Genomic DNA, 71,701 nt, shown 5'->3' with positions numbered 1-71,701 from the left:
TTGTTGTCAGCCAAAAGGAACGTTAGGGGTTTGTGATCTGTCTCCAGCTCAAATTTCCTGCCAAACAGGTATTGGTGCATTTTTTTTACTGCATATACACATGCTAGCGCTTCCTTTTCTACCATCCCGTAGCCCCTTTCTGCCTGGGACAGACTTCTGGAGGCATAAGCTACCGGCTGTAACTGACCATTGGCATTCACATGTTGCAACACACACCCGACCCCATAGGACGACGCATCGCACGTTAAAACAAGTTTCTTTCACGGGTCATATAATGTTAACAGTTTGTTGGAGCATAACAAATTGCGTGCTCGATCAAAAGCCCTTTCCTGGCTGTCCCCCCAGACCCATCGCGACCTTTGCGTAGGAGCACATGTAGTTGCTCAATTTGGGAAGAAAGTTACCAAAATAGTTCAGGAGCCCCAGGAATGAACGCAGCTCCGTCGTGTTACGGAGTCTGGGTGCTCTCTGGATCGCTTCCGTTTTGGACGCAGTAGGTCTGATCCCATCTGCTGCTACCCTCCTCCCCAGAAATTCTACCTCTGTAGCTAAGAATACACACTTCGTCTTTTTCAGTCGCAGCCCTACCCGGTCCAGTCTGCGTAGCACCTCCTCCAGGTTGTGGAGGTGTTCTTCAGTATTGCGACCCGTGATGAGGATGTCGTCTTGAAAAACCACCGTCCTTGGAATCGACGTGAGGAGGTTTTCCATATTTCACTGAAAGATCGCAGCGGCCGAACGAATCCTGAAAGGACATCTGTTACACTCAAACAACCCCTTGTGTGTCATGATGGTGGTCAGCTTCTTCGATTCACTCGCCAGCTCCTGGGTCTTGTAAGCTGAGGTCAGGTCCAATTTTGTAAAAGGTTTGCCACCCGATAGCGTCGCAAAGAGGTCCTCCGCTCTCGATAGCGGGTACTGGTCTTGGTGTGACACCCGATTGATGGTGGCCTTGTAATCGTCACACATCCTGACTGACCCATCCGCCTTGAGCACCAGCACGATCGGGCTTGCCCAGTCACTGAATTCGACTGGCGAGATGATGCCTGCCCTCAGCAGGCGGTCTAATTCGCATTCTATCTTTTCGTGCATCACGTACGGCACTGCTCTGGCCTTGTGGTGTACTGGCCTGGCGTCCGGGTTTATGTGAATCACTACCTTGGTCCCCATGAAAGTGCCGATGCCGGGTTGAAATAATGAGTCAAATTTGTCCAGGACCTGTGAGCATGATACTCGCTCCACAGAAGAAATTGCATTGACATCGCCCCATTTCCAGTTCATGACAGCAAGCCAACTCCTCCCCAGTAGTACGGGACCATCCCCCGGGACAATCCAGGGTGGCAACCTGTTCTCCGAATCTTTGTGGGTCACGACTACCGTGGCGCTGCCTAGCACCGGAATGATCTCCTTTGTAAATGCCCGTAGCTGTGTGTCAATCGGCGGTAATTTTGGTCTCCTGGCCTTGGACACCCACAATCTTTCAAACTGTTTGATACTCATCAGGGACTGGCTGGCTCCCATGTCCAGCTCCATCAATACTGGGATGCCATTGAGGAGCACTTTCGTCATTATCGGTGGCGTCCTGGTATATGAACTGTATATGTGCTCCACATGAACTCGCTGAACTTCAGCTTCCATCGATTTCCCCCAGTATTCATTTGGCCTCGTAGGGCTTACATCGGGCCCGTCCTCCTCGTACATCAACCTGACTGCAGGTTTCCTGCACATACGCGCCAAGTGACCGCTGACGTTGCAGTTTCTGCAGGTATATTGCTGATACCTGCAAGCTCTGGCTGGGTGTTTGCCTCCACACCTCCAGCATGAGCTGGAGGCCCCTTTGTTGGAAAGAAAAGGTCCATTACCAGTCGATCGTCTCTGACTGTCTCTAACTGTCCTTCAGTGCACCATTAACAGGTAGAAATCCACACGAGACCCATACTGGAGAAAAGGTCACTCTGTGACCAGTAACCTTTATTACCAAGACCTCAAGTGATGAAGGTGGGTGGAGCTTCCCCTTTTATACCTGAAAATCCAGGTTAGGAGTGTCTCCCACAAGTTCACCCCCTAGTGGTCAGTGTTCTCAAGGTGTACAACTTAGGTCAGCTTATACATGGGTTACAATGACAGTTAAATACATGACACTCTTCCTCCTCCCTGAACACATAAATCGAGGCCGACACTCTCAGTGCAGTACTGAGGGAGCACCGCACTGTCGGAGGGGCAGTGCTGAGGGAGTGCTGCATTGTTCGAGGGGCAGTACTGCACTGCCGTGGGGGCAGTACTGAGGGGGTGCTGCACTGTCGAAGGGGCAGTGCTGAGGGAGCACCGTACTGTCGGAGGGGCAGTATTGAAAGAGTGCCGCATTGTTGGAGGGGGCAGTACTGCACTGCCGGGGGTGCAGTCATGAGGGAGCACCATACTGTTGGAGGGGCATTACTGAGGGAGTGCTGCACTGTCGGATGGGCAGTACTGAGGGAGCGCCGCACTGCCGGAGGGGCAGTACTGAGGGAGCGCTGCACTGCCGGAGGGGCAGTACTGAGGGAGCACTGCACTGTCAGAAGGGCAGTACTGAGGGAGCGTCGCACTGTCGGAGGGGCAGCTGAGAGAGCGCCGCACTGTCGGAGGGGCCGTCTTTCGGATGAGATGTTAGAGTAAGGTTCGCTCACTCAGACTTATCCCCGGTGTCCTGGGGCAAATATTTATCCCTCATTCAACAGAACCAAAAAATAACAGATGATCTGATCTTTATCACATTGCTGTTTGTGGGAGCTTGCTGTACGCAAATTGGCTGCTGCGTTTCCCACATTACAACAGTGACTGCACTCCAAAAGTACTTCATTGGCTGTAAAGCACTTTGGGAAGTCCGGTGATCGTGAAGGGTGCTATATAAATGCAAGTCTTTCTTTCTATCCCTCACGAGGGGAAGGGAGTGAGTCAGTCTCGAATTCTGATCACCAACCAGTAGTGTAATGTATGCCCCTGTGAGTATGCTGACAGGTTTGTAGAGCTGTTGAGTTGGGAGTGGCTTAGCCAGTCACATGATGTTCACAAGACTCAATAGAACCCCGGCCAGTTGGGTTCGGGGGATCCACGATGAGGTATGCAGTAGTGAGCCTAGTGGATGAACTGGTAATGTGTAGTGTGATTGTTAAACCTATTGTTAATAAACTAAATAGTTTTCAATAGCAATGTGTTGCTGTGCATTCTTAAGCAAAGAACCCATGAAGCAAATACATTACCAGTGGCCCCCCCTCAGCTCAGAGGTGCACGTATGGACATGTTTGTTGAGGGGAGGATGGGGCTCGGGTCTCAAACAGCCACGTGACAGTGACTAAGGTTGATGATGGATGTCGCTTGTGACAGTTACCAAGGGATAGTGAAAAGCCCAGCGCAATGCGGTGTCTTTCAGTGCAGTGGCTATAAATATTTTAAATTGGTGCCAATAGGTTGGGAAGTGGTTGCCAACTCTCCAGGAATTGCCCTGGAGTCTCCAGGAATTGGTCATTAATCCCCAGGACATTGCTCCAAGCTAGCTGGGAGGAAAAGCCAAGGGGCGTTGAACAAAATTATTTTTTTTCTTTTCTTCGACACTTTCATGCATCAGTTATAACTAAATTAGAGATGTGGGGGGGGGAAGGTTGTTTCACGCTCAGTCACGACTAACCCAATCTGGTCATTGTGGCCCAGCGAGCACAGGCGACTGTCAGCACCAGGGAAACGCAGGAATCCCGGGATAGGGGGCGGGTTCTGCCCAATTCAACGGCAGGACCTCAGTAGAATTTTTGTACATGGTTTACCGCAGAGAAAGTCTGTTGTACAATATGACTGATGGGGAACGGAGGGAGGGAGACTGGGAGGGAGAGGGGGAGGGGGAGGGGGAGGGGGAGAGAGAGAGGGAGAGAGAGAGAGGAAGAGAGAGAGAGAGAGGAAGAGAGAGAGAGAGAGAGAGAGGGAGAGAGAGAGAAGAAGAGAGAGAGAAGGGGAGAGAGAGAAAGAGAGAGAGAGAGAGAAAGAGACGGAGAGGGGCGGAAGGTGGGGGAGAGAGAGAGAGAGAGAGAGGGAGAAAAAAGAGAGAGAGAGAGAAGGGGAGAGAGAGAAAGAGAGAGAGAGAAAGAGACGGAGAGGGGCGGAAGGTGGGGGAGAGAGAGAGAGAGAGAGAGAGAGAGAGGGAGAAAGGGAGCGAGAGAGGGGGAGAGAGAGAGAGGGATGAGGGAGGGAGAGAGCGGGGGAGAGAGAGAGAGGGATGAGGGAGGGAGAGAGAGGGGGAGAGATCATGGGAGGGGGTTTGGAGATCGGGTGATGGAGGTAGCATGCGGGAGGCGATCGATCGCAGCAGGTTAGTGGGAGATGTCGATGGGAAGCTCTCCAGCTCCTCCGGTGTTGGAAAAGTCCCTGGTTGGTATTTTCGGCACCTTCCGCCACCCTTTAGCTGTCGGCGTTCCCGAGCCCCGGGAAACCTGACCTGCAGCCGGTAAATCTCGGCGGCTGCTAAAACCATGAGGCTCGTGGCCTCATTAACATATTCTAAAGATCGCCCCACCTCTCCCGGGCGGGTTATTCGCCTGACGCCCGGACCCGCCCCGGTTACACCGGAGGTTGGCACGGAGAGTGGGTTGGTTTCGGGTTTCCCGTTCCTTACCAGTGTCCCGGGGGGGGGGGGGGGCAAATTTCCCCCCCCCCCCTAATGGTCTGTTCCCTTTCCAATTGGCCGTGGGAAGGCAGGAGTGATGGGAGGCTGGACCAATGGCGGGAGTGTGGAGGGGGCGTCGTTTTGCGGCGGGCGGTCATGTGATGAAACCTCCAGGAATAAACCTGGCCATAGTTGGCACCCTGCATGATGGGTGTCGCTCACGGATCAATATATTCACTTTCCTTCACAATTCAGCACGGGACAGCCCACCAGATTATTAGATGCAAAAATTCAATGGCCGCTGCAGTGTATTTGCTTCATAGGTTCTTGGCTTAAGAATTCACAGCTACACATTTGCTGTAAGGAACTAACTGGTTGATTAGTAAAGGTTTCACAATCAAACTGAACCCGACCAGTTCATCCACCAGGCTCACAACTGCACGCCTCATCGTGGAGAACATGAACCCAACTGGCTGGGGTTTTATTGAGTCTTGTGAACATGGCTAAGCCACTCCCAACTCAACAGCTCCACAAACCTGTGAGCATACTCACAGGGGCATACATTACACAAACAAAATAACACCTTGTATTTATATAGCGCCAAGGCACTTCAAAGGAGTGATCATCAAACAAATTCTGACATCGAGCCACATCAGGGGATATTCGGGCAGATGGCCAAACCTTGCCCAAAGAGGTAGGTTTTAAGGGGCGTCTTAAAAGGAGGTAGAGAGGTAGAGAGGTTTAGGGAGGGAGTTCCAGAGCTTGGGGCCCAGGCAGCTGAAGGCACGGCCACCAATGGTTGAGCGATTATAATCAGGGATGCTCAAGAAGACAGGATTAGAGGAGCTCAGATATCTTGGGGAATTGTGGGGCTGGGGGAAGGGGACAGAGATAGGGAGGGGCAAGGCCATGGAGGGATTTGAAAAACCAGGATGAGAATGTTAAAAGACCAGTACAGCAGTTTGACATCATGATAGAATGTCTAAAAATTACACCTCCTAACATCACAAAAAAACCTACAATATTTCACAGTATTTTTAAACATACAAACATAGAAAATAGGTGCAGGAGTAGGCCATTCGGCCCTTCGAGCCTGCACCACCATTCAATATGATCATGGCTGATCATGAAACTTCAGTACCCCATTCCTGCTTTCTCTCCATACCCCTTGATCCCTTTAGCCGTAAGGGCCACATCTAACTTCCTTTTGAATATATCCAACAAACTGGCCTCAACAACTTTCTGTGGTAGAGAATTCCACAGGTTCACAGTTCTCTGAGTGAAGGAGTTTCTCCTCATCTCAGTCCTAAATGGCTTACCCCTTATCCTTAGACTATGTCCCCTGGTTCTGGACATCCCCAACATCGGGAACATTCTTCCTGCATCTAACCTGTCCAATCCCGTCAGAATTTTATATGTTTCTATGAGATCCCCTCTCATTCTTCTAAATTCCAGTGACTATAAGCCCAGTCGATCCAGTCTTTCTTCATATGTCAGTCCTGCCACGCCGGGAATGAGTCTGGTGAACCTTCGCTGCACTCCCTCAATAGCAAGAATGTCCTTCCTCAGATTAGGAGACCAAAACTGAACACAATATTCAAGGTGTGGCCTCACCAAGGCCCTGTACAACTGCAGTAAGACCTCCCTACTCCTATACTCATTTTTAATTATACTAAAAGCTGTAACAGTATCTTGAACACAAATCTTCTCCGTTTAATCCACCCGCTAACCTCCTGTATCATCAATGCCCGTTAACCACAACACAATCAGAACAATAGTACACAAGAACTGAGGATGTAGCTTGAACTCATTTCCTTTGAATTGCAAACAGGGACAAAACACTTCAGAAAAGGTTGGCTTTTATAATTCAACAAAGCTGGAGGGTTTAAACCACAGAGAGAGGATTTACACCCCCTTGTGAGTCAACGGACGCAAATGTATCTCAGTCTCTTTCCTGCGATCAGCTTTAACTTTTTCTCACACTCAGATAGACAGAGGATATACATGCCATAGAGGGAGTGCAATGGAGCTTCACCAGACTGATTCCTGGGATGGGGGGGGATTGTCCAATGAGGAGAGATCGAGCAGACTGGACCTATGTTCTCTAGAGTTTAGAAGAATGAGAGGCGATCTCATTGAAACATACAAAATTCTTACAGGGCTTGACAGGGTAGATGTAGGGAGGATGTTTCCCCCTGGCTGTGGAGTCTAGAACCAGGGGTCACAGTCTCAGAATAAGGGGTCGGCCATTTAGGGCTGAGATGAGGAGAATTTTTTTCACTCAGGAGGGTCGTGAATCTTTGGAATTCTCTACCCCAGAGGGCTGTGGAGGCTGAATCGCTGAGTATATTCAAGGCTGAGATCGATAGATTTTTGGATAATAAGGGAATCAAGTGATAAGAGAAGGCTCAGAGGAGATCTGACAGAGGTGTTCAAAATCATGAAGGGTTCAGATCGAGTAAATAATGAGAAACTGTTCCCGATGACTGAAGGGTCGGTAACCAGAGGGCACAGATTTAAGGTGATTGGCAAAAGAACCAGAGTCGATATGAGAAAAAACTTTTTACATGAGTGGTGAGGATTTGGAACGCACTGCCTGATAGGGCGGTGGAGACAGATTCAATGGCAGCCTTCAAAAGGGAATTGGATAAATACTGGAAGGCGAAAAAAATTGCAGCGATATTGCGAGTGATTGGGACTAACTGGATGGCTCAGGAAGATCCAGTGCAGATTTGATGGGCCGAATGGCCTCCTTCCATGCTGTACTGTTCCATAATTCTAGAATTGAGATTCTCTGCAGTTTGTGGTTCCCCTATCAAAGAGTCAGAGTGGCCACCACAAAGAGTGGAGGTGGAGCGGGCGGTGGGGGGAAGGGGAGAGAGACAACGAGGGCCAGCTATTGAGTCACGAGTTGGGGGTTGAATCAGCCCTCCAGAAATGGAATTAGCGAGAGTTATATCAGCACCGTGGATGCTCACTCAAGTGCGGCAGCTGCCAGAGAGTTGCACTGCACATTTTGAGCATGCGAGTTTGGAAAGTTGGGGAATTTGAATTGCGGGGGGCGGGGGGGAGGAGTCAAACCACGAGACCCGAGAAGGGACGCCCCATAACACTAAACGATAGTCACCTCCACATGTGGCTTCTGAGGCGACATTGCAGTGATGTGGACCTCCTCTGTTATGACCAGAGAATGTCATGGTATTGTTCCAGATGTTTCTGTGGAGGGGAGAGCATCGCAACAACATAGGCAGTCCCTCGGAGTCGAGGAAGACTTGCTTCCACTCTAAAAGTGAGTTCTCAGGTGACTGAACAGTCCAATATGGGAATTACAGTCTCTGTCACAGGTGGGGCAGATAGTCATTGAGGGAAAGGGTGGGTGGGACAGGTTTGCCGCACGCTCTTTCCGCTGCCTGCGCTTGATTTCTGCATGCTCTCGGTAATGAGACTCGAGGTGCTCAGCGCCCTCCCAGATGCTCTTCCTCCACTTAGGGCGGTCTTTGGCCAGGGACTCCCAGGTGTCGGTGGGGATGTTGCATTTTTTCAATGAGGCTTTGAGGGTGTCCTTGAAACCTTACCTCTGCCCACCTTGGGACCCGCATGCCGTGAAGGAGTTCCGAGTAGAGCGCTTGCTTTGGGAGTCTTGTGTCAGGCATGTGAACAATGTGGCCCGCCCTGCAGAGCTGGTCGAGTGTGGTCAGTGCTTCGATGCTGGGGATGTTGGCCTGGTCGAGTCACCATCATCGTCATAGGCAGTCCCTCGGAATCAAAGAAGTTGCTTCCACTCTTAGAATGAGGCTTAGGTGGCTGAACAGTCCAATATGAGAGGCACAGTCCCTGCCACAGGTGGGACAGACAGTCGTTGAGGGTAAGGGAGGGTGGGACAGGTTTGCCACATGTTCCTTCCGCTGCCTGCGCTTGTTTTCTGAATGCACTCGATGATGAGACTCGAGGTGCTCAGCACCCTCTCAGATGGTCTTCCTCCACTTAGGGCGGTCTTTGGCCAGGGACTCCCAGGTGTCGTGAGGATGCCGCATTTTATCAGGGAGGCTTTGAGGGTGTCCTTGTAACGTTTCCTCTGCCCACCCTTGGCTCGTTTGTCGTGAAGGAGTTCTGAGTAGAGCGCTTGCTTTGGGAGTCTCGTGTCTGGCATCCGGACAATGTGGCCCGCCCAGCGGAGCTGATCAAGTGTGGTCAGTGCTTCAGTGCTGTAGTAATAACCGCCCACCTGTATGGCTCAGAGGCATGGACCATGTAAGTCGATACCTCAATTCGCTGGAGAAATACCATCAACGATGCCTCCGCAAGATCCTACAAATCCTCTGCGAGGACAGACGCACCAACATTAGCGTCCTCGACCAGGCCAACATCCTGGCCTGGTCTGTTCGAGGACGCTAATGTTGGTGCATCTGTCCTCCCAGGGGATTTGTAGGATCTTGTGGAGGCATTGAAGCACTGACTACACTTGATCAGCTTGTGGTCGAATACTGCAGCACTCAAAAAAGTGAGTCACATCGCACTGCAACCTTCGTTGGACGACTGAAGTACTTGCCTTCCTCAAATAACGAGTACTGACGAGCACGTACTCCACGGTGTGAAGCGCGTTCTGTTTCACTCAGTGCGCGTGTAATCTGCCTCCACTGTACACAGTTCCTGTGCTTCCTACCTGTAGTGTATTTGCTTCATGGGTTCTTTGCTTAAGAATTCACAGCTGCACATTTGCTGTAAAGAACGAGCTGGTTTATGAGCAAAGGTTTAACAATCTGAGGAACTTTACAGAGAGAAGTCACACCAGTGGTGGAACATGAGCTTTGCATTCATTTAATTTCACCTGATGCCTGATCTCATCATCTATAGGCATCCAGCCAGCTGCCCCTCACAGAGAGAAAGCGAATCAGCCAAGAGGCACCAGCTGCCCCCTTGTGACTCCTTTCAGAAGAGCACCAACAAAGACCTGGGTGAGTGTCGATTCAAGAAGTAAAGGAAAGACTTGCACCTATATCGCGACTTTCACGACGACCGGACACCCCAAAGCGCATTACAGCCAATGAAGTACTTTTGGAGTGCAGTCACAGTTGTAATGTGGGAAACACGGCAGCCAAGTTGCACACAGCAAGCTCCCACAAACAGCCATGTGATAATGGCCAGATAATCTGTTTTAATGATGTTAATTGAGGGATAAATATTGGCCCCAGGATACCGGGGAGAATTACCCTGCTCTTTTACATCCACCCGGGAGGGCAGACGGGGCCTTAGTTTAATGTCACATCCGCAAGACGGCACCTCCGACAGTGCGGCACTCCCTCAGCACTGCACTGGGAGTGTCAACCTAGATTTATGTGCTGAAGTCTCTGGAGTGGGACTTGAACAGACAACCTTCTGACTCAGAGGCGAGAGTGCTGCTCACTGAATCACAGCTGACACACAAGGAACTTAAACAAAAAACTCTCTAATAAAACACAACAGATGAAAAAACTGCTGCTAGACCAGCAGCTTGAAGAGCAATCAGTGGCGAGTTTGTACTTCCTCCGCAGGCAGCGTCCAATCCAATCATGAACCTCTCTCTGAGCCAACAGGTCTGGGGAGATTGAATCAAATTCCTGTCAGGTTGCCCAGCACTACTAGCTGTCACCACAGGGTGGCAGCATTACACAGCGGATGATCGGCCCCCGAGTCCCTGCTGCGATTTCTGGGTCCTCCCATTGACTGCTTCAACCAGCTCACACAGTGCTTGTTAAAGGGGCCTCTCCAGCTCAGGGATGGTGTGCGTGCTGCAGGAGGAGCAGGGAGGGCAATGGGCAAATGTTGCAGGGGGTGTGAGGGGGACAGGAGTGGTTGATATTTAATTAACATTTTGATGATTTAAAAAAAAATCTAAATGACGATGGCGTCTTGGCTGACAGCAGGCTGCGCTGCCCAGGAATAAGCTGGCACGAAGATGTATGAGGGTGTCGGAATTTATGTTCATTTCAAGCAACAAAATAAACAGTAAATCCATTCACCCCTGACCTGCAGTGTATTATTAACCCCTGTACCTGTACTCCACCTGTACCTGCACAGTGTATCATTAGTGTCTGCTGTGGCTCAGTGGGCAGCACCCTCGCCTCTGAGTCAGAAGGTTGTGGGTTCACGTCCTACTATAGGGACTCCAGCACAAACATCCAGGCTGACATTCCCAGTGCAATGCTGAGGGAGTGCCGCACTGTCAGAGGTGCCGTCTTTCGGATAAGATGTTAAACCGAGGCCCCGTCTGCTCTCTCAGGTGTACATAAAAGATTCCATGGCACTATTTCAAAGAAGAGCAGGGGAGTTTATCCCGGGGTTCTGGGGCCAATATTTATCCCTCAATCAACATAACAAAACAGATTATCTGGTCATTATCACATTGCTGTTTGTGGGAGCTTGCTGTGTACAAATTGGCTGCCGCGTTTCCCACATTACAACAGTGACTACACTCCAAAAGTACTTAATTGGCTGTAAAGTGCTTTGAGACGTCCGGTGGTCATGAAAGGTGCTATAGAAATTCAAGTCTTTTTTAAAGCCTGTACCTGTTCTCCACCTCACCATTTCTGTAGATATTACAGATCTTCAAAGAGCATTAATAAGAATTAGGAACAGGGCCATTCGGCCCCTCGAGCCTGTTCCGCCATTCAATGAGATCATGGCTAATCTTCTACCTCAACTATCCCCTTATCCTTTGATTCGCTTAATATCCAAAAAATCTATCGATCTCTGTCTTGAATATACCCAAAGACTGAGTCTCTGGGGCAGAGAATTCCAAAGATTCACCACCCTCAGTGAAGAAATTTCTCCTCATCTCAGTCCAAAATGGCCGACCCCTTATTCTGAGACTGTGACCACTGGTTCTGGACTCCCCAGCCAGGGGAAACATCTACCCTGTCAATCCCTGTTACCAATGATCTGTCTCTGTGTGTGACAGGATTCCACATTCTGGGCCCGATGTGACCAGTTCTCTCTCTCTCCCTCTTGTTCTGTTCACACTGATTCTGGAACAGACAGGTCCAATTGGGGTGAGGTGTTCACTCATCAATCTTCGACCCGGTCTAGTTGCTGCTTCTCTCCCTGCCCTGGATTCGATCACCTCATCGCTCCCATCACCTTGTGCCCTTTCGTGAGGTTTAATGCGCCGATCCCCATGATTAGAGAACGCACCGTTTTTCTGGGCTGATTCCCAGGGATTTTACACAGAAACATTGACCTTTTTAATCTCCCTGTCTGTGTCCCTTACCATTCCCAGACTGTATCCCTGGAACCCTGACCATTCCCGGACTGTATCCCTAACCATTCCCAGACTGTATCCCTGTATCTTCCCTTCACTTTCACAGACTATATCCCTGGAACCCTGACTATTCCCAGACTGTATCCCTGTCTATATCCCTGACCATTCCCAGACTGTATCCTTGACCATTCCCAGATTGTATCCCTGGAACCCTGACCATTCCCAGACTGTATCCCTGACCATTCCCCTGTCTGTATCCCTCATCTGTTTTATGATCCCGTAGCCGCACACTCCCCTCTGTGGGCCGGGCCGGGAGATTGGAACCTCTGGTCCCGCTGCCGGGAGCCGCCTGTGGCCCCTGGCTGAAGGACTGTGTCGGTCTCCCTCTCTCGGATTCCTCCTCTGACTATCGACCCTTTCTCTCTGTCTCTCCCTGATACTTTCTCTCCCTCGGTGCCCCTCCCTCGGCCTCTCTCTCGGTCAGTATTTCTCTGTGTGTCTGTGTCTCAGTGACCCCGGCATCCCTGGATGAGCAGCACCTAACAATGTCCTTCGTTCGCTTTGCCGTCTGTCTGTCTGACTCTTTCTCCAACACTCACACTGTTTCTGCTCCGGTCTCTGACTCTCTCTCTCGCTCTATCTCTGTCTATTTTCCCGGTTGTATATCTGTGCCTGTCTCTGTTCCCCGGTCTATATATATTTATCTTTCTCTCTCTATCTAGGTGTCTCTCTTTCTTTCTCTCTCTCTCTCTGACGGTCTCTCCATCCCTCCCTCTCTCTCTCTGTCTGTCCCTCTCTCGCTCTCTCTCTGACGGTCCCTCTATCCCACCCTCCCTCTCTGTCCCTCTAACGGTCTCTCTCTCTCTCCCTCTCTCTCACTGACGGTCTTTCTATCCCTCTCTATCCCTCCGACGGTCTCTCTTTCTCTCTCTATTCCTCTCGCTGTCTCTCTGACGGTCTCTCCATCCCTCCCTCTCTCTCTGTCCCTCTCTCCCTCTCCCGGCCTCTCTCTCTCTCTCTCTCCCTCTCTCACTCTCTCTCTAACGGTCTCTCTCTCTCTCTCTGACGGTCTCTCCATCCCTCCCTCTCTCTCTGTCCCTCTCTCCCCCTCCCTCTAACGGTCTCTCTCTCTCTCTCTGTCTCTCTCTCTCTCCCTCTCTCTCACTGACGGTCTTTCTATCCCTCTCTATCCCTCTCTATCCCTCTGACGGTCTCTCTCTTTCTCTCTCTATTCCTCTCTCTCTCTCTGACGGTCTCTCTATCCCGCTCTCTCTCTCTCTCTGACGGTCTCTAGCAGTCTCTCTATCCCTCTCTCTCTGACGGTCTCTCTACCCCTCTCGCTCTCTCTCTGACGGTCTCTCCATCTCTCCCTCTCTCTGACGGTCTCTCTATTCCTCTCTCTCTCTCTCCCTCTGTCCCTCTCTCTCTCTCTGACGGTCTCTCTATCCCTTCCCCTCTCTCTCTGATCGTCTCTCTCTCTCTCTCTCTCTCTATCCCTCTCTCTCTCTGTTTCTCTGTCTCTCTCTCTCTGACGGTCTCTCTATCCCTCCCTCTCTCTCTCTCTGTCCCCCTCTCTCTCTCTCTCTCTCTCTCTCTGACGGTCTCTCTATTCCTCTCTCTCTCTCTCCCTCTGTCCCTCTCTCTCTCTCTCTCTCTCTCTGACGGTCTCTCTATTCGTCTCTCTCTCTCCCTCTGTCCCTCTCTCTCTCTCTCTCTCTGACGGTCTCTCCATCCCTCCCTCTCTCTCTCTGTCCCCCTCTCTCTCTCTCTCTCTCTCTGACGGTCTCTCTATTCCTCTCTCTCTCTCTCCCTCTGTCCCTCTCTCTCTCTCTCTCTCTCTGACGGTCTCTCTATTCGTCTCTCTCTCTCCCTCTGTCCCTCTCTCTGTCTCTCTCTCTCTGACGGTCTCTCCATCCCTCCCTCTCTCTCTCTGTCCCTCTCTCTCTGACGGTCTCTCTATCCCTCCCTCCCTCCCTCCCTCTCCCTCTCCCTCTAACGGTCTCTCTCTCTCTCTGTCTCTCTCTCTTCCTCTCTCTCACTGACGGTCTTTCTATCCCTCTCTATCCCTCCGACGGACTCTCTCTTTCTCTCTCTATTCCTCTCTCTCTGACGGTCTCTCTATCCCGCTCTCTCTCTCTGACGGTCTCTAGCAGTCTCTCTATCCCTCTCTCTCTGATGGTCTCTCTACCCCTCTCGCTCTCTCTCTGACGGTCTCTCCATCTCTCCATCTCTCCCTCTCTCCCTCTCTCTCTCTCTCTGTCCCTCTCTCTGACGGTCTCTCTATTCCTCTCTCTCTCTCTCTCTCCCTCTGTCCCTCTCTCTCTCTGACGGTCTCTCTATCCCTTCCCCTCTCTCTCCGACCGTCTCTCTCTCTCTCTCTCTCTCTCTCTATCCCTCTCTCTCTCTCTCCCTCTATCCCTCTCTCTCTCTGTCTCTCTCTCGCTGACGGTCTCTCTATTCCTCTCTCTCTCTCTCTCCCTCTGTCCCTCTCTCTCTCTGACGGTCTCTCTATTCCTCTCTCTCTCTCTCCCTCTGTCCCTCTCTCTCTCTCTGACGGTCTCTCTATCCCTCCCCCTCTCTCTCTAACGGTCTCTCTCTTTCTGACTGTCTCTCCATCCCTCCCTCTCTCTCTCTGTCCCTCTCTCTCTCTCTGACGGTCTCTCTATCCCTCCCTCCCTCCCTCTCCCTCTCCCTCTAACGGTCTCTCTCTCTATCTCTCTCTCTCACTGACGGTCTTTCTATCCCTCTCTATCCCTCCGACGGTCTCTCTCTCTCTCTCTCTATTCCTTTCTCTCTCTCTCTGACGGTCTCTCTATCCCGCTCTCTCTCTCTCTCTGACGGTCTCTAGCAGTCTCTCTATCACTCTCTCTCTGACGGTCTCTCTACCCCTCTCGCTCTCTCTCTGACGGTCTCTCCATCCCTCCCTCTCTCTCTGTCCCTCTCTCCCTCTCTCTCTCTCTGTCTCTCTCTCTCTCGCTCTCTCTAACGGTCTCTCGCTCTCTCTCTCTCTCTGACGGTCTCTCCATCCCTCCCTCTCTCTCTGACGGTCTCTCTCTCTCTCTCTCCCTGAGGTCTCTCTGTCCCTCTCTCTCTCTCTCTGATGGTCTATCTATCCCTCTCTCTCTCTCTCTCTCTCTGATGGTCTCTCTCTCTCTCTCGCTCTCTGTCTCTCTCTCTCTCTCTCTCTCTGACGGTCTCTCTATCCCCCTCTCTTTCTCTCTCTCTGACGGTCTCTCTATCCCTCTCTCTCGCTCTCTGACAGTCTCGCTTTCTCTCTCTGACAGTCTCTCGCTCTCTCTCTCTCTGACGGTCTCTCTCGTCCTCTCTCTCTCTAGCGGTCTCTCTCTCTCTCTCTCTCTGACGGTCTCTCTGTCGCTCTCTCTGTCCCTCTCTCTCTGACGGTCTCTCTATCCCTCTCTCTCTCTCTCTCTGTCGGTCTCTCTGTCTCTCTCTCTCTCTGACGGTCTCTCTATCCCCCTCTCACTCTCTCTCTCTCTCTCTGACGGTCTCTCTATCCCTCTCTCTCGCTCTCTCTGTGACAGTCTCGCTTTTTCTCTCTGACAGTCTCTCGCTCTCTCTCTCTCTGACGGTCTCTCTAGTCCTCTCTCTCTCTAACGGTCTCTCTCTCTCTCTCTCTGACGGTCTCTCTGTCGCTCTCTCTGTCCCTCTCTCTCTGACGGTCTCTCTATCCCTCTCTCTCTCTCTCTGTCTCTCTCTCTCTGACGGTCTCTCTACCCCTCTCACTGTACTCGAGGGAAACTCGCTGTTGACATGAAGCTGTTGCTTGGAATTCTACCGAACCAGAATGCGGAGAAGTTCACCGGTTTAAGAAGAGGTGCTTGCAGACATTTACCTGGTTGCTTTGGAATGGATATTGGCACAGCCCGTGTCTGACAATGACCGGCTCAGCCCTGTCCATTCCCTGGACTTCTGAACTTAAGGGCGAGAGATTCGCCAACCGGAGCTGGCGGCTCTTGAGTTCCCCCCCAGGGCCGGAGAATGGGCTGAGGTGTGAATGGGAGATCTGCCGAGAAATCCTCCGGGGCGCTTGTATTTTGCACACCGCAGAATCCTGGAGACCGGGGGTGACTGGGCAAGAGGAACAGGAGGAGGCCCCTCGAACCTGTCCCACTAATCAATCAGATCATGGCTGATCAACACCTCAATACCATTTACACCCCGTCACAGAATCACAGAATGAGACGGCACAGGAGGAGGCCATTCGGCCCGTCGTGTCTGTGCCGGAGTGCCTACTCGCCACTTATCCTTGCCCAATTTTAGGGGAACCGACAGGAGCTGGGAAACCACTGCTGCAATCTGAGATCCCTCAATGAAACGTGATGGAAGCTGATGGCTCTGTCTCTCACTGATCTAATTCTTTATTTAACAACAAAAAAATCATAAATTGCTCCACATCGCTCGATACCCTTGTCCAACCAAAATCTATCAAGCTCAGTTTTGAAAGCACCGATTCTCCCCCAGCATGCAGAGCCTGTTGGGATGGGGAGGCGGGGGGGAGGGAAGAGAGTTCCACATCTCCACGACCCCGTGTGACTGGATACACACTTGGTGGCCCCTACAAATGTCCAACAGAGACTGGAGTCGCTCTGCATTGTCCAAACTCTGCATTCTGGCATGGCTTCGATGGGCCAAATGGCCTCCTTGCGTGCTGTAACCATTCTATCATTCTACATCATTTTCTAATCAAAATCAAATCAACTGCTGCTTCCACAAAGTCTTGAATTTGAGGTCAAGTATCAATTTCTTTCGCTGCGCCTCTTGTTTATGAAACAAGTCAGAAACATAGAAACATAGAAATTTACAGCGCAGAAGGAGGCCATTCCAGCCCACCATGTCCGTGCCGGCTGACAAAGAACCACATGACCCTTGGTCAGCAGCCCTAAAGGTTACATATGAACCTATGAACAATGACGGAAAGGCAAAGAGCACCCAGCCCAACCAGTCCGTCTCACCACAACTGCAACACTTCTTGTACTGAAACACTCTACACTCCATCCCAATCAGAGCCATATGATCTCCTGGGAGAGGCAAAAACCAGATAAAAACCCAGGCCAATTTAGGGAGAAAAAAATCTGGGAAAATTCTTAAGGAGCATCTTAAACAAGGAGAGAAAGAGATGGAGAGTTTTAGGGAGGGAATTTCAGAGCTTGGGACCCAGGCAACAAAAGGCACGGCCACCAATGGTTGAGCAATTATAATCGGGGATGCTCAAGAGCACAGAATTAGAGGAGCGCAGATATCTGGCGGGGGTGAAGCAGGGGAGGCAGGTGGCTGGAGGAGATTACAGAGGTAGGGAGGGGCGAGGCCATGGATGGATTTGAAAACAAGGATGTGAATTTTAAAATCGAGGCCTTGCTTAACCGGGAGCCAATGTAGATCAGCGAGCACAGGGGTGATGGGTGACCGGGACTTGGTGTGAGTTAGGACACAGGGCCACCGAGTTTTGGATGAGCTCAGGTTTAGGGAGGGTGGATATGGGAGGTCAGGAGAGTGTCGATACCTTGTTGAAGTAGAACATGGAAGCCCAATGTAAAGCATATTTATCATGTGTCACATTGTAATGGTTGGCGTCTTCTTGTCTGAGACGCTGGTTATACCGGAGGGCTTTTTTGGTGTTTAATCGCCTGGCTTCACTCAAGTATTAACTGATAATAAATCATATCTCAGACACCTTTTGGAACTGTCTGGTCTTTTGTTTAAAGTTGTTGGACTTCAATACTTTTTCAAACCGTTCTGGAACCTATAAATAATCTTAGTGCAACCTCCTGGTGTTGGCGACTGCTAAATATTAGAGATTTTAATCTCTGGGTGTGGGGAAAAAATCCATTATAGATATGGTAATAATCTGTGGCTCAGTGGCAGTACACTCGCCTCGGAGTCAGAAGGTTGTGGGTATGAGTCCCACTCTGGTCACTTGAGCACATAAATCTAGGCTGACACTCCCAGTGCAGTGCTGAGGGAGTGCCGCACTGTCGGAGGTTCCGCCTTTCAGATGAGACGTTGAACTGAGGTCCCATCTACTCCCTCAGGTGGATCCCGTGGCACTATTTCGAAGAAGAGCAGGGGGAGTTATCCCCGATGTCCTGGGGCCAATATTTATCCCTCAAATCAACATCACTAAAACAGATTATCTGGTCATTAGCACATTTCTGTTTGTGGGAGCTTGCTGTGCACAAATTGGCTGCTGCGTTTCCTACATTACAATAGTGACTACACTCCAAAAAGGTACTTCATTGGCTGTACAGCCCTTTGGGACGTTCTGAAGTCAAAAAAGGCGCTATATAAATGCAAGTCTTTCTATGTTCAGCCAAGAGCTAATGCATGTTCTCCAGGAGCTGAATTGGGAATTGAAATGCATTTTGTCTCTACATCAATATTCCATTGATGTGTTGTTACACAGCAAGAGCAAGTTCGCAAATGTTCCCCTTTTAAGAACCTCTTGTGGGATTGAAACATTGGATTACATCGGATATACGGCACAGAAACAGGCCATTCAGCCCAACCAGTCCATGCCCCACTCATTTATGCTCCACTTGAGCCTCCTCCTATCTTTCCTCATCTAAATCTATCAGCATAACTCTCTATTACCTTCTCCCTCATATGCTTGTCTAGCGTCCCCTTAAATGCATCTATAGTATTCGCCTCAACCACTCCCTGTGGTAGCAAGTTCCACATTCTCGCCACTCTCTGGGTAAAGAAGTTTCTTCTGAATTCCAAATTGGATTTCTTGGTGACTATCTTATATTGATGGCCTCTAGTTATGCTCTTCCCCACAAGTGGAAACATTCTCCCTGTATCTACTCTATCAAAACCTTTCATAATTTTAAAGACCTCAATTAGGTCACCTCTCAGCCCAGCCTGTTCATCCTTTCCTGATAGGTATACCCTCACATTTCTGGAATCATCCTAGTAAATCTTCTCTGCATCCTCTGCAGTGCCTCTATATCCTTTTTATAATATGGTGACCAGAACTATACGCAGTACTCCAAGTGTGGTCTAACGAAGGTTCGATACAGGTTCAGCATAACTTCCCTACTTTTCAATAGAAATAAACCCTAGTGCTTGGTTTGCTTTTTTTACGGCCTTGCTAACCTGTGTCGCAACGTTTAGTGATTGGTGTATTTGTACTCCGAGATCCCTTTGTTCCACTACCCCATCTAGACTTGCACCCGCCGAGTAATGTGACCTCCCTATTCAACTCAACTCAACTAAATATGTTTGTGTTCAAATCAGCGAGCTTGGCAACAACTTGTAAATCTACTGGAAGTGATGACAGTGTTTGTTTTACATGAAGAGAGTTCAAGTATTGTAAGGTCACTTGCCAACAAAAGACGATAACTTGTTATGGCTGAGATGTTAGAATGTACATTGTTACTCTTGGTGTAAATATTTAACTGTGTTTCTCTAATGCTTGGTTACGAATTTTGACGAGTCCCGGTGGGATTATTTATGGCTCCATTCTACATCAAGAGAGAGAGAACTTGCATTTTATATAGCGCCTTTCACATCCCCAGGATGACCCAACATGCCTTGCAGCCAATGAAGCCGATTAAGGAGAGAAGGACAGAAGTTGTGCAGTGTCTTTAAGACTTTCATCCGCAAAGATCATAGAATCAGAGAAATTTACTGAATGCGCTGAAGGAGGCCATTCGGCCCATCATGTCTGTGCAGTCCGACAAAGAGCTATCCAGTCTAATCCCACTTTCCAGCTCTTGGTCCATAGCCCTGCAGGTTACGACACTTCACGTGCATATCCAAGTACTTTTTTCATGTGATGAGGGTTTCTGCCTCTACTAACCTTTCAGGCAGTGAGTTCCAGACCCCCACCACCCTTTGGATGAAAAAAAATCTCAAACTCCCTCTAATCCTTCTACCAATTTCTTTAAATCTATGCCCCCTGGTTGTTGACCCCTCTGCTAAGGGATATAGGTCTTTCCTATCCACTATCTAGACCCCTCATAATTTTGTACACCTCAGTAAGGTCTCCTCTCAGCCTCCTCCTCTGTTGCAAAGAAATCAACCCCAGCCCATCAGTGTCAAACTTCACAGCCAAGAGACCAGAGTGAGGTTTCTTGAATTTACAGTGTAATCGATTGAGAAATCACCCAAACCTCCCGACCCCTCCAATCCAATGGGGGCCATTATAAAAAGATGCAGTGACTGTCACTAACATTCGCTTTGTCCCTCAGGGGACCTGCGAAAGGTGCAATCCGACTTCTGCAATATCAGGTATCTTCAACAAAAAGAGATGACTTTGTTTCCCAGAGATTTCAGGCTTTAGTCAAACATCAATCTTGAACCATAAGCCATGGGTGCAAGCATGGACACACCATAACCCTCTCGCTATAGAACAAACAGGCTCACACCATCAATTGCTCTCAATCCATTCCCATCAGGGCCATACAGCCACCCTTGGGCTTCAATGTGTCAAATTTATCTGTTTGTCTGGAACACTGCTGTGAAGCACCTTGGGACGTTTTACTACGTTAAAGGCGCTATCTAAAAAAAAGTTATTATTATAATCATTTTCAAATTCTTTAGGGAGTGGGTGGGTGAGGTGTAAATATTGACCCCCTCTCTCCTCGACCCACACACACCCACACCCCTACCCACGGGAATAGCGCACTTTCAACACATGCTTCTGAGTCAGAAGGTTGTGGGTTCGAGTCTCACTCCAGCGACTTGAGCACAAATATCTAGGCTGATTCTCCCAGTGCAGTGCTGAGGGAGAGCATGCGGCAAACCAGTCCCACCCACCCCTTCCCTCACGACTATCTGACCCACCTGTGTCAGAGTCTGTGGCTCTCGTATTGGACTGTTCAGCCACCAAAGAACTCACTTCAGGAGTGGAAGCAAGTCTTCCTCGATTCCGAGGGACTGCCTATGATGATGATGGGCTGAGGGAACGCCGCACTGTCGGAGGCGTGTCTTTCGGATGAGGTGTTAAACCGAGGGTCCCGTCTGCTCTCAGGTGGATGTAAAGGATCCCGCGGCACTATTTCAAAGAAGAGCAGGGGAGTTCTGGGCCAATATTTATCACTCAATCAACATCACCAAAAAAAAAACAGATTATCATCTCCAACACACTGGTGAGGTGGGACTGACTTTGAGTTGGGAAGGGATGGAGGTGCTGGCGATCACGGCGAGAGCCGAGCTCACAGGGAGATCACACTGGGGTTGTAACAGACTATTAGTGGAGCAAAAAAACACAAACAAACAGTAACATTATACTCTTGGGGTTGTTGATGGACAAGGACTCGGCGCCAAGGTGAGATGCTTGGATTGCGAGCGAGCAAGGGAAGATACTCTAATCCCCACCCACCTTTAATGTCACTGTCTGGTGGAGAATGTAAACTGGTCCTTTCTGATATAATTCCAAATCCCCCGCACCGTCACCAACGTGTCCAGTGACGCACTCGCAGAGTGGAGACAGCTTGTTTGCTTTGATGGTGACTTTGCAGAAAAAATATTCTCATTCCAGGGCTGGGTGTATATTATTTCTGCGCAAAACATTCTCAAACTGGGCACGGAGATACTTCCATTTCTATATTTTTTCCACACATGCACTGATCTTTGTTTCTGACACGGTAACAAAGTCTTGCAATGACCATCATGTAGTTTCTGACATGATAATGTCTTCAGTCTTTAAAATGATCAGAGGTTTGGATAGGGCAGACACAGACAGAGAGTGTCGCCACTTGTGGGGAAGAGCAACACTAGAGGCCATCAATATAAGGTAGTCACCAAGAAATCTAATAGGGAATTCAAAAGAAACTCCTTACCCCATTCATTTTCAAAACCTGTTTTTTTTAAGCCATTTTGTCGGGGAGTTCTCTCGAGAAGCACAAGGAGACCCGGAGGAACCCAGCAGCCAAAGTGAACGGGTGTTTAAAGGGGGAGCTTCACGCAGCCCAAGCGTCTCTGGATTAAACAACTAAACACTAGAATAGACCACATATGTGGGGGTCCCTCGCAGTGCCCACCTGTTTCTCAGCTGGGCCTCCTCCGGATTTAGTATCCGCCTCTCACCCGTGCAGTCTGATCAGCACCGACCTTATTTCAACTGTGCTATAGTGCAGCGTGTGCTGAAAGGCAGTCTTGCATTTATATGGCGCCTCTCATCGCCACCGAACGTCCCAAAGCGCTTTACAGCCACAGCTGACACCTGGAAAGAGAGTGTGTCCAATTGCTTCTGAGGCCACACCTCCCCCGCTCCCACCCTGAATCAAACTTAATTGAACTACAGAAGCGATTACAGAACAACAGAATGATTTACATTTATATAACGACTTTCACGACCACCGGACGTCTCAAAGCGTTTTACAGCCAATGGAGTACTTTTGGAGTGTAGTCACTGTTGTAAACGCCACAGCCAATTTGTGCACAGCAAGCTCCTACAAACAACAATGTGATGATGATAGATAATCTGTTTTTGTGATGTTGATTGAGTGATAAATATTGGCCCCAGGACACCCAGGGATAGCTCCCATGCTCTTCTTCGAAATAGTGCCGTGGGATCTTTTACATCCACCCACGAGAGGGCAGACAGTGCCTCGGTTAATGTCTCACCTGAAAGACAGCACCTCCGACAGTGCGGCGCTCCCTCAGCACTGCACTGGAGCATTGTGCCGAGAGAAAGCTGAAGCCAAGCATCGACAGCGGAAGAAGCGTGGCAACCCAGGCACCCCCACCCACCTATTCCTTCAACCACCGTCTGCCCCACCTGTGACAGAGGCTGTGGGTCCCACATTGGACTCTTCGGTCACCTGAGAACTCATTGTTAGTGTGGAAGCAAGTCATCCTCGACTCTGAGGGACTGCCTATGATGATGATGATGGAATATCAGCGTAGATTTTTTGTGCCGAAGTCCCTGGAGTGGGACTTGAACCCACAATCTTCTGACTCAGGGGCTAGGGTGCTGCTAGGGTGAATCTGGGGGACTTGGCGAGTGTGGATTATCTGTGCTGTGAACTACAAGAGCTCCTAAAAAACAACTGCTCTGTTAGTGGAAGGGAAGAGGGAGAGGGTGAGGGAAAGGGAGAGATGGAGAGAGACAGGGAAAGGGGTCAGAAAGAGGGAAGGGAGAGGGGAAAAAAGAAGAGATGGATAAGGAAAGGAACAGGGAAAGGGAAAGTGTGGGGATGTTTACCCAGTTTTTGGACCTTGCTTGGCTGGGACACTGGATTTAATTTTTAATGTATTAGTTCTTGGGATGTGGGTGTCGCTGGCAAGACCAGCATATATTGTCCATCCCTAAATGCCCTTGAGAAGGTGGTGGTGAGCCACCTTAAGAACATAAGAAATAGGAGCAGGAGTCGACCATCTGGCCCCTCGAGCCTGCTCCGCCACTCAATAAGGTCATGGCTGATCTGATCATGGACTTAGCTCCACTTCCCTGCTCGCTCCCCATGGCCCTTTACTCCGTTATCACTCAAAAAGTCTGTCTATCTCCGCCTTAAATATATTCAATGACCCAGCCTCCACAGCTCGCTGGGGCAGTGAATTCCATAGATTTACAACCCTCTTGAACCGCTGCAGTCCATGTGGTGAAGGTGCTCCCACAGTGCTGACTTCGTCATAGTGGTTTGGTACAACTGAGTGGCTCACTGGGCCATTCCCATTGCTCTGTCACCTTGGAGATTGAGAGGCAGTAAAATCCCCAGGATATACTGGGTAGGCCTGAGTTGCTTCAGCCCAAAGCTGAACTGGGCAAATAGTCGAGCTGTAACTGGTGGGCCGGTGATGGGGGGATTGCTGGAGCATAACTGTTGTGCATGAACCTTGTCACTGTGTGGGCATTGTTTAATGAGACAATCTTGCTGCTGAAATCTAGGCAACATTATCCTTTAATACTCTTTCAACACATCATCCATTAGGTTGATGCCTTCAGCAAATATAGAAGTGAAAATGTGAGGCCCTTCTCCTGCCAGAACATTTACTGCAAGTTTGTATTTCTGGTCAACCCTATATATCGCACTGATGGTCCATCTCAACCCTGAAACTCTTGGTGAGATCTCTGTGGTATGGCTAGGGCTGAGCTCCGCATCTCCAGTTTGATAAACAGGTTGGAGCATCATTTACAATTGCTAAATTTGGCAAACGTTATTCATTCATGAGACGTGGGCGTCGCTGGCAAGGCCAGCATTTATTGCCCATCCCTAATTGCCCCTGGAGAAGTTGGTGGTGAGCCGCCTTCTTGAACAGTGATGTTAGGGAGGGAGTTGAAGGATATTGACCCAGTGACGATGAAGGAAAGCCGACATATTTCCAAATCAGGATGGTGTGTGTGACTTGGAGGAGAATGTGGAGGTGTTCCCATGCGCCTGCTGCACTTGTCCTTCTAGGTGGTAGAGGTCGCAGGTTTGAGAGATGCTGCTGAAGATGCCTTGGTGAGTTGCTGCAGTGCATCTTGTAGATGGTGCGAGGATCCCCTTAACTTACAGCACAACCAAAACTGTCTCTACAGTGCAAGCTTGGGTCTCACCCATTTCACCGAATTTCTGCGCTGACCCACTCCTCTACTCTTCATGGCCTTTGGCCCATGTGGCAGCAAGAACTGTTTCCAAAGCAAATTCACCTGCACCCCTCACCGACTGTGCCTCAGTGGCACTGTCCCAGCATGAGCCTGGTCCTTATCTCTGTCCCTCCCATTTGATTGGATGCCAAAATATTAAGAGACTAAAAGCCGAAATAGTGGGGTTATATTAATAACATAACCACGACACTACAGTATGCATTATTTCCCAGTGAGATTATTAAATTACATAGAATTACATTGAATATACAGCACAGAAGCCGTCCATTTGGTCCACTCAAGCCTCCTCCCATCTTTCCTCATCTAACTTTATCAGCATAAGCCTCTATTCCCTTCTCCCTCATGTGCTTGTCCAGCCTCCCCTTAAATGCATCGATACTATTCACTTCAACCACTCCCTGTGGTAGCGAGTGCCATATTCTCACCACTCTCTGGATAAAGATGTTTCTTCTGAATTCCCGATTTGATTTCTTGATAACTATCTTATATTGCTGGCCTCTAGTTATGCTCTTTCCCACAAGTGAAAACATTCTCTCTGTATCTACTCTATCAAAACCTTTCATAATTTTAAAGACCTCTATCAGGTCACCCCTCAGCCTTCTATTTACAAGAGAAAAGAGACCCAGCCTGTTCATCCTTTCCTGATATGTATACCCTCACATGTCTGGTATCATCCTTGTAAATGGTCTCTGCATCCTCTCCAGTGCCTCTATATCCTTTTTATAATACGGTGACCAGAATTGTATGCAGTACTCCAAGTGTGGTCTAACCAAGGTTTGATACAGATTTAGCATAACTTCTCTATTTTTCAATTCAATCTCTCTAGAAATAAACCCTAGAGCTTGGTTTGCCCTTTTATAGCCTGGCTAACCTGTGTCACTACTTTTAGTGATTTATGTATTTGTACTCCCAGCTCCCCATTTAGATTCTTATTTCCCAAGTAATAAGTGACCTCCCTATTTTTCTGACCAAAATGTAATACCTCACATTTGTGTGTGTTGAACTTCATTTGCCAATTATATGCCCATTCTTCAAGTTCATTATCGTCTTCCTATAATTTATTGCAGTCCTCCTCAGCATTAATTTTCCCTCAACCCCAATTTGGTGTCATCTGCAAATTTAGGAATGGTGTTTTGGATACCAATGTCTAAATCGATAATATTAATTGTGAGCAACAGTGGTCCTAGCACTGATCATTGTGGGACATCACTACCCACCTTTTGCCACTGTGAATAGTTACCCTTTACTCTTACTCTCTGCGTTGTCTTGAAGCCAGCTAGCTATCCATTCTGCTACCTGTCCCCTGATTCCGCATTCTCTGACCTTGTTCATCAGTCTATTATGTGGTATCTTAACGGAAGGCCTTTTGAAAAAAAAATCATATTCAAATTTGAGAGATTTAACTAAAATGAGGCAGACATGGATTGTAAGTGGTGTCAGAAATATGGAGAGTGCACAGTACAGACCCGCCCTCTCCTGAATCCGAAACAGCACCATTCACACGATGACTGCCGAACTCATCAGTCACATCTGCAACCTGTCTTTTTTTTAAATTGTTGTTCAAGAGGCCAGTGACTCCTTCCGAAAGTAAACCCAGGAAACGATCTGACATCCCCTGTCACACCATGGCTCGCCTCTGTTTCATTTCAAAGTCCAACACTTCGACACCCCTCACAGTCTGTCCCAGACCCCGAGGGGTAGGGGTTCCCCTCTACTGGCCTGTCTCAGTTTTAACTGGTTCTGGCCAACGTCAGACCCCTTTAGTCAGAGTTACTCCCTCTGATGAGAGGGGGCAGTGTGACAGCACAATTAAAAGGGATACAGTCTGGGGTCTAAGGCTACCTCAATGTGAAATATACTTGCTAATTTTTTGTTCAAGCATTCAAATCTTTTCCCCATTCTTAAAACATGTGTGTTATTAACCAGGGTGGTTGGTGAGGGGAGGGTTAGACTGCGACAGTCTCGCTGCTCAATGTGATTATGGGGCAAGTGTCAGTCTCTCACCTCTGTGTTTGATCGCTGCCCTTTTAGAAATAGAAATTTACAGCGCAGAAGGAGGCCATTTCGGCCCATCGTGTCCACGCCGGCAACAAAGAGCCACACGGCCCTCGGTCAGGAGCCCTGAAGGTTACATATAAACCTATGAACAATGAACAATGGCAGAAAGGTAAAGAGCACCCAGACCCAACCATCCGCCCCACACAACTGTGACACCCACTGCACCGAAACATTCTACACTCCACCCTTCCTCATTTCCTTAATCCCAAATATTAATATTCAGAAGTCGTTACCAAAAACCTATTTTTACTGGAACAAAACCATGCAAAGTTAGCCAGAGGCCCTGTAGATGGAGAATGGTTCTTCCCCCATCCTCAGTACTCATGACTTTAGGACTTGTTGGGCCTCACTGGAAGACACAGGGGCCCCTGTAGCGACCTCTCGGTGCACCGTCTATATCAAAGCATGTGGAGGACCTCTGAAAATCAAACCAACCTGTGTGGAGGTTTGAGAACAAACTGCAGTCTATTTGCCTAGGCGTGGAACTGACTTCAAGTGTGAAAACATTACATTAACTTAATCTAGTGGCAAGACTACAGAAGCTGGGACTGTTCTCCTTAGAGCAGAGAAGGTTAAGAGCAGATTTAGTAGTGTTGAAAATGATGAGGGATTTTGATAGAGTAAATAAGGAGAAACTCTTACCACTGGCAGGAGGGTGGGTAACCAGAGGACACAGATTTCAGGTGATTTGGCAAAAGAACCAGAGGTGAGATTCGGAGATTTTTTTAATGCAGCGAATTGCTATGATCAGGACTACCCCACCTGAAATGGTTACATAGGATTGCATCGAATATACAGCACAGAAACAGGCCTTTCGGCCCAACCAGTCCATGCAGGCGTTTATGCTCCACTCGAGCCTCCTCCCGTCTTTCCTCGTCTAAATCTATCAGCATAACCCTCTATTCCCTCCCTTTAAATGCATCGATACTATTCGCTTCAACCACTCCCTGTGGCAGCGAGTTCCATATTCTCACCACTCTCTGGGTAAAGAAAGGACGATGGAAACAGATGCAATAGTAACATCCGCAAGGGAATTTGATATATACTTGAAGGGGCAAACGTTTACAGGGAGGTGGGGGAAGAGTGGGGAGAGTGGGATTAATTGGACAGCTCTACCAAAGAGCCGGCACCAGTACGATGGGCCGAATGGCCCTTTCTCTATTGTACCTTCCTTTGGTTCTAAGGCGAGATTTGTTTGCTTGAAGTGTCCAGTAACACCTTGCAGTGGTTGAGAAAAATGCGACAGCTCCCACAGTGAGCAGCAATGGGTTAAAGGAGACAGCCCTTCCCTCCCTCCCTGCCCACTCGCCCCCCCCCTCCCTCCCTCCCCCCCACCACGGTGGACACCATCACCAAACGCCATCGAGGAGATTTTTTTTTTTGGGGGGGGGGGGAATTTTAATTGAATTCGACATCCGGCCCTTGACGTGAATACAGCCGAGATAACGAGAGCCTCTTCCTATCAAGGTTCAAGAGGAGTGCTGGTTAATGAAAATTACCCAACGGATCAACAGCTCCCCCAGTTAGGTCACAGTTCTTGTATACAGTGCTCTGACAAATTGCGCCATATTGAACATGGAGCCCCCAGTAAGGGAAACACGTCTGTCCATAAATAACAGGCTTATCTGCCGCCAAGATTTGTTGCGATAACACCAAGTCATTGCACACGTCCAACTGAGCTGTGAAGATAGTTATTGCTCATTGAACTGATGGGGATTGGAATTCAGGGGCTGAGGGGCTGACTCACACTGGTGGGGTTCAGATTATTCAAACATCCATTGTTGAGACAAGTATCGACTTGAACCAAAGCGTTGAACTCAGGTGGAGCCCAGTGAAGGTCGGGGAAACACCATCTCTAAACGCCACGGAAGGTTTGAGAACAAAATTGGACATTTAGACATTGAGCTAAGACACCAGGGCAACTCGAACCGTGGGTGGTTGATTCGAAGGTCTATCATTCTTCAACGCAGGTCGTGTTCAGTTAATGAAATAGATTCACGCTGTCAAACAGCGTCTTCGCTTCAATGAAGTTTTGCTACAACTGCAAAGATTCACAACTTCTCTAAAAATTGTTCGTCCTTTTGTGAACACCTGTCTCGCTCTCGCTGCCCGGCTAAGGTCTGGTGCATTCTGTCCCTGTACCCCCACCCACACACCAAAAGCCACTTATACTTCATTCAGTTACAAACCAGACTGACAGACCATGGCCCTTGCTCATTCCCAGGGTGGTCCAGGATGGCAGCTCGCCCCTGGTCTGACAACCCCAACTCAGCCCAATGCCATGAATCGCAGGCAAGAGCCGCATTTCACCCTCTGACTCAGATCCGGATACTTCTGCCTCTCCTCCCCCCACAGGGAGATGTCTGAGCAAGCCCATCTCTCGCTGTCTGAGTTGTCAGTGCACAAGAGCCATTGATAAGTAAAACAAACATTGATCGAGCGGTCGCATGCAGATACCCATTGAAAAAGCTGACACCAACCAAGGGCGGGTGGGGCGGAAGTGCCTTTGCAAACAGTTTCTCATGAGCTTAACACGATCCAGAAACCCCACTCCACAGATTAGCTCACACTAAATTTATCTCCTCTTTTACTATCATATATTTTGCAGACACGCACAGTTAGATAGTAATCTTGCATATACAAATATTATTCACCCACACACACACACGATATCTCATATATTACATAGTATTTACAGCACAGAAACAGGCCATTCGGCTCAACAAGTCCATACCGCTGTTTATGTTCCAACCACCCTCCTTCATCTCACCCCATCAACATATCCTTCTATTCCTTTCTCCCTCATGTGTTTATCCAGCTTCCCCTTAAATGCATCGATACTATTCGCCTCAAGCACTCCCTGTGGTTGCGAGTTCTACATTCTCACCACTCTTTGGGTAAAGAAGTTTCTCCCGAATTCCCCATTGGATTTATTAGTGACTATCTTATATTTATGGCCACTAGTTCTGGTCTCCCCCACAAGTGGAAACATCTTCTCTGTGTCTACCCTATCAAACACACATATACACACTCAAACATACATATACAGATTATGTTTGTGTGTGTGTGTGAGATATTTTGTGTATGTACATTAACAAGGCATGTATATGCAAGATTAATATATGTGTGTATATGTAATATATATTTTAGAGACACATATATTGTATACTTAACATATATATATATCGGATATTTTATATATGTGTATATATCGCATACTTGGGCTAATTCTGCATTATAAGCATTGCTTTTACATTGCATTTTTCTGTACAATTTCTTTCCATTCAGCATACAATTACTTTCTATTCTGCTCCTTGTATTTAAATAAACTGTTCCCGTTGTCAGCTAAATTTATACACACGGGGACAGTGTGTTTAAATACAAGCAGCCTCCTTGCTACAAATACTCGGCAGTTAAAACCGTCGCCTCGTGTTCCAAACGCTAATTGTATTCCGCCGCACTGCTCCCTCTGCAATATACACACATCTATAAATGCTTACCCTCTGATTCTCTTTACAGGTGAATCCACGGTTCTGCTGTCCCCTATTGCAAACCGAATTAGCACCCAGTTTGCAAATCCTACTTTCCCAACCTCGCTCATTCTGTGAAGACGGGTCGGTGTAGCCGCTGTCAAATTATATTAAACCAAGAAACAAATCTGGACTACCTGTTCGGAAATAATCACCAGGAGGCTCAACGTTCAGAGAGTCACAACCCAGTTAACTGCAACGTGTCTCTGTCAAAGCGTTCGAGGGACTCGCCACTACACTCAATGTACACCGAATATATAATTCCAATTAGCATTTCAAGATCTTTGTAGGAAACTTCTAAATGCCTCCCCCCCCCCAGTAGATTGAAGTCCACGGCTCTATATATAGGTTGCAGAATGCGGTAACCTCACACCATACACTTAAACCATGTTCACTGACAAAGTCTTATCTTCTCTCTAATTGTTACTGGATGCACTTTGTAAAAGCAGAAATTTCCTGCAATTAATGGCTTCCGGTTAGTCATCTGCTACTTGCTTTCCAAAAGAAGACAACTTACTTTTTGCATTTTTTAGCAATTTTGCTGGTGTGTGTGTGTGTGTGTGTTGGGGAGGGTGGAGGGAGATTCACAGATTGCACAGAGATTGGGGATGAGAGACCGCGGGAGGAGGGGTGGGGTGAGATATTGAGACACGTATCTACACGCCAGCCAATAGGACGTCCAAAGTGACAAGGTAAACCCCCTCGATATTCAGAAAGGGCACGCCGTTCAATGGGAGAGTTAAGCCAAGTCTGAAGAGGCTCCATTTATTCCCTCGGTGCATTCAATTATTTCCCTGCCTTGTCCTGCAAATAGCAGGTGGGCATTAATCTGGTCGTGCAAGTTGTTGGGACGTTTCTTTCAAGCCAGGGTCCATCTGCTTTGTAACCTGAACCCTCCCTCCCTCCCTCCCTCTCCCCACACACCCCCTCAGTTCAGTCAGTGTGCCTTGGTTATTCGGTGTTATTGATGCAATGATGCTCCCAAGTCCAGTCACCTCGACGCCATTTTCTGTCAAAGACATTCTCAAGTTGGAACAGCAGCGATTCTCCTCTGGACAGGTCCTGTGTCAGAAGGTCCAGGGTCGGCCGGCCGCCTGCTCGCCCTTCCCACCGCGGCGGACAGACAACCAGGGCTGGCCCAGAGTGCGGATGAAGGCAAGGAGAGGGCCCGCACCTTCAGGTCACACCGAGCCGATCAAGTGTTCTTGCAACAGCCCGACAGAGCAAGAGGGGGAGGAGGAGGAGGAGGAACTGGAGCGAAGCGCCGACCAAAGTAGGTGGAACAAATATCGATCGAGAAAAGATCTAAAGATACACTGTTAGCGATTATATTCACCGTTACAATACGTTGCACAGGAGTTGGACCTTGAATAGATCGGTGATTACTTTACCCTCTTTTGTCCTTGTTTGTGCCTTGGTGAAGTTGCATATCGATTTGACTGGATATCTGAGTTAACAGATATAAATAACCGAACCCCATAATAAAGCTGTAAAGACTGACCCAACAAGCACTTAAAAACTAAACGTGTTAACCCGAGTGGCGCCCTTTGGCTTTGCACCTTCTCAGATGCAATATGTACTTTAGTGCAATGGGCCTGTATTTCAATGGCAAGTTGTCATTTCATCGTGAGCACTCAGAGGGGGTTGGCATGTCGTTGTGATTAACATAAACACGGAAAGCCGTAACCGTTTAATACATATTTACATCATTCTCTGTGTAAATAATCCTGGGCTGTTTAACTCTCTCTCATACACACACACGCTCACATCAGATGCAGACCTGGCCCGGCTCCATTTGGGATACTTCAGACCAGTTAGAGAATCCCAGAAAGTACATTTGAGACTAAATTCACTATTTTGGTACAATGTTGTTGGCCGACATTTACTCTAATTGCACTCCAAAAGTGGCTAAGTGCATAGGAAATGCCTTGCAAAGCTTCTGGGAGACGCGGTAAAGATACACGACAAGGGCTTGTTTATTTGGGTATTTCTGTAGGAGATTTAATGATGAGTAGAGTTAATAATTGTACAATACATAAAGTTTACTAAACTGCCTCTCTGAATATTGTAGTTAGTAATTGTATAATACATAAAGTTGACTAAATCATTTCGACCTGAATATTATAGTTAGTAATTTTTACAATAAAGTTTTACGAAACTATCTAAATATTGTAGAGTTAGTAATTGTACAATACATAAAGTTTACTAAACTATCTAAATATTGTAGAGTTAGTAATTGTATAATAAATAGTTTACTAAACTATTTCGACCTGAATAATGTAGTTAGTAATTGTACATTACATAAAGTTTACTAAACTATCTCTATCTAAATATTGTAGAGTTAGTAATTGTACAATATATAAAGTTTACTAAACTATTTAAATATTGTAGTTAGTAATTGTACAATACATAAAGTTTGCTAAACTATTTGACCTGAATATTGTAGTTAGTAATTTTTACAATAAGGTTTTACGGAACTATCTATAAATATTGCAGAGTTAGTAATTGTACAATACAAAGTTTACTAAACTATCTCTCTGAATATTGAAGTTATTAATTGTACAATATATAACGTTTACTAAACTATTACTATCTGAATATAGTTAGTAATTGTACAACACATAAAGATAGTAATTTTTACAATTAAGTTTTACTTAAACTATTTCCACCTGAAACTTTACAGAAAAGGACAATAATTGTACATTAAAGAAAGTTTTACTTAAATTAATCGCAGTAGCAATTTTACTAAAAAAGCGGTAAATTGGATAGTAAATAGTATTTTACTTAACGTATTTCTGCTTGAAATGTTATACCACATAGAATAGATGTATTTTTTTACTTAAAACTATGTATGTGTTAACTCTGACAGGAAATGGAATAAATAAATGCACAAAATCAAAATTTACTTCAACTATTTGTGTCTGAAGTTTCACACATAGAAGAATGTGTTTATTCTGTAGTGTGTGAAATATAGTACAAAAATGTTGATTTTTTTTCGGCGTTAAATTTCAGTTTGCAACTTCATCAAACGAAGCCATTTCGTTGTGTTTTCACCAACGGTTTAGTTGGCCTCTGTTTTTGAGCCAGTTGCAGTTTAGTCCCTGGCCTTTTCTTAGCTCGGTTACCTGGGGAGTGTCTGGATGGGCTTATTTTGCACAAGAATGCAGAGTTCTATTAACAACTTGTATTTATATAGCGCCTTTAAAGTGGTTAAAACATCGACACAAGTCGCTTCACAGGATCCATCACCAAACAAAATTTGACCCCGAGCCACATAAGGAGATATTAGGGCAGGTGACCAAAAACTTGGTCAAAGAGCGTTGAAGGTGGAAAGAGAGGTAGAGAGGCGGATGGTGTGAAGTCTTCTGAAAGCTATTGTGACCATTCGTTCATTCCGAACATAACAACGGCAGCAAGGTTGGATAACCAATTTAAATTAACAAAACTATAATACAGTATCCAACACTTAAATAATCTGAGCATAACACAAACCAGTACGGGCGCTGTGTGTGTGTATTCACACAACGAGTGTATTTAAAAGCGAGATAAGGGAGACGATTATTGCAAGCACTTTACCGCAGTGACATGATGGTTTCGAATGAGCGAAACCCGTCACTTCAATGGTCGGGGGAGCAGATTAAATCTGCCGGAGAGGGGAGCGGGGGGAGGGGGGTGGTGACTTTCCGACAGAGTTGCCAATTTATTTGGCACTGCCAAGAAAAAAAGTGATTGAACATTTCAACTCCCCCCTTCAATTTGAACGCGATTTCACAGTCCCAGGACCTGCAATATATCCCGCGCCGAATCCAACGCTCGGCCAGTTTGGGTCCCAGTTCAATCTGTGCTTTCCTCAGCTGAAAACGCTTCTTTCGAAAGCGACTAAATAGATTAAACCAATAGATCGCGACACCGTGCTGAGAGATCCGTCTTGTCTAATTGTGGGCTCGGCTCCCAATGTAACTGGCGCAGATTCCGAAACAAACAGGATTTGCATTTTTAACATTTAAACTCACTTCGCACGGGGCGAGGGAGATAACACGTTTCATTCGGTGCAGATTATCCACCCTCTGATCCGCGCTCAGTGTTATTAACAATTACTCTCCGCGGGTGTTTAAAATCAATTGCATTTCAAAATGAAAAACTCGCTTTGGAATTTGCAAAAAACGGATTGGTGTATTTAATATTTGCAATTATGCCAAATGTAACGACGGCAAATATCGAAAGGCTCGAACTCCCGAGTTTATTGCTGCACAAGGTTTGCGAGAAGCCCCAGACTCTCGGAATTAAGCAGTGAAAAGGTCTATTTTGAAGAGACCGAAAATACAAATGTCAAACTTAACTTTAAAAAAAATCAATACTTAGAACGTGTTCAAATTCACGGAAAAATAACAGTGCACTCCACGAAAATAAATTGTTTACTGTACTAAATAGACCCGAGGTTTAAAAAATGGATAGATTTAAAGTTCCAGCTATTAACAATATATATATTTTCCATATTTATATTTTATAATATTTCGTTTCAAGAACGGCACAGTCTGTGGGCCCATTTTCCAGTTGTTTAAATACTTTCCCCCAAACGACACCCAGTTAAATGTTGGATTATAAATGGGGCGGATTAGACCGCGTGGAGACGGCGAAGACATTGTATCGGAATAACAGTCTATCGAATTCACCGATGTTGATTCTGGAAATGGGACGAGAGGGTTTGTAATGATCATTGACCCAAATGAAGGGGGTCTGTGCGGATTCTGCAATCAGGAGTGACTAGAATATTGGAATTTGTTCAAACCTATTCTCTCTCTCTCTCCAGTAATAAGCTCCTCTCGCTGGCTGTACCGCCGGGATAACTATTCCCTTTAAACATTCGAATTATTTGCAGAAACCGGGCATAAATAAAGTCAGTTCCACATTTCTCCAAAATCCGAATGAGCAGATACTGTTGGCGGGTATTGACTCTCGCTAAACTTACATCAAGTCCTGGCTATCGTGTTAGATTGGTCCCGGGTCTCGGCATTACACTCACCCCGTACAGATGCCGCAAGTGCTCAAAATCTTATTGATACATCTATCTATATACATCATCAAATATCAATACATATCTCATATATATATATATCATATTTATACGCACATATTATATGCACGCGAGATATATATGCATATATACACACACACACGATATACTATATCAAATATATAATATATATTCGTAATAAATTAGGAGACTTGAGTTTTTCGATATCAGTGCATCGCTCAAATATTAATCAATATCATTTGATGACACTCCGATAATAATCTTATCGCAAAAGGTCTAATTTATTACGAATTCTTCACCTGACGGGAACACACCTGTCCTTCCCACTGAAGCGCTATTCTCCAGCTCCCCCGTGATTATTTGGAGAGGTGAGTGAAAGAGAATGTGGGAGAAATTATCCAGCGTGAGTTTCGCTGGTGGTGCAGTTTCAAGATGTGCATGTGGGATTTTTGTTTTAAAGTCCTGGGTAAACAGGGCAGCAAGTATGGGGTGTGCAGACCCGTGTAACTCATGTAGACGAGGACACCGGTTGTGTTTGGAGCCTTTGAACGCGGAACTGTGATCCATTCGCCTGCAGTAACCATTGCCCGTGCCGAGCGTTCTCCGTAACTCTTCAGCGTTCCAGAGAGAATTCGCAATTTATTTCAAATGTTTAAACTCCACCGTGTTTCAGACAATATCGCGGCAATTTTGAGAGTCTGGATTATTTCACGCAATCTCGAGCAGTGGCGGGTGGGTGGGTGATCTGAGTTGTGTGAGCTGCCGAGATTTAGGGACTGGGAGAGTGATGGCATGAGCATGACCCGATACTGAAATAGAGAGAGAGAATGTGGAACTCGCTACCCCAGGGAGGGGTTGAGGCGAATAGTACAGATACATTTAAGGGGAAGCTGGATAAACACATGAGGAAGAAAGGAATAGAAGGGTATGTTGATAGGGACATGGTGAAGTAAATCGGGTTGGAGCATTAACACCGACATACATTACAACAGTGACTACATAAAGTACTTTATTAACTGTAAAGCGCGTTGGTCCGTCCTGAGATCGCGAAAGGAGCTATTTTAAATGCAAGTCTTTCTGTTTTGTATAGACCGGTTGGGCCGAATAGCCTCCTTCTGTGCTGTGAAGGCCGCATGGCTGAGTAAATGTCCCTAACCCTCTTTGCTCTCCTTTGCAGAAGATGAGTGAGTCAGTAACAATTATCTCCGTGGGAGATCAGGTTCGAGCCCAGAGGAATGAATAAATACATATATATATATATATATATATACACACACACAACTTGAAGAGTGGAATTTCAATGATGTTATAGGGAGCGGGCGGGGAAGTAGACCTGAGTCCATGATCGGATCAGCCATGCTCGTATTGAATGGCGGAGCAGGCTCGAGGGGCCAAAAGGCCGACTCCTGCTCCTATTTCTTATGTTCTTATGAATATTCTGTAACTCGATGTAAAAGAATACCTTCGATTTTAAGGTGCCCAGTCAATAAGGAGCTACCGCATCCAATGGGTTGTTGTGACATCACGGTCAGCCCTTACCCGTACAGCGCCGCCGCCTACTACGCTGGATACACCGCCTCTTCTTACTACACCGGCTACAGTTCCAACTTCACGGCAATCCTTGGTGCAACATCCAAAGGGAGTTAGATAGGGCCCTTACGGCCAAAGGGATCAAGGGGTATGGAGAGAAAGCAGGAGAGGGGTACTGAGGTCGAATGATCAGCCATGATCTTATTGAATGGCGATGCAGTCTCGAAGGGCCGAATGGCCTGCTCCTGCACATAATTTCTATGTTTCTATTTTATTTGGGGAGGGGTGTGTTGGAACTGGGCGGGGAGTCTATGGGAAAGAGTAAAAGCAGAGTATATGTGCCCCAACCTTCTTTGCTCTCCATTGCAGAAGACGGCGCGGTCAGGGAGTCCCCGGTGACCGAGCGGAGGGGCGACTGTTCAGGAGCTCGGGCCAGGCAGCGACAGAGGAGGAAGCCTCGCGTTCTCTTCTCCCAAGCCCAGGTCCTCGAACTGGAGCGACGCTTCAAGCATCAGCGGTACTTGTCTGCCCCGGAGAGGGAGCACCTGGCCAGCCTGCTGACACTCACCTCCACCCAGGTCAAGATTTGGTTCCAGAACCGACGCTACAAGTGCAAGAGGCAGAGGCAGGACACGTCGCTGGAAATCGCCGGCCAGCCCCGCCTGGTGGCCGTGCCAGTCTTGGTCCGGGATGGCCAATCTTGCCTCGGGGGTTCGCAGGCCTATTCCGCCCCTTACAACATCACGGTCAGCCCTTACCCGTACAATGCCGCCGCCTACTACGCCGGCTACACCGCCTCTTCTTATAACACCGGCTACAGTTCCAGCTTCACGCCAATACCCGGCGCCCAAGCCACCGCCAGTCACATTATGGGGAACCCTGCCCAGCCCATCCAACCAACACTGCAAGGAGTTCGTGCCTGGTAAAAGCAGACTCAAAATTCCTCCTCTTAAAAAGGCATGGACTTATGTCTGAAGCAAGGAGATAGACCTTCAGGAGAGAAGAGCTCTCAGTCTAGACACGGGAGCGCGGACATGCAACTATTAAAACGGTCGAAAAACCCTTGGTGCGTTAATATTTGCTCTCCTCCTAACCTCGAGAAGGTAAATAATAGTTACCGAAAACTGAAATAAAGGATGGAGAGGCGGGGAACCAGCCTGGAGGAGGAGAGAACTTGCTGGGAGACTAAGGGAGAGATGTCTTGTGGCCTTGGGGTATTAATCTTCACACTTAGACTATCTCCATGTTCCTCCACCCTTCACTGTTTTTAGAGCGGTTTTGAACTCCGCCAACTTCTGATCCAACCCCCCTTCTCCCAGTCAGACATCAATAAAATATTCTCTCCATTTTGAACACGTCGTTTCACCATTAAGAAAAAAAACGGCGTGAATTTTGTAAATATTTCAACTCCTGCTCTATTTTTGTGATGATAAATGAATTCTTTATCTACTTTTCGAGTCACTTTTTCCAATCGACGGTCAGTCGAGAAAGCACGTCCTTCCCTCAGGTGTGCCCGTGTCTTGCACACTCTCTGTGTATGAAAATAAACGGGACATTGGACCCGGAACTTTGCGTTACCAATGAACAGAATATCCCAGATACGGTTATTTGTGGTGTTAGTTAAATAGGTGTTTTAAAGGGGCAGCTTCAGCACTTTTCAATATTGATTGCACAGGCTTGGAATGCTCGTGTCAATTTCAGGTTAAAATTATGAGGGGAAAAGCAAGATATTTCTCACTAAATACCCTAACAATTTCTAGAATTGAAACGAAACTTAAAATTAAAATTAAAATCTATTCCACACCAACAATTTAAACTGTGTATTTTCCCCCGAATTAATCCTTTGTTTCATCACAGGAGACGGAGAAGGGTCTTGTACAGAGAAAGACTAATTAATAGTAACAATTAACGAACAATATTAATTCGCATGCCATGCAATACACACTGTTATTAGATTGTGCAATATACGAACATGTATTTGTGAATACTCTCTGGATTTACACACATCATTTAATATATCCGTGTATAAGTTAATTTTTCAAACCAAATTTAAATCTAGAAAAGCATTTAATAAATTTACTATAATATTGAAGGGAACTGACCATTCTAACCCATTAACTCCGCCCAAAAGCAATGCAGCGTGCAAGACTGAAGCTTTATGGAAAGGCCAGTATTCCGCACGCCAGCTATTTAGCTCCTTGTGATTCATTTTGCATAAATATGCAGACTTTAAAAAAAATACTGATTCCAAAGATTAGATTAACGGAGCGCCCACGTGCAAACACCCCGCACAATTTTGAGCCAATCCCCCGGGCAATCTAGACCATTGTCCCATGTTGGCCTTGGGGGCAGTGTGTTACATCCTTGGGTTGAACAAGGAGTTCAGTCAGGAGGCGGAGGTGTTCGGACCGAGCCCAACATAGCACGGCAGCTGGGTAACAGCGAGAATTTTTAATTACTATGTGGGCTGTTTCTGTCACATGGAGGCAACACTCGTGTCAAATGTTTTCAGTTTTCACAGCTCGGTGTTAGGAGGGCAAAACTGCTGGAATTCTATGCAAATATATATATAATTTTGTAAATAATAACTATATATACATTTATCAATTATAAACATTATTTGTATGTATATATAAATAAATAGGACGGCAAATCTTCTGGAATTATTGATAAAAAAATATACATCTTAAATAATAATAATAAATAAATTACATATACACGCTTATTATAAATAAACTTTTTGTACACATATATATATATAATATAAATAGGATGGCAAAAACTGCTGTAATTATATACGCAATGTATATAAATGAATTATAATTTCATAAATAAGTTAATATATCTATATATATATATATACACACACACAAATATATTTATTTATAATTTATATGTATATAGATATATTTATAAATAATGAATACAAAATTATATATGTGCGTGCGTGTGTGTGTGGCAAAAGAACCAGAGGCGACATGAGGATAAATTGTTTTACACGAGTGGTGAGGATTTGGAACGCACTGCTGATATGTAGTCTTCAACAGGGAGTTGGATAAATACTTGGAGAAAAAAATTGCAGGGAAATGGGGAAAGGGGTGGGAGGGGGTGGAGGAATGGGACTAACTGGATTGCTCTTGGAAAGAGCTGACGCACACTCGATGGGCCGAATGGTCTCTATACAATTCTATGATCCTCTCTGTGTCTATATTATGAAATCGAGCTTCAACCAAAGTGCACGTTATTGGTCGAACGGAAAATGATGTAAAAACGAGGCGAGTTGCTCGTTCCCTCGTTGCTAAATTCCACTTTAACACTGGATGAAAATGACTGGCATCAGATAGTGAGCGAGTGCGGATCGCTGGGGGCCAGTTCCCCCAGAGATCGCACCCTCCCCCTCTGATCCATCAGTCTCCACTGCAAATACTTCACAGACTTGAACAAAACCGAGGATCTGCTGCACGAATATCCGGTCTCGCCTGTTCGACCGCTGGGTGCAGATCAACACACGACAGATTTGGCGGTATATTTCTTCCGAAATAAGATTCTTCTGAATTATTGATTCGATTCCATTTGTAAATGTATCTTAATCATATTTAGGTAGGGGAAATCAATCCAATATTTGGACTACTTATAGGAAAGTAACGTAGGATTCCTAATATATTATACCATACTTTATAGTATACCAAGTTACGCTAGATATTATATTATATTTTTTTAGTCTGGGTCAAAATAATAAATAAACGAAATAAATAAAACTCAGATGATAAAGTCATGAAAAGCGCTACTGAAATATGTTTTTGTAATTTTTGAGTGAATTTTGCGAAATCCCCTTCAAACTTTAATTGCCTCGCGTCAAGATTGTGTCACAAGAAATCTACATCCTAACATCCCTGTTTAATTACTAACTAGGATTAACATGCCGCCTTTAATCAAGGGACTGTCTATAGATCAGTCTTTTCATGGCACCTCTGCTTTTAAAGTCATATTGTACATTAAAGAAAAGGCTGTTCGATCTAATCGATGGGGGACATAGCAAATAGTTGGGACAGCTATCCTCTAACCCCGGTTATTCTGCTGATTGCATCTGCCGTCATAGCAGTGACTTGACTTCAAAGCAATCTGTTGGCCATGAATTGGGTTGTGATGTGCTGAGCAATTGAAAAACGCCATATGTAAATTGAAATTATGAAAGGTTTTGATCGAGTGAATACAGAGAGAACGTTTCCACTTGTGGGGAAGAGCATAACTAGAGTCCATCAATATAAGATAATCACCAAGAAATCCAATATGGAAATCAGAAGAAACGTCTTTACTCAGAGAGTGGTGAGAATGTGGAACTCACTGCCACAGGGAGTGGTTGAGGGAATAGTATTGATGCATTTAAGGGGAGGCTAGACAAGCATATGAGGGAGAAGGGAATAGAGGATTATACTGATAGATTTAGATGAGGAAAGACGGGAGGGAGGAGGCTTAAGTGGAGCATAAACGTCGGCATGGACTGGTTGGACCGAATGGCCTGTTTCGGTGTCATATATCTTATGTAATCCTGTGTAAGTTCTTTGTTAAACTAAGTAATAAGCTCCCGTATCCTTACTCGCACCAAGTCCCGTTCCTGGTTAAGCAATGTCGCGATCTTATAATTCTCATCCTTATTTTCAAATCCCTCCAAGGCCTCAGCCCTCCCTACCTCTAATCTCCTCCAGCCCCCCACCCCCACAGATGTCTGTGCTCCTTCAATTCTGGCCTCTTGGGCATCCCTGATTATAATCGCTCAACCATTGGTGGCTGTGACTTTAGTTGCCTGGGCCCCAAGCTCTGGAACTCCCTGCCTAAACCTTTCTTTCCTCCTTTAAGACACTCCTTAAAACCTAACTCTTTGACCAAGCTTTTGGTCACCTGCCCTAATATCTCCCTCTGTGTGGCTCAGTGTCAAATTTTGTTTTATAGCACTCGCGTGAAGCACCTTGGGATGTTTTATTATGTTAAAGGCGATATATAAATGCAAGTTGTTGTTGTTATGAGTTATGTGCTGGGTGTCTCTGGTACCTGTGTCACGTCTGTGCCTGCACCTCTTGGAGCAACAGACAGGAGGGAAATGTCGCTTATTGGGGATGTCTTCATAACCTGGCCTTCGGGTAAAGGTTCTATTTATTTCCTTTATATCACCCCGGTCAGGAAAAATGTAAATAAAAAGGAAATCAAGAGAGGAACGGAATCCTAATTAAAGTGGTAGTTTTTTTTTAAATATAAAAATTGAAGGATCATTCAACGAGTTGATGGATAAACCAGTCTGTTTTAAGGTTAAACTGCTATTTTAATGTGCGCTGTTCCAATACTGTCAGAGTAATACTGGTAGCATAATCGCCACTGAGTTAGAAAGTTGTGGGTTCAAGTCCCACTCCTGGGACACTCCCAGTGGAGTGTTGAGGGAGTGCTGCACTGTCGGAGGTGCCGTCTGTTAAACTGAGGCCCCGTCTGCCCTCTTAGGCGGATGTAAAAGATCCCATGGCACTGTTTCGAAGAAGAGCAGTTCTCCCCGTTCTCCTGGATCCAATATTTATCCCTCAATCAACATTACTAAAAATAAATGATCTGGTCATTAGCACATTGTTGTATGTGGGAGCTTGCTGTATGCAGATTGGCTGCCACGTTTCCCTACATTACAACAGCGACTACACTTCATTGGCTGTAAAGTGCTTTAGGACATCTGGTGGTTGTGAAAGGTGTTGTAGAAATGCAAGTCTTTCATTTCTTTTCTAATATGAGTTTTTCACTAGAAGTGTTAACCTACCCAACCCTGTGTACATCTCCAGTACAACACTCCCAACCCTGTATACATCTCCAGTACAACCCTCCCAACCTGTGTACATCTCCAGTACAACCCTCCAAACCCTGTGTACATCTCCAGTACAACCCTCCAAACCCTGTGTACATCTCCAGTACAACCCTCCCAACCCTGTGTACGTCTCCAGTATAATCTACCCAAGCTATAGAGCGTATCTCTAATATAAGCTGCAAGCGAGCCCCAGGTGGGCAGAGGAAACGTCTCAAGGATACCCTCAAAGCCTCCCTGATAAAGTGCAACATCCCCACCGACACCTGGGAGTCCCTGGCCAAAGACCGCCCTAATTGGAGGAATAGCATCCGGGAGGGTGCTGAGCACCTCGAGTCTCGTCGCTGAGAGGATGCAGAAACCAAGCGCAGGCAGCAGAAAGAGCGTGCGGCAAACCAGACTCCTCACCCACCCTTTCCTTCAACCACTGTCTGTCCCACCTGTGACAGAGACTGTAATTATTGGATTGTACAGTCACCTGAGAACTCGTTTTAGAGTGGAAGCAAGTCTTCCTCGATTTCGAGGGACTGCCTATGACGAGGATATAAACTGCCTTACCCAACCGCGGTCTATATCTAACAATAAGCTTTTTTTCTAAAAGACATACAAACATAGAAATTAGGTGCAGGAGTAGGCCATTTGGCCCTTCGAACCTGCACCACCATTCAATATGATCATGGCTGATCATGCAACTTCAGTACCACTCCTGCTTTCTTTTCACACTCCTTGATCCCTTTAGCCGTCAGGGCCACATCTAACTCCCTTTTGAATATATTTAACGAACTGGCCTCAACAACTTTCTGTGGTAGAGAATTCCACAGGTTCACAATTCTCTGAGTGAAGAAGTTTCTCCTCATCTCGGTCCTAGATGGCTTACCCCTTATCCTTAGACTGTGACCCCTGGTTCTGGACTTCCCCCAACATCGGGAACATTCTTCCTGCATTCTAACCTGTCCAATCCCGTAGAATTTTATATATTTCTATGAGATCCTCTCTCATTCTTCTAAATTCCAGTGAATATAAGCCTAGTCGATCCAGTCTTTCTTCGTATGTCAGTCCTGCCATCCCGGGAATCAGGCTGGTGAACCTTCGCTGCACTCCCTCAATAGCAAGAATGTCCTTCCTCAGATTAGGAGACCAAAACTGTACACTCTATTGGTGGACATGTTAAGTCCACTAGTAGAATTGCTGCTTTTTTTTATCGTGTCCGAATGATGTGCTGTGGATAGTGCCGGAACTGGTGCCTTTCCCGAGAATGAAGCTGGCAAAGTGTGAGGAACACAAGCCACACATTGCAGAGCTCCGCATGGCAAGTACTCAAACCTCAACCAATCGCTCAGACACTCAGCATATGGGGACCCTCAGAGTCCTTATCTCCACGGCCCGGCCCCTTTTCGCATCGTTTAATGGGTCGGCAGCGATAAGATGCGGGAAGTAATTGGAGTGCAAAATAAACACAGCACCTGCGAATGATAAGGGAGGGAGAGCACTTTCCTGATCCGTGCACTGCGGGCCGGGGCTGGTGACAGGACTGAAGGGACAGGCCGAGGTCTCGGTAAACAGCAGAGGCGACAGGGTGGCTGCGAGCGACCCCCCCTCTCCTTTTCCATTGAGTTTGCAGAGGGCGGGGCCTCACAAAAATAAAGCCCGTTTGTCTCTTTTAAGCCCGTATCTGATCAAGTCAGGCACAATTAACTGGGATGTCAAAACATACATCACATCTTTGCTAAGTCTCCCCCATCACACCGCTGCTCCCCAGCCCCGTGTCCCTGCTCTCTTTCAGGCAGTTGGACATTCCTCAACATTCAAACAAAATACCCGGTCAATCAGAAATTTACAGCACAGAAGGAGGCCATTTCGGCCCATCGTGTCCGCGCTGATCCACAAAGAGCTATCCAGCCGTATCCCACTTTCCAGCTTTTGGTCCGTAGCCCTGTAGGTTACGGCACATCAAGTGCGCATCCAAGTACTTTTTAAATGTGGCCTCTACCACCCTTTCAGGCAGTGAGTTCCAGACCCCCACCACCCTCTGGGTTAAAAATTGTCCCTTCAAATCCCCTCTAAACCTCCTACCAATTACTATCTATGCCCCCTGGTTGTTGACCCCTCTGCTAAGAGAAATAGGCACTTCCTATCTATTCTATCTAGGCCCCTCATAATTGTATACATATCAAAAATGTCTCCCCTCAGCCTCTTCTTTTCCAAAGAAAACAAACTCAGCCTATCCAATCTTTCAAGAGTTGTGACAATTTAGTTCACCATGTTAGGGTTATGAGGTTGCCTTTTTTTGGTGGGGTTTATAGCAGAATAAATATTGGCCCCAGGACACTGGCGATAACTCCCCTGCTCTTCTTCGAAATAGTGCCATGGGATCTTTTACATCCACCTGAGGGGGCAGACGGGGCCTCAATTTAACGTCTCATCTGAAAGACGGCACCTCCAACAGTGCAGCACTGGAGTTTTGGCCTAAATTGTTGTGCTCAAGTCTCTGGATTGGCCTTGAACCCCCAACCTTCTGACTCAGAGGGGAGTGCGCTGCCCACCGAGCCATGGCTGACACTGTCACCTCTCACTGCCTTCACAAATGAAACAATTCTGGGCAAGTGGGCTCGAGTCTCCAGCACTAAACAGCTCCTAAAGCACTGAGTTGGGGCTAGAATTGGAAAGCTGGTGTTACAATAATTGAGTAATAGTGACAATGGATGTGAAGTACATGTGAGGGGTAGTGTTGAGGAGCTGTCACCGTGCTGTACCTGGCCCAGTAACACAATGATACAAGTGGAACTCTTTGATATCCTAACTCTCGATAACCCAAAGGTCTACCTCCAGAATTAACAGAACGACTCAAAGTTCCCAATGGAGTTCAACACTCTGATGTCAGGCAGCAAGTAAGCTGTACAACCTGTTCCATAGTCAACATATCTCCAAGTTCAAATCCAAAACAGAATGCTCCTGTGCTCCCAATACACCCACCATGGTCAGAAGGTGATCAGCAGCCCTGACCTCGGTCTCCGAGCCCATGGTTTATGTTTGGTTAGACTGGAAGGTGAGAATGCAGGACACCCAACAACCAGGTAACAGGTACTGCTGGGCTCCTGGCCTAGAGGGGAGAGCGAGAGAGACAGAGCTAGAGGGCGGAGGAGAGAGAGACAGAGACAGAGACAGAGAGAGATAGAGATAGAGATAGAGATAGAGATAGAGATAGAGAGAGAGAGAGAGACAGCGAGAGACAGACAGCGAGAAACAGACAGAGCCAAAGAGAGAGCCAGAGAGAGAGAGAGACAGAGAGCGAGAGACAAGCAGAGAGATAGAGATGTTGACAAATCCACAGAAGACAAGCACAAAGGTGCTTGAAATGTGAGCTGTTGTGCTGTTTTTATCTACTGCAGATAGAGACAGAGATAGACTTACCCAGGAAGAGAATGATGCAGAAAAATGGACGGTAGGAGAGAGGCTCAGGATACACACAGACGGACACTCTACAGAAGAGAGGGACTGAAATGTCTCGACGTTTGAAAAGTTCAATGATTGTAAAGCAGAGAGGCGGGCAGAGCGGGAATGAGGTGCTGTGCCAATAACTCGCAGCCTAATATCCCTTTCATCCACAAGCACACTAGGTGACTCATTTCCTACACTCTTTGAGGATTTAGCTTGTGGTCCCTGTTGGGATTTCTCCTGCCTTGACTCGCCCGCCCCGAGTACAACCCATTCTGCTATGATTTATGTCCCTGTGCTCAACCCCTCGCAGCCGAGCATAAAAGCGGTGGGGAAAATCATACCACGGACAAACAAAACCTCCAAACAGAGCCGTCAGTAATGCATACCGTTTCGTTTTGGGTGAAGTGGCCCTGGGGAGGAAATACTTTCTCAGTCTCCACCTGACTTTCCAATTATTCAACTCACCAGAAATGGCTTCATCCAGGAACACATTTCAAAATATAGACAACTCTTTTGGGGGCAAACATAAACATTAAATCACGAGCCCCCCGATCTGGGGGACACTCCAAACATTTCCCAAGGCCCTTTTGTTTTGTTTTTTTTGGGGGGGGGGGTTTTGTAGGGTTTTTTTTGTGGTTTTGTTTAGGGCATTAAAATTCCATATTTTACAAGTGCCCCCTATAAAAGGGGAGGGGGACACTAAAAACACCGGCAATTAAAACAAATTAAACTTTAAAACATAAAATCAAATAAAAATTTGGTTCAAAATATAGACAATCTGGTTATTCTCAGTTGCAGGTTAAATCAATCACAAATGGTAATTTCTCGTATCATGTTGCATCTGTCTGAAGGCGTGTAGGTAGATTATAGAAGTTTGTCAAACTGGTTAGAGGGTTTCTTAGCACAGCCGTCTCTACACCGCCCAGCCTTCACAGAGAGATTCCTGTCGCATTATCTCCTCATTAGCGCAGTATAACTGGATAAATAGCTCATCATAAAAGGTGTATTGAATCGAGCCAAAACCACCGTTCAGCCACTGAAGGCAACACTGTGTTTCACAAGCAATCCTCCCCTCCCCATCCTCCCTCTCAACTTACATGGAGAGATTGGAGAAGCTGGAGCAGTGAAGGCCTCGAGGAGATCTGATAGAGGTGTTTAAAAGAGTGGATACAGAGAGAGTTTTTCCACTTGTGAGGAAGAGCATGACTAGAGGCCATCAATATAAGATAATGACCAACAAATCAAATAGGGAATTCAGAAGAAACTTCTTTACGCAGAGAGTGGTGAGAATGTGGAACGCACTACCACAGGGAGTGGTTGCAGCAAATAGTATCAATGCATTTAAACAAGCATATGAGGGAGAAGGGAATAGAGGGTTATGCTGATAGATTTAGATGTGGAAAGACAGGAGGAGGCTCAAGTGGAGCATAAACGCCGGCATGGTTGGGCCGAATGGCCTGTTTCTGTGCTATATATCCTACGCAAAATCATGAAGGGTTTAGATAGAGTAAATAAAGAGAAACAGTTTCCAATGGTTGAAGGGTCGATAATCAGAGGGCACAGATTTAAAGTGATTGGCTGAAAAAACAGAGGCCACATGAGGAAAAACGTTTTGCAAAGAGTGGTTAGGATTTGGAATGCACTGACTGATAGGGGGGTGGAAAAAGATTCAATAGTAGCTTTCAAAAGGGAATTGGATAAATACTTGAAGAATTAAAATAGGCAGGAAAATGGGGAAAGAGCAGGTGGTGGGGGGAGTGGGGCCCACTGGATTGCTCTTGGAAAGAGGTGGTGCAGACTCGATGGGCCGAATGGCCTCCTCCTGTGCTGTATGATATTCTTTGGCTGGTCAGAAGAAAGAATGGACAAGTCCCATTTTAGTCAGTAGTCCATGACTAATGATTCAAATCTGCATGTGGCTTAATTTGCAAGGGAGAGCTCCCTCTGCACTACCCCAACCATCAAGTAAAACTTGGTAAAGCACCTCCTGGCACAAACGCTGACACTTCCACTTCCTTCAACAACCAGCCCAGTGTCAAATTGTGCCTCAGGCTTATCCAGTGGATTCACACACAGGACGAAGGCTGAGATGAGCCAAACTCTTTGAAGTCTGTGCCATGAGACAGATCAGATTGGATTTTTAATGAACTCACCGCATTGACAAGTGATTCTTAAAGAAAAGAAAGACTTGCATTCATACAGCATCTTCCATGAGCACCAGACATCCTAAAAGAGCTTTACAGCCAACAAAGTACTTTGTGAAGTGTAGTCACTGTTGTAATGTCGGAAACGCAGCAGCCAATCTGTGCATAGCAAGCTCCCACAAACAGCAAAGTGATAATGACCAGATATTCTGTTTTAGTGATGTTGATTGAGGGATAAATATTGTCCAGGATACCAGGGATAACTTCCCTGCTCTTCTTCAAAATAGGGCCATGGGATCTTTTATGTCCACCTGAGAGAGCAGACAGGGCCTTGGTTTAACATCTCATCTGAAAGACGGCAAATCCGACAGTGCAGCACTCCCTCAGAGTGTCAGCCTAGATTTTTGTGCTCGAGTCTCTGGAGTGGGACTTGAACACACAACCTTCTGACCCGGAGGCAAGGGTGCTACCCACTGTGCCATGGCTGACAGGGCTTGAATGGGAACTGACTGCTGATGTAAATGTGGGTCATGGTGAACTCAACCAGACCCACCTGCTGAGCTCACCTGGCCAGCATGTCACAAAGCAGGCACACGAACCAATTCCAATTGAGGGCGAACTCTGAGATCATGGGAGCCTGCACCACATGCGCTATGTAACTACAATAGTCTGGGTTCTGATCCGGAGTGATACGCACAGCCTCGCAGTGTGAAGCATGTACAGCTGGTGGCCTTCGTACACCACTTGGAGACCGTGCTTGCTCAGCAGACAGTCTATCAAATTGGAGTCTCTAGATCTGCTTGGGGACCCTGAGATAAATCGAGTGGCAAGCCAGGAAGGCCAATCCCACATTACCCCATGGCGAGTGATATCACCAATACAGAAGCAAAATGCTGCGGATGCTGGAATCTGAAATAAAAACAGAAAATACTGGAAATCTCAGCACCATCTGTGGAGAGAGAAACAGAGTCAACGTTTTGGGCCTGTGACCCTTCGTCAGAACTGGAAAAGTTCAAAATATAACAAATTCTTAAGGAAGTGCAGAGGTAGTGAAAGGGAGGAGGGGAGGAAAGAACAAAAAGGAAGGTCGGTGATAGGGTGGAAGGCAGGAGAGGTTAGAGAGACAAAATTGATGAGGGGCAAAAATGAGATGGTAATGGCACAAGTTAAGAAACAAAAGATGAGTCTCTCACTCATAGGTGGTCCCTCGAAGCAAGGATGACTTGCTTCCATGCCAAAAAGGGATGAGTTCAGAGGTGTTTCAATAGTCCAGATCCCGAACTACATCCTGAAGGGTGGAAGATGCCTGTGCGTGGATTTTTTTTAACGTGTGGTGGCCGTTGCACACCAGCCACCACATGGGCTTGACAGAGCTAGGTCTTGGTCCAGTGGCAAGGATTAACCAAGACGACTGGAGACCAGCTCTGCTGCACGGACTTAGTGCGCGCGCATATCGCAGTGTGGGCTGGCCCGTGCTGCCCTCGGAGATGAATCTAGATCGGATGTGAATGGCAGAATGGTGAATGATGTGAGTGATATCACTACTTGAATTATACAATCATAGACGTTTACAGAAGAAAAAGTCCCCATTCGGCCCATCATGCCTGTGTTGGCTCCCAGATGGAGGTAACCCTCCCAAACCCCTGTCCTTTCCCCCAAACTTTTAAAAATGGGTTTGTTTGCATTTTGTACCCACTTCCCATTTAAAAGATATTCCGGGTTCTGTCGCCCCCCCCCCCCCCCCCAACTGTTTCCAACCAGCTATTGCACATTATCGAAACCCTCAGTGTCCAGTGTTTGGGCAGCTTGCTGTGGCTGTGTGTGAAGTTAACTCAAAACCGCAACACTTGTGCCAACATTTCTAAAGTAATGTTTAAAAGTTCCTCCTTGAGGGAGTGTTGCTTAATTGTCACCTTTGAAATGCAGCAGCCAGCAATTAAAAGAGGGTGTTATTGTGTCAGAGACACAACTTCTGCCAACATTTCATTTTGAATGACATGAGAAGATTTTATTTGAAATAAAATTGACAAGGTTATACATTCCGGCCACCTGAGTGATTGCACCTTGCAACACGCTCACCTCTCCCTCTCAGACACAGTCACTTCATGACAGCTGTACAGGGCTCCTCAGTGATGGAATCGAGCATCTTTCCACGAGCTCCTTGCCCACCTGAAACTCATGCCCACCTGAGGCTCAACACAAACATTACCCAGAACCTGCCACGTCAGCCGCCTGACTTCGCACCGTGGCGTGAAGATCAAACTGGATATTTGTTCCCCTGAAGAGTCCAGTGAGTCAAAGGCAACACCAGAGCGTTCACCTCAGCTTGGAGATCCAGCCCCTGTAGTAGGTGTCCAGCCATACCCTCACAGCAGAGTTCCAGGCCCCTCCCAGCAGAGCTCCGGGGCCCCCCTCCCAGCAGAGCTCCGGGCCCCCCTCCCAGCAGAGCTATGGGCCCCCCTCCACCACCAGCACGCCTCCTACACCCCATGTGCAGACAAACATTCCCAACACACGCAGCTAATCTCAAAGGCCAAAGAATATCTTTAAATTTACCATCCAAAACAGGCTATCAAGTGCCACCTAGTGGACCCAATGCAGCATTAAGGCAGGAATTCATTCAGTATTTCAGGAAAGACAGAAACCAGTAGTGGGACTGCTTGTACAACTCAAACTTCAATAAGCATAGGGCAGCACAAGTTATGTACATATCAGGAAGAAGTGTAACCCGAGAGAATTCCGCATTCAATTAATAGATTACACAAAGTATTATGTCATCAGGAATATTGGATACCGGGGACTGAGTAAGTTAGAGGCTGGAATCTAATCGAGGGGGGAATCAGATGGTTTATATATAGAACAATGGATATCTGGGAGCGAGTTACAGATTGGAATCTAATCCAGGGGCTCAGATGGTTTATATATAGAAAAACAGATACCTGGGAGTGAGTTACTGGCTGGAATCGAAGTCTAGCGGCTAAAAATCACACCATGAATCAATGCAGTGAAATCTGAGTAGTTTACAACCATCGCTTTGCTGCTGTGCGATTTGCATGTTGAGCTGTTGAAGGCGCGGAATTGGTTGACTGGACTTGTCCAGGTGGTAACTGAGACCTACCTGGCCTCTGGTTAAAGTGATACTTTCCTTGGTCTCCGGAGGGCGCTATATCCATTCTTTAACGAATTCTAGTCTCCAGCTCCCTTACAACAACAAAAACAACAGCAACAACTACTTGTATTTATATAGCGCCTTTAACATAGTAAAAAATCCCAAGGCGCTTCATAGGAGTGTGATAAGACAAAAACATTGACACCGAGCCACTTAAGGAGAAATTAGAACAGGTGACCCAAAGTTTAGTCAAAGAGGTAGGTTTTAAGAAGCGTCTTAAAAGGAGGATAGAGAGGCAGAGAGGGTTAGGGAGCGAATTCTGGAGTTTAGGGCCTGGCAGCTGAAGGTGGAGTGATTATAATCAGGGATGCTCAGGAGGGCAGAATTAGAGGAGCGCAGACGTCTAGGGGGTTGTGGGGCTGGAGGAGATTACAGAGATAGGGAGGGGCGAGGGTCAGATATTTGTAAACAAGGATGAGAATTTAGCAACAACTCCAGCTCCCTTAAAGGTTTCACCCGATTACTTTTGGTCAGTTTTATTGTGGCATCCAGGGTCATTATCCCATTTCATTGTCGATCCCTGGGAATGGTGGGGGCGGGCTCATTTTTCACGTTTGCTGTTCAAGATGCAAAACGATCACAATTTGTGTCTTGAACAGCAAACGTCACTTTCGTAATGTAGGAAACATGGCAGCCAAATGCGCACAAGCAAGATCCCACAAACAGCAATGTGATAATGATCAGATAGTGGGTACTTGTTTTGTTGATTGAGAAATAAATATTGGCCCAGGACCGAGGATAACTCCCCTGGTCTACTTCAAAATAGTGCTGTGAGATTTGGACATCAGTTTAACGTCTCATCCGAAAGACGGCACCTCAGACAGTGCAGCACTCCCTCAGTACTGCCCCTCCGACAGTGCAGCGCTCCCTCAGTACTGCCCCTCCGACAGTGCGGGGCTCCCTCAGCACTGCCCCTCCGACAGTGCGGGGCTCCCTCAGCACTGCACTGGAGTATCAGCCTAAGAAGTACTGCAGACGGTTCAACAGGAAGGGATGAGCAGTGCAGGGCACGATAAAACAGTCTGAAACATCAGGTATACAGGCACCATCTGTAAAGATGTGTGCACTTTATTTGGACAGCACTGTTTGGGATGGAGGGGAAAGGTTGACTGGGGTCATATGTGGGCAAACATGCATTCAATCGGCTTCGGGGCACTTGCTGCCGTGAGAACGCCAGGGCCCAGCGATGAACACAAACAAAGCGGGGCGATTGGTTGTGCAGGTGAGGGCAGCGAATGGGAGCTGCTCCCTAAACTGTTGGCCAGATATCTCGGAAAACATGGGACCACCCAGAATGGAGGCTGCAGACTCCGGGAAGCAAAACAAGGCGCTTGTAACTGGGCAGCCGAGAGCACGCACTCTGCTCAGACACTAGCACTAGGAGGGCCACCTCAGGGTCACGTCAGGCCCATCAAGGACTCGATCCGGCTTCCCAGAGCTGGCCTGCCTCGGCGAGCAGTTTATGGGGGAGGGAAGAGTGTGGGCGGGAGAAACAAGCCACGAACCGTTGTCGGTCTGCAGCAGAGAAGGAGAGTCCTGTCTGATGAAGAGGTTCAGATGTCACCACACATGCAGAGGGCGAGACTCCAGCAGTTTCGGACTAGCTTTAGATGAGAGGGGAAGAGAATGGTCACCTCGGAGTCAGAGGGTTATGAGTTCAAGTATCACCCCAGAGACTTGAGTACATAATCTGACACTCCCAGTGCAGTGCTGAGGGAGCCCTGCACTGTCGGAGGTGCCGTATTTCGGATGAGATGTTAAACCGAGGTTCATCTACTCTCTCAGGTGGGCGTAAAAGACCCCTTGGCACTACTTCGAAGAGCAGGGGAAGTTCTCCCTGGTGTCCTGGGTCAATATTTATCCCTCAATCAACATAACAAAAACAGATCATCTGGTCATTATCACATTACTGTTTGTGTGCCCTTGCTGTTTGAAAATTGGCTGCCGCGTTTCCCACATTACAACAGTGGCTACACTCCAAAAAGCACTTCATTGGCTGTAAAGCGCTTTGGGGCATCCTGAGATTGTGAAAGGCGCTATAGAAATGCAAGTTCTTTCTTCTATCTGCACTGGAAGCGCGCAGCCCTGGTCTGAGGAGATCGCCACTGTCTGAATCTTTAGACATGAATTTAAAGGGAAAAGACTTTGCAACTAATTTTGAATCCAAAGCTCACAACATCAACAACTTGCATTTATATAGCACCTATAATGTAGTAAAATATCCCAAGCTGCATCACAAGAGTTTTATCAAACAAAATTTGACACGGAGGCATATAAGGAGATATTAGGGCAGATGACCAAAAGCTTACATACACACACACACACACACACACATTTATATATACACACATATACTCATATACAGACACACACATGTATCCACACACACACACGTATACACACACATGCATACACACACACACTCACAGAGACACACGTATACTCACATACAGACACACGAGTACACACACTCACGTATACACACATACACGTATACAGACACACATGTATATATACACACACGCACACTAACAGAAATGACTTATAAGAATAAAAAGCAAAATACTGAAAGAGCCAGAAATTATGAAATAAAAAAAGATAAAATGCTGGAAACACAGCGGGGCAGGCGTGTGAGGTGAGAGGGAGGGATGGGGTTAACTTCCCCAGTCCATAACCGGCATCATTAACCCTTGTGTTCCCTCTCCACAGACGCTGCCTGACACCCCAATCCCTTGCTCGGGACGGAGAGGAATTCTTTGGGATTTTAATAGAGGTTCTCTCTCTCACTCACAAAAAAACATTTTAAAAGAAGGCTGTGGGGGTTAAGTTGACGACAACAAACTGTATTCAGATCGATCACTGCTCCCCCTTGTGTCCTGTTCCGACCCCTTCCAGGATTTCTCTGCAAGAGCTGTCGGTGCATTCAGTGCTCAGTGCAGACAATGATGGTTACAGCAGATAGACCACATGTTCCTGGGATGTCCCTCAGGGGGAGGGCTTGAGCTGTGCCCTCCCTCTCACCCATCTACCCAGTGCCTGTTTCCCAGTCCCTTGTATAAAGTCAAGTCTCTAATTTACACTCTGGGAAAGTTGCATCGGCTCCCAGAGCCCAGAACTCCAGCAGATCCTGGGGAAGCATTCTTAAAAACCAGCCCCCCACGCCCTTGTCAACAAAAAAGACGACATGTCCCTCTCCACCAAACCCTTCACCCCCTTTCTCATCCAGGACATCCTGTCGCTGAAAGAGGCTCCGGGAGCCCGCTGCCAGAGAGCGCCTCCTGCAGTCAGAGAGCCAGACAAGTCCCCCTACAGCCGCTGGTCGGGGAGCAGAAGGGGAGCCGGCGAGAGGGACAGACGCGAGGGATCCGGGCGAGACACAGCCTCTTGGAGCAGTGCAGGAGCACACCTGGAAGTAAGAGGTAGGGCAGCACAGCTGGAGAGGGAATGCTGCAGGACTCTGGGGGTGGTTCAGACCGTTCAGTGTATACCGTTTTATACTATTTGATCCTATTAACAACCCCCGGTCTCCAGATAGTTACTAATTCAATGCAAGTGAAAATAAATGATAGTTCATTATTGTACAATAATTTCCCTTTTTCTTCTCTACAACTGAGGATCATTATCTCTCAGTTTTAAGTCAAGTCGGACCTTGCAGCGAACCCTGAACTCAATCTTTTATTGTTACCAATGCCTATGTGTAATTTAAAAAAAAGACACATTTTCTGTTATTTCAATTCCTCACCTGTCCCCCCCCCCGCGTGTTAGTTTGATCATTCAATTTTGTTGCAATCATCTTTTGTAGAAAGAAAGAGATAAAGAAATGAAGACTTGCATTTATATAGTGCCTTTCACGACCACCGGACGTCTCAAAGCGCTTTACAGCCAATGAAGTACTTTTGGAGTGTAGTCACTGTTGTAATGTGGGAAACGCGGCAGCCAATGTGCGCTCAGCAAGCTCCCACAAACAGCAATGTGAAAATGACCAGATAATCTGTTTTAATGATGTTGATTGAGGGATAAATATTGGCCCCAGGACAGTTCATTGTGATATTAATTAAGGGCAGTCAGGTATTGCATAAATAACTTATACAGTCAGGGTGCACTTAATGCCCCAGTGAAGTAAAAAAAAACTTTGAAGAGTTCTTCAGATTCTTCTTCTTTTTAAATAGGAACCAGCAAGACAGAATTTGAGTGTTACAGTCTAAAAGGTCCTGTGAATTTATTTCAATGAAATTCTATTGGAATACAAACTCTTCACTGTGAAGAATTAAATACCCCACAAAATGATTTGTAACTGGTCCAGCCCATCTGGGGAGAAGAGAAAAAAAATGATCCAACTTTGTTTATGCTTGCAGAGCGAAGGGGAAGGAGTTAAACAAAACATTTTAAAAGCTATCTGTTCCGCTTGCCTTGACTGAAGTAGAATACAGTGAGTGTAATGTTACAGTTCAAACAATCTAGTCCAGATGGTTGTTAGAAACCAACACACACAACATGCATTTATAGAAAGAAAGACTTGGATTTATGTAGCACCTTTCACGACCATCAGACATCGCAAAGCACTTTACAGCCAATGAAGTACAACTTTCATTTTCTCAAGATGTTCCAAAGCACTTCGCAGCCAATGTTTTTTCTTGAACTGCTGCAAATGTAGCAACTGATTTATGCACAGCAAGATCTCACCAACAGTGTGCGCGGAGTGACCAGATCATTGCCATGTCAGGTGAGAGGTGACTGTTGAGCAGGAGATCTTCAGTGACATCTTCCTGTACTGCCATGGGACCTTTAACATACACCTGAACAGATAGACAGGGGTCTCGGCTTAAGATTAGCACCTCCGACAGTGCTGCGCTCCCTCAGTACCATGCTGGGAGTGACAGCCTAGATTGTTGTGCTCAACTCTCTGCAGTGGGACCTGAACCCATGACCTTCTAACTCAGAGAAAAGCGTGCGACCCACTGAGCTCTTCAATGATTGTGAAGTCGGATCCGCCACCCAAACTTGGAACTTAGCTCCAAAGTCATTTACTTGCAGAGTTTCCCTCATTTGGGGTCATTCCTCGTGTTAGGAGTTTGATTGGCCGAAATCGGTCAGCATTGGCAACACGAGGCCAATGATAGTTTGTGACAGAAATCCCTGAAGTGTTGACTGAGTAAAAGGGGCACAAGCTCTACTTCCCCAACTGCAGTCATGGAATTTGGGGAGGAATAAAACCTCCCTCTGAAGGTCACCACACTTTAAGAAAGATGCAAAGCCTTTGGAGCAGGCAAAGAATGGTTCCAGAGATAGGAGAATACAGTTACGTGGATAGGCTGGAGAAGCTGGGGTTGTTCTCCTTGGACCAGAGAAGGCTAAGAGGAGATTTGATAGAGGTGTTCAAAATCATGAAGGATTCAGACAGAGTAAATGACGAGTAACTGTGTTCAATGGCTGAAGGGTGGATAACTGAGAGGGCACAGATTTAAGGTGATTCGAGGCGACATGAGGGGGAACATTTTTACACAATGAGTGGTGAGGATTTGGAATGCACTGCCTGATAGGTGGTGGATACAGATTCAATAGTAGCCTTCAAAAAGGGAAATTGGACAAATACTTAGAGAAAAAATTGCAGGGATGTGGGGAAAGAGCGGGGGAGTGGGACTAACTGGATTGCTCTTCGAAAGAGCCGGCACAGACTCGATGGGCCGAATGGTCTCCTCCTGTGCTATGCTATTGTACGATTCTATGACTCTAAAGAATAATCAAGCACTCCCAAGACTGCAAAAGCATAAACTCATCTTGAATTTCAGATGCTCAGATTGTTCTAATGGTGAGTGAGGTTTACAGTGTCAGCTGGGGCTCAATAGGGAGCAACCTGAGTCAGAAGGTTGTGGGTTCAAGTCCCACCCCTGAACACACAAAAAAAAATTTAGGCTGATGCTCCAGTGCAGTGTTGAGGGAGTGCTGCACTGTCAGAGGTGCCATCTTTCGGATGAGACATTAAATCGAGGCCCTGTCTACTCTCTCAGGTGGACATAAAAGATCCCATGGCACTATTTCGAAGAAGAGCAGGGGAGCTATACCTGGTGTCCTGGCCAATAGTAATCCCTCAATCAATATTTAAAAAAAAACATTATCTGGCCATTTGCGCAAATTAGCTGCTGCGTCTCCCACATTACAACAGTGACTACATTCCAAAAGTACTTCATTGGCTGTAAAGTGCTGTGAGACACCTGGTGGTCGTGAAAGGTGCTATATAAATCCAAGTCTTTCTTTTTACTCTGAAGTGGGAAATTCTGCCTCCACACATCACCATCCACTCTGTGGTGTGTGGAGATGACACAGCCTCTCTCGTCCTGCAATCTACCTTCAGAGCTGCTTTCACACAGTCCGCACTCAGCCTGCAGAGCTGCCTACCCATGACGCATCAGATTAAAATACCACAGCACATACTGATAAAGAAAAACACAAATCTTATTCTGCTCATTACCGTGAACTGCCAAATACATATCAAGCACCATTTCAATATATTGATACCAATTAACAATGTGATTGCTAGCATGTTTTAAGATGATATCTGAACCATATAGTTATATAGTGGGTTGTGTGTGTGTGGCGGAATAACAAAAGGTTCATAAGGGTGGGAGTGACTGAAGAGGGTGCATTTGTCAGTCTTGGCTCAGTGGCAGCACCCTTGTTGTCTGAGTAAGAAGGTTGTGGATTAAAGTCATATGCCACAGACTTGAGCACTTGGCTGACACTCCCAGTGCGATCCTGAGGGAGCGCTGCACTGTCGGAGAGGCAGTACTGAGGGAGCGCCACACTGTTGGAGGTGCCGTCTTTTGATGAGACGTTAAACCAAGCTCCCTGCTCCCTCTGATGTTCCAGTGACATTATTCAAAGAGCAGGATAGTTATCCCCAGGTTCCTGGTAAATGTATATCCCTCAATTAACATCACTAAAACAGATTATCTGTCTTTATCACATTGCTGTGTGTGGGAGCTTGCTGTGCACAAATTGGCTGCTGCGTTTCCTACATTACAACAGTGACTACACTTCAAAAAGTACTTCATTGGCTCTAAAGTGTTTTGGGACGTCAGGAAGGATAGAATAAAAGGAAAAGGAGGTGGGGTAGCATTGCTGGTTAAGGAGGAGATTAAGGCAATAGTTAGGAAGGACATTAGCTTGGATGATGTGGAATCTATATGGGTAGAGCTGCAGAACACCAAAGGGCAAAAAACGTTAGTGGGAGTTGTGTACAGACCTCCAAACAGTAGTAGTGATGTTGGGGAGGGCATCAAACATGAAATTAGGGGTGCGTGCAATAAAGGTGCAGCAGTTATAATGGGTGACTTTAATATGCACATAGATTGGGCTAACCAAACTGGAAGCAATACGGTGGAAGAGGATTTCCTGGAGTGCATAAGGGATGGTTTTTTAGACCAATATGTCGAGGAACCAACTAGGGGGGAGGCCATCTTAGACTGGGTGTTATGTAATGAGAGAGGATTAATTAGCAATCTCGTTGTGCGAGGCTCCTTGGGGAAGAGTGACCATAATATGGTGGAATTCTGCATTGGGATGGAGAATGAAACAGTTAATTCAGAGACCATGGTCCAGAACTTAAAGAAGGCTAACTTTGAAGGTATGAGGCGTGAATTGGCTGGGATGGATTGGCGAATGATACTTAAGGGGTTGACTGTGGATGGGCAATGGCAGACATTTAGAGACCGCATGGATGAACTACAACAATTGTACATTCCTGTCTGGCATAGAAATAAAAAAGGGAAGGTGGCTCAACCGTGGCTATCAAGGGAAATCAGGGATAGTATTAAAGCCAAGGAAGTGGCATACAAATTGGCCAGAAATAGCAGCGAACCTGGGGACTGGGAGAAATTTAGAACTCAGCAGAGGAGGACAAAGGGTTTGATTAGGGCAGGGAAAATGGAGTATGAGAAGAAGCTTGCAGGGAACATTAAGACGGATTGCAAAAGTTTCTATAGATATGTAAAGAGAAAAAGGTTAGTAAAGACAAACGTAGGTCCCCTGCAGTCAGAATCAGGGGAAGTCATAACGGGGAACAAAGAAATGGCGGACCAATTGAACAAGTACTTTGGTTCGGTATTCACGAAGGAGGACACGAACAACCTTCCGGTTATAAAAGGGGTCGGGGGGTCTAGTAAGGAGGAGGAACTGAGGGAAATCCTTATTAGCCGGGAAATTGTGTTGGGGAAATTGATGGGATTGAAGGCCGATAAATCTCCAGGGCCTGATGGACTGCATCCCAGAGTACTTAAGGAGGTGGCCTTGGAAATAGTGGATGCGTTGACAGTCATTTTCCAACATTCCATTGACTCTGGATCAGTTCCTATGGAGTGGAGGGTAGCCAATGTAACCCCACTTTTTAAAAAAGGAGGGAGAGAGAAAACAGGGAATTATAGACCGGTCAGCCTGACATCGGTAGTGGGTAAAATGATGGAATCAATTATTAAGGATGTCATAGCAGTGCATTTGGAAAGAGGTGACATGATAGGTCCAAGTCAGCATGGATTTGTGAAAGGGAAATCATGCTTGACAAATCTTCTGGAATTTTTTGAGGATGTTTCCAGTCGAGTGAGTAAGGGAGAACCAGTTGATGTGGTATATTTGGACTTTCAGAAGGCGTTCGACAAGATCCCACACAAGAGATTGATGTACAAAGTTAGAGCACATGGGATTGGGGGTACTGTACTGACATGGATTGAGAACTGGTTGTCAGACAGGAAGCAAAGCGTAGGAGTAAATGGGTACTTTTCAGAATGGCAGGCAGTGACTAGTGGGGTACCGCAAGGTTCTGTGCTGGGGCCCCAGCTGTTTACACTGTACATTAATGATTTAGATGAGGGGATTAAATGTAGTATCTCCAAATTTGCGGATGACACTAAGTTGGGTGGCAGTGTGAGCTGCGAGGAGGATGCTGTGAGGCTGCAGAACGACTTGGATAGGTTAGGTGAGTGGGCAAATGCATGGCAGATGAAGTATAATGTGGATAAATGTGAGGTTATCCACTTTGGTGGTAAAAACAGAGAGACAGACTATTATCTGAATGGTGACAGATTAGGAAAAGGGGAGGTGCAAAGAGACCTGGGTGTCATGGTACATCAGTCATTGAAGGTTGGCATGCAGGTGCAGCAGGCGGTTAAGAAAGCAAATGGCATGTTGGCCTTCACAGCAAGGGGATTTGAGTACAGGGGCAGGGAGGTGTTGCTACAGTTGTACAGGGCCTTGGTGAGGCCACACCTGGAGTATTGTGTACAGTTTTGATCTCCTAACCTGAGGAAGGACATTCTTGCTATTGAGGGAGTGCAGCGAAGGTTCACCAGACTGATTCCCGGGATGGCGGGACTGACCTATCAAGAAAGACTGGATCAACTGGGCTTGTATTCACTGGAGTTCAGAAGAATGAGAGGGGACCTCATAGAAACATTTAAAATTCTGACGGGTTTAGACAGGTTAGATGCAGGAAGAATGTTCCCAATGTTGGGGAAGTCCAGAACCAGAGGTCACAGTCTAAGGATAAGGGGTAAGCCATTTAGGACCGAGATGCGGAGGAACTTCTTCACCCAGAGAGTGGTGAACCTGTGGAATTCTCTACCACAGAAAGTTGTTGAGGCCAATTCACTAAATATATTCAAAAAGGAGTTAGATGAGGTCCTTACTACTAGGGGGATCAACGGCTATGGCGAGAAAGCAGGAATGGGGTACTGAAGTTGAATGTTCAGCCATGAACTCATTGAATGGCGGTGCAGGCTAGAAGGGCCGAATGGCCTACTCCTGCACCTATTTTCTATGTTTCTATGTTTCTATGAGATCATGACAGGCGCTATATTATTGCAAGTCTTTCTTACATGTATGTGGGAGTGACTGAATAGCGGGTATATATAACAACTTGTATTTATATAGCGCTTTTAACGTAGTGAAATGTCCCAAGTCACGTCACAGAAGTATTATGCGATAAAAATTTGTCACCGAGCCACATAAGTAGAAATTAGCGCAGGTGACCAAAGGCTTGGTCAACAAGGGAGGGTTTAAGGAGTGTCTTGAAGGAGGAAAGAGAGGTAGAGAGGCAGAGAGGTTTAGGCAGCGAGTTCCAGAGCTTGGTGCCCAGGCAACAGAAGATACGGCCATCAATGGTGGAGCGATTCTAATCAGGGATGCTCAAGAGGGCAGAATTAGAGGAGCACAGACATCTCGGAGGGTTGTGGGACTGGAGGAGATTACAGAGATAGGGAGGGGCGAGGGCTTCGAAAACAATGATGAGAATTTTGAAATCGAGGCCGTTAGTTCAAGTCATACTGACCATCACAAACATTTTTCGCTTTTGATTGTCGGACCATCTTGTAACGCTGCTTGTGTTTCTGTCGGATCACCAGCAGAATCCGGCCCGTCCAGCGCCGCCGGCCACGAGCGGTCCAGCGTCCCCCCCAGCGGTCCGAGGAGCCCCAGGAAGAAGCGCTCACGGGCAGCCTTCTCGCACGCCCAGGTGCTGGAGCTGGAGCGGCGGTTCGATGGGCAGCGGTACCTGTCGGCGCCGGAGCGGGCCGAGCTGGCTGGTGCCCTGAAGCTCACCGAGACCCAGGTCAAGATCTGGTTCCAAAACCGGCGGTACAAGACCAAGAGGAAGATGCTGGCGGCCGGCCAGGACGCCGGCGCGGCCAAGGAGCGGGCGGGGAGGGCGGACAACAGCTCCCGACCACCACTGTTTTCAACCTATCATAGCTACCGGCACTATCCCTACTTGTACTGCCTGGGACCTTTCACCCCCGCCATCTGGTAAGGTCGGGCTGGGATGACAAATGACGAACTTTATTTATTTAATCACTGGATTGTTTCATCATGTCACATTCGGACTGAGCCCCCCGCCCCCCATCTCTGTGTTGGCACCAAAATCAATATAAACTGTAATTCGATATTATCTCTGCAACATTTGTAATAAAGCGATAGCTATTTTTTTGTAATATTTTCTGGCACCAACGTGTTTTATTTTTTCCTGAGCACGGGGTGGTATCCAGGAGCGACCACAGCATCAAATTTGCTTCTGGAATTGATTCACGGGATGCAGGCATCGCTGGCAGGATCCACAGCACAGCATGGTGGTCATGCCCAGGGGCGGGGGAGCGATCGTCTGCCTCCAGAGTCAGGGCGGAACCCAAACCAGAGTTAGACTGCACCTTCATCATTGGCAAGTGCAAACCCACTTTGCAGAAAGGCTAAAGATGCAGAAAAACATATGCTAAAGGTACACAAAGACATAAGAAATAGGAGCCATAAGGCCCCTCAAGCCTGCTCCGCCATTCAATGAGATCATGGCTGATCTTCTACCTCAATCCACTTTCCCACCCGATCTCCATATCCCTTGATTCCCTTAATATCCAACAAATCTATCAATCTCTGTCTTGAATATACTCAACAACTGAACCTCCACAGCCCTCTGGGGTGGGGAATTCACCACCCTTTGAGTGAAGAAATTTCTCCTTATCTAAATGGCTGACCCCTTATTCTGAAACTGTGACCACTGGTTCTCGACACGCCAGCCAGGGGAAACATCCTCCCTGCATCTATCTTTTCAAGCTCTGTAATAATTTTGTATGTTTCAATGAGATCACCTCTCTTTGTTCTAAACTCTCGAGGCTATAGGCCTAGTCTACTCAATCTCTCCTCATAGGACAATCCCCCCCATCCCAGGAATCAGTCTGGTGAACCTTCGTTGCACTCCCTCTGTGGCAAGTATATCTTTCCTTAGGTAAGGAGAACAAAACTGTATACAATACTCCAGGTGCGGTCTCACCAGGGTGCTGTATAATTTCAGTAAGATATCATTACTCTAATACTAAAATCCTCTTTTAATAAAGGCCAACATACTATTTGCTTTCTCAATTGCTTGCTGTACCTGCATTTTAACTTTCAGTGATTCGTGTACAAGCACAACTAGTTCCCTCTGAACACCAACATTTCCCAATTTCTTACCATTTAAAAAAATACTTTTTATTAATTCTTTTCTATTTTTCCTATCAAAATGGACAACTTCACATTATATTCAATTTGCCACGTTCTTGCCCACTCACTTAGCCCCTTGAAGCCTTTTCGCAACCTCCTCACAACTTACATTCCCTCCTAGCTTTGTATCATCAGCAAACTTGGATATATTTCATTTGGTCCCCTCATCCAAATTATTGATATAGATTATGAATAGCTGGAGCCCAAGCACCGATCCTTGCGGCACCCCACTAGTTACCGCCTGCCAACCCGAAAATAACCTGTTTATTCCTATTCTCTGTTGTCTGTCCGGTATATTACCCCCAATCCCATGAGCCCTAATTTTTTGGCTCGAATCTATTCAAGGGATTCAGATGGTTTATAAAAAGAATATTAGATACCCAGGAGTGAGTTACAGACTGGGATCTGATCGAGGGGTTCAGAGGGTTCATTTTCGAATAATGGATACTTGGGAGCGAGTTATATTCTCAGATCTAATTGAGAGAGGTTTCGAGGCTTTAGTTATAGAATAATGGATAAATATTACTGGGGGGGATCTGTGAGACATCCTCGGCTAGCCAGCAGAGAGAGAGAAAACAGCATCCAGATCACGTACCACAATACTGAAACACATGATTTCAGTAACTAAACAGCTCTGGCACAACTAGTTTGCTTGAAGTTAACAAAACTAGACTGGAATGTTAAAAGCAATTTACGACCACTTCATCTCTGCTCATTCAACCTCTGCTTCTGCTTTAATGTTGTTCTAGTGCACCAGGGGTTAAAATGGAACTCGATTATTCAGGTGGGTTTACTCATTAATTACGTCTGAAATCCTGACTTCAGTCGACAAAGGAATAAAACTGGGCGACACATAAAACAAAATGTCCAAGTTCATGTTTACAAGCCCTGAATATTCAGGCTACTACCACGGGCCACCCGAAGGTTCCAAATATGACACCTGATGCACTTCAAACAGCTCCCACAGCCCACAACACAGTGCTCGTTATCACACAGCAAGTTGCATTTATATAGTGCCTTTACTGATACGTCCCAAGGCGCTTCAACAGGCGTTATCAGACTGAATTTGACACCGAGCCACACAAGGCGATATTGGGACAAGTGAACAAATGCTTGGTCAAAGAGGTAGGTTTTCAGGAGCGCCTTAAAAAAGAGGAAAGAGAGATAGAGGGGGAATTCCAGAGCTTAGGACCCAGGCAGTTGAAGACATGGCCGCCAATGGTGGTGCGATGGAAATCGGGGGTGCACAAGAGACCAGAATTGGAGAAACGCAGAGATCTTGGAAGGGTTAGAGGAGGTTTCAGAGGTAGGGCGGGACAAGGCCATGGAGGCATTTAAAAGCAAGGATGAGAATCCCAACTTCTTTAATTTCTCCACACAAGTGAAGTCCCTCATCCCTGGTACCATGCTCAGTGTCATTTGTCATTTAGGGGTTAGTCTCTGTGAACCTGCACCCAACGCATTGAACCTTCAACAATGGGACAACAAATGCTTATGCTGGAAGTTGAAGTTGTAAATAAATATGACCAGCAAAGACCCGAGGAGGAAGGTCCACTTTCTCCAACATTCCTCATGAGCACTCTTGTAGATGCCACTTAGAAACCAGAGCTTGTGAAAATGTGAAACTCGCTATCTCAGGGAGTAGTTGAGGTGAAGAGCATAGATGCATTTAAGGAGAAGCTTCATAAACAAGTGAGAGAGGGAGAAAGGATACGCTGACAGGGTGAGATGAAGTATAGAAAGGAAGAAAGAACTTGCATTTATATAGCGCCTTTCACGACATCAGGATGCCCAAAAGCACTTTACAGCCAATGAACTACTTTTAAAGTGCAGACACTGTTGTAATGTAGGAAAAATAGGGTGGGAGGAGGCTCGTGTGGAGCATAAACGCTGGCATCGACCAGTTGAGCCGAATGGCCTTTTAAAAAAATAATATTCATAGATTGTGGGCATCACTGGCAAAGCCAGTATTTATTGCCCATCCCTACTTGCCCTTCAGAAGATGGTGGTGAGCCACCACCTTGAACGTTAGAGGGCAGTTGGGAATCACCAAATTGCTGTGGGTCTGGAGTCACATATCAGCCAGACCGGGTAAGGGTGGCAGATTACCTTCCCTGGAGGACTTTAGTGAACCAGATGGGGACAATCCAGCAGTTTCATGGTCACCATTACTGAAACTGGCTTTTTAATTCCAAATGTATTTAATGAACTGAATATAAATTCCCCAGCTGCAGTGGTGGGATTTAAACTCTGATCTCCGGATCATTAGTCCAGGCCTCTGGATTACTAGTCCAGTGACATAACCATGTCGTACCCCACGACCTGTTTCTGTGCTGTAAATTCTAGTAATTCTATGTCGAAAAGCTCATTGCCAACCTTCCCTTAATCTGTGCATGAAGTGCTTTTTTTTCCCCCTTCTGCAGGATGAGGTGGACTGCACACTGACATGTTTATCCAGCGACTGTCAGGGATAGAGAGAGCCAGCGATTTATCTAATCTCACAATAACTGCCGCATTCAGTGCCTGCCATCATTTTATAGTGCGAGTAATAGCTAACACCAAGTGCCCCGGACACTGGGGAAGAGCAGAGATTGGCTTTGGAGGCAATTCAGGGCACCGTAGATTGGAGCTCCGCTGATAAGACAAAATGTCAGAGTGACACATACAGCAATGATTGACTCTATCTTGATTCAGGATACACATCTCTGCCTTCATGTTATTAAGAGCAGGCTCTCAATCCTGTTTAATGAGTCAGGGAGTTATCTTCCAAGACTGTCCAAACAAACACTATTATGCTCCACTCTTTAAAGACCTATTACGGCAAATGGCATCCCAAAGCAAACACAGGTTATGTGGCAAATCTGTGCACAGCCCATCACCACACCGGTCCATTAGCGTTTTAGCCTTTTATCAGCAATCGATTGGGAAAATACATAAAGCAACGTTAAGCCAAGGTAATGGTCCATGGCCAAGGCTTCCATTTACACTGGGAGTAGGGGCACGGGTGCAAAGTGGTCTCCAAGTTGCACAGAGCCCGTAAACTTGCGGAGCATAAACTGAGATGGTGTCAAAAGTCCAAACGACTCGGACCCCGCCGAGTCTCCCTCCCACTCCACTCTGATGCCATGTTGGGATTGCGCTCCAGACTCGGGCTGCACTCACACTGAAAAGAACGAAAGAAAAGACTTGCATTTATATAGCACCTTTCACCACCACCGATGTCTCAAAGCGCTTTCCAGGCAATGAAGTACACGGTAGTCACTGTTGCAGTGTAGGAATCGCAGCAGCCAATTTCGCTCAGCAAGCTCCCACAAACAGCAATGTGATAATGACCAGATAATCTGTTATTTTTTGGTTCTGTTGAATGAGGGATAAATATTTGCCCCAGGACACCGGGGATAAGTCTGAGTGCCAAGTACCTGGAGTGGGACTCAAACCCATGACCTTCTGACTCACTACCCACTGAGCCACCACTGACACTTGCATCGTTATAGCACCTTTCATGACCTCTAGACGTGTCTCAAAGCTTTCCACAGCCAATCAAGTACTTTTTTGGAGTGCAGTCACTGTAGTAATGTAGGAAACACGGCAGCCAATCTGTGCACAGCTAGCTCCCACAAAAAATGCAATGAAATCATCTGTTTTGTGATGTTGAGTTGAGGAATAAATATTGGTCCAGGACACCGCTCCCTCAGCGCTGCACTGGAGTGTCAGCCTAGATTTATTGTGCTCAAGTCTCTGGAGTGGGATTTGAACCCACGACCCTCTGACTTGGAGGCGAGTGTGCACTGAGGCACAACTGACAGTAGAAAAGTCTTTTCCTATCGGTGTTACTATTCTAACAACTCTGGGATTGAGCAAATGCCAAAAGATTCAACTAAAAAAAAATTCCAGGCTGAAGGATTTGATTTACAAGCTCCCTGTTGTGCCATTAACCTCGTCACTTCAAGTGTTCTGTAACAGGACCTCTCAATCAGTCATTACCCAATGAGGCAGAAAATGTTGAGTGCTGTCTTTCCTAAATATGATTGCACTTCGAATATTAACCGACCACATGGAAACCACCACACTCGGAGTTTCAAGTGACACGAGATAAATGTTTGCATAGCAACAAGTTGACTACAAACAAGGGCCTCTCCACCAGATAAGTACACACCTACTTACTGAATCAGAGAATCTTGTAGAACAGTAAGAAGGCCATTCAACCCATCGCATTAGTGCCTGCCCTTAAGAACTGTCCAATTTAGTCCCATACCTCAGCTTTTCCCCCATAACCCTGCAAATTAGTCCTCTTTCAGTACATGTCCAATTGCCTTTCGGAAGTTCCTCTGGAATCTGCTTCTACCTCCCTTTCAGGCAGTGCGTTCCAGATCGTAACCTTCTGTGTGAAGACATTTCTGCTCATTTCCCCGCTGGTTCTTTTGTCAATTATTTTAAACCCATATCCTCTGGTTACCAACCCACTTGCCAGAGGAGCAGTTTCTATCTACTTGCTCTCTCAAAACCCCTCATAATTTTAAAGACCTGTATTAAGTCTTCCCTTAACCTTCTCTGCTCTAACTGAGGACTGAGATGAGGAGAAATTTCTTCACTCAGAGGATGGTGAATCTTTGGAATTATCTAGACCAGAGGGCTGTGGAAGCTCAGTCTTTGAGTATATTCAAGGCAGAGATCGATAGATTTTTGGATATTAAGGGAATCGAAGGATATGGGGATAGTGCAGGAAAGTGGAGTTGAGGTAGAAGATCAGCCGTGATCTTATTGAATGGCAGAGGGGCCGAATCCAGCTCCTATTTCTTATGTTCTAGGGAGAACAATCCCAGCTTCTCCAGTCTTTCCAAATAACTGAAGTCCCTCATGTCTGGTATCATGCTGATAAACCTGCTCTGTACCCCGTGCTCCAGGTAAGTACACACCTACTTACTTTTAACAGGCATCAAGGGCAAAGTTTGTTACAAGCTGTGTGGCTGAGCAGGTGTCTGCTGATCCCGCGCAGCCTGGCTTTTCCAATGTTCAGTTTCGCACGCGAACCTGTGAATGGGCCGCACTGGCCCTTAAAGGGACCGCGCGCCCCAAAAACACAAGAGGGGACATCGGTGAAGGATGTAATTTGCTGGCGTGTGACTGAAGGACGGGCACAACAATTGCGATCACAGCGACGGGGCCTGATTTTAACCCAGCCTGCTCAGCGTGAAGGTACCAGGCGGGTGGTTAAAATGGCGGTCGGCCGATTTGAGCCGCCTTCCAGAAACATTCACGATCGCCACCATTTTAACTGGTGAGATTCGGGCATGGTTGAGGCCGCCCGCCTGGGCCTGCTCCAAACTCGGTGTACGGTAACAGGTTATGTTACTGGAGTTGTCCATGAGGGTCCTGATGTTCCAGGTTCCGAACTTCATTTTGAAGGCTCTGCTGTATGAGCCTAGTTGCCTACGATGGGATGCGAGCCATAAGCTCGGCGCTGAGCAGCGCCTTTCAGTGAGGTGGTGAGGTATGTTACTGGACAAGTGACCCAGAGATCTGGACTAATGATCCGGAGGGTCTGGAGACTGAACTTCAAATCCCACCATGGCCAGCTGGGGAATTTAAATTCACATAATTAATAAAACTTTGGAATAAAAAGTTTGCAACAGTAACGGTGAACATGAAACTACCAATTTGTCGTAAAAACTCCATCTGGCTCACTAATGTCCTTTTGGGAAGGAAATCTGCTGTTCTTACCTGGTCTGGCCTATAGGTGACTCTTAAATGCCCTCTAAGATGGCCCAGCAAGCCACTCAGTTGTAGTCAAGGCGGCGGCTCACCACCACCTTCTCCAGAGAAATTAGCGATGGGCAATAAATGCCAGCCTTGCCAGCGATGCCCACATCCCATGATTGAAAACAAAATTACAAATCTGGGAAAACCAGGTCAGGGTTCGTGTCAAACGTTTCTCAGCAACATTACTGTGGGCGGTCAGACTCAGTTTAAATAGAAGGCATACTGCAGGAAGGGAAAATGAATCAGATAACAGTAACAACAATGTGCATTTATATAGCGCCTTTAAATTAAAAAAAGATACACGCACACACCACATTATATTTCTATATATTATTAAAAATCTTGCATAGGATATAGATTTCCTGCCACCAAACCTTACTTCTGTTACTGTATTTGGTCACACTTTCCTACCGACGCCACCATTGTAAACTGCGATGTCAACATCTCCCAGTCAATTTTGTGACGTCAACTGTCACAGGTGTAGTTGCAAGCTCCAGCCACCAGGTGGTTCTGTGGAGTGAGTTTCTGAAGCCTCACTTCCAACCCCAAAATAAAAATGATATCAATCCAGTGATGTGAGCAATTTATTCTTGTTCATAAACTTTGGGTGAGACTTTTAGCAGAGGAAGTGTTGTCAAGAGAAGATCGTAAAGAAAGACATGAGAAAGAGGAGCAGGAGTCGGCCATTCGGCCTCTCGAGCCTGCTCCGCCATTCAATAAGATCATGGCTGATCTGATCTGATCAAGGTGCGGTTCAAAACAATAACGATTTGTCACAGTGGTCTAACTGAAAGGCCAATTGAACATTAACTTTGCAAGGATCGTACACCAGTTAGCTGTGAGAGCGAGGTATAGGGCAAGATGATGGAATTTGCTCCGAAAGGAGTGAGACAGAGAAGCAGGAGGTGAATTAAGTCAACGATCCCTCAGACAGCGAGCCAGGGCTGTGGTCGCAGTTGCGTCAGATGCACTCGCCATTCCTGCAGCATAATTTATTTTGTGAACTGTCTCAGTGAAAATTGGACTGCGAGATCACTTTCTGAAACCGATACTCTCACCAGACTCCACGGTACCAATGCACTCGCGGGCTCCGGCTGTGTAATCACCTCAAATGGTTCGGATTCGGAGTTCGGGACATTGAACTCGCCAAGCACTCAGGACAGCACAAGAAATAGGAGCAGGAGTCGGCCATTCGGCCCCTTGAGCCTGCTCCGCCATTCAATAAGAGCATGGCTGATCTGATCATGGACTCAGCTCCACTTCCCTGCCCGCTCCCCATAACCCTTTACTCCCTTATCGCTCAAAAATCTGCCTATCTCCACCTTAAATATATTCAATGACCCAGCCTCAACAGCTCTCTGGGGCAGAGAATTCCATAGATTTACAATTCTCTGAGAAGAAATTTCTCCTCAGTTTTAAATAGGCAGCTTCTTATTCTAAGACTATGTGCCCTAGTTTTAGTTTCCCCTCTGAGTGGAAATATCCTCTCTGCATCTATCTTGTCCAGCCCCCTCATTATCTTATAAGTTTCAATAAGATCACCTCTCATCCTTCGGAACTCCAATGTGTATAGGCCCAACCTACTCAACCTTTCTTCGTAAATCAACCCCCTCATCTCCAGAATCAACCGAGTGAACCTTCTCTGAACAGCCTCCAATGCAAGTATATCCCTCCTCACTGTGTGTTTGGAGAGGAGGTTTGCGACATGAGCAATGTGGGCTTTCCTATGCGCGAGAGGGGTGGGGGGGGGTGTATAATTCCTCTCACAGAGTCTCAAGCTTCAGTCATAAAGACATTTGGTGAACAAACTGCTCCTTCATTGACACTCGCTAACAGAGCGGTTATTTCTGAAGGTAGTATCCACTTCGCTTGTGGCAATCTCTCAACTGTGGCACCCAGCTTACAGCACAGTACTGCTTCAGAACAATAAATGCCCTGATTGACACATTAACCCTTGAAATGCCCCACCTTCGCTCCCTCTGCCTTGATACTCTTCCCCCAACAAAAATCTATCATAGGAACAAAGGAACAGGAGGAGGCCAATCAGCCCCTCGAGCCTGTTCTGCCATTCAATGAGATCATGGCTGATCTGTGACCCAACTCCATAAACCCACCTTTGCCCATATCCCTGAATACCTTTGGTTAACAAAAAGCTATCAATCTCTGATTTTAAATTAACAATTGACCCAGCATCAATTTCCATTTGTGGAAGAGAGTTCCAAACTTCTACCACCCTTTGTGTGTAGAAGTGTTTCCTAATTTCACTCCTGAAAGGTCTGCTTCTAATTTTTTTAAACACTATACCCACTAGTCCTAGAATCCCCAACCAGCGGAAACAGTTTCTCTATATCTACTCTATCGGTTCCCCTTAACATCAATCTCAGTCTTGAAAATGTTAGTTGACCCAAGCAGTCAGTTTTTGGGGGCAGTGAGGGGGATTGGGTTGGGAGCGGAAGTGGGGAGAGAGAGTGCCTGATTTGCACAACCATGTGTGAAGAAGTGCTTACCGATTTCACTCAAAAATGGCCTTGTTCTAATTTTAAAAGAATGGGCCCATTGTTTTGGACTCCCCCTGAGAGGGGCTCAGTTTGACGTCTCATCTGAAAGCCGACACCTCTGACAGTATAGCACTCCCTCAGCACTTCTCTGGGAGTGTAAGCCTAGATTTTTGTGCATTGGAGGCTGTTCAAAGAAAGTTCACTTGGTTGATTCCAGAGATGAGGGAATTGACTTATGAAGATAGGTTGGGTCTCTACTCATTGG

General features: G+C 46.6%; 1 protein-coding gene and 1 pseudogene across 1 annotated transcript; both read left to right on the top strand.

The window, feature by feature from the left end:
* The first annotated feature begins 30,983 nt into the window (after positions 1-30,983).
* On the top strand, positions 30,984-37,502 carry LOC139234631 (homeobox protein Nkx-2.5 pseudogene; annotated as a pseudogene).
* Positions 37,503-54,347: 16,845 nt separating this feature from the next.
* On the top strand, positions 54,348-61,958 carry LOC139234630 (homeobox protein koza-like). Its single transcript, XM_070865316.1, has 3 exons — positions 54,348-54,582; positions 56,953-56,972; positions 61,458-61,958. Exons 1-3 carry the CDS (start codon positions 54,348-54,350, stop codon positions 61,956-61,958), a joined length of 756 nt encoding a protein of 251 aa, XP_070721417.1.
* Positions 61,959-71,701: the final 9,743 nt, after the last annotated feature.

Source organism: Pristiophorus japonicus, chromosome 22, assembly GCF_044704955.1.
Source record: "Pristiophorus japonicus isolate sPriJap1 chromosome 22, sPriJap1.hap1, whole genome shotgun sequence".
Classification (NCBI taxonomy): Eukaryota; Metazoa; Chordata; class Chondrichthyes; family Pristiophoridae; genus Pristiophorus; species Pristiophorus japonicus.
Note: the sequence above shows the minus strand (reverse complement) of the source record. Positions and strands in the feature narration are given on the sequence as shown.

Bases quoted from the DNA above. Each gene is read 5' to 3' on its own strand.
- LOC139234630 (XM_070865316.1), top strand. From the start codon at position 54,348: ATGTCCCTCTCCACCAAACCCTTCACCCCCTTTCTCATCCAGGACATC. The intron at 54,583-56,952 runs GTAGGGCAGCAC...CTTGAATTTCAG, and splicing joins AGCACACCTGGAAGTAAGAG to ATGCTCAGATTGTTCTAATG. The intron at 56,973-61,457 runs GTGAGTGAGGTT...TTTGAAATCGAG, and splicing joins ATGCTCAGATTGTTCTAATG to GCCGTTAGTTCAAGTCATAC.